This window comes from Prionailurus viverrinus, chromosome A1 (genome assembly GCF_022837055.1).
Source record: "Prionailurus viverrinus isolate Anna chromosome A1, UM_Priviv_1.0, whole genome shotgun sequence".
Classification (NCBI taxonomy): domain Eukaryota; kingdom Metazoa; phylum Chordata; class Mammalia; order Carnivora; family Felidae; genus Prionailurus; species Prionailurus viverrinus.
The window spans coordinates 94,572,173-94,631,973 of NC_062561.1; the positions used below are offsets into that span (position 1 = coordinate 94,572,173).

General features: G+C 42.1%; 1 protein-coding gene and 1 pseudogene across 2 annotated transcripts; both read right to left on the reverse strand.

The window, feature by feature from the left end:
* Positions 1–13,931: 13,931 nt before the first annotated feature.
* FEM1C (fem-1 homolog C) lies at positions 13,932–41,697 on the reverse strand. Of its 2 annotated transcripts, none has more exons than XM_047867234.1 (3): positions 41,359–41,697; positions 39,763–40,496; positions 13,932–18,655 (listed from the first exon to the last, which is right to left on the reverse strand). In XM_047867234.1, the coding sequence occupies exons 2-3, from the start codon at positions 40,304–40,306 to the stop codon at positions 17,346–17,348; spliced, it is 1,854 nt and encodes a 617-aa protein (XP_047723190.1). In that variant the 5' UTR covers positions 40,307–40,496; positions 41,359–41,697; the 3' UTR covers positions 13,932–17,345. The 2 variants fall into 2 exon arrangements, with proteins under 2 accessions (XP_047723190.1, XP_047723198.1); XM_047867242.1 differs by having other exon boundaries at positions 41,356–41,697.
* Positions 41,698–47,959: 6,262 nt separating this feature from the next.
* Positions 47,960–54,234, reverse strand: LOC125164127 (transmembrane protein 230-like; annotated as a pseudogene).
* Positions 54,235–59,801: the final 5,567 nt, after the last annotated feature.

Below are 59,801 nucleotides of genomic sequence, written 5' to 3' on the forward strand. Positions count from 1 at the left end.
GTCTTCCACTGGAAGGTAAGAGCCGTGACAATGGGAAATTTGTAGGCCTGTGCTGCCCCTCCTCTAACTCCTCACCCATCACACGGTAAGCTCTCCATCAAGACTTGTTGGAGGAATGAATTCTCGGGAATACAATGTTGTTGTTGTTTCCCCATGAGCTATTTATTTTTTTTAATGTTTGTTTTTTTTATGAGAGACAGAGAGTGAGTGAGGGAGGGGCAGAGAGAAAGAGAGAGAGATTGAGAGAGAGACAGAACCCGAAGCAGGCTCCAGGCTCCGAGCTGTCAGCACAGAGCCCAATGTGGGGCTTGAACCCACGAACCATGAGATCATGACCTGAGCCGAAGTCGGTGGCTCAACCGACCTTATACCCCCAGGGCGCTCCTCCCATTAGCTAGTTATGAACCCAGTTCTCCTAACAGGGGAGATTCCTGCAGAAGGGATGTGTGACAATGTGGTACAGTAACAGAAGCGCAGTTGGAAGGGACCCTGGAGCCTCGATCGTTTCACGTGGGCTCCTCCATCGCACCACACCGCCCGGTCACTGAAAGACTGGCAGTGACTCCCTCCTGTCTGTATTTTAAAGGTCTTTGGCAGGAACGCGTGGTCACTGGAGGACGGGATAGGACGCCCCTGTTCTTTAGCAGAGTTAGTAACCAGAGCTCAAGGCTGTCTGAAAAATCCGGGCCTGTGTCTTGACTTTACAGAATCTCCCCACTCTCCTCAGCTGCTGTGGCCTAATGCTGAGCCTACTAACCTCTAAAGACAGCCTGGGGTGGCGATCGGTCCTAAGTGCAACGGCGGGAAGTCTGCATTCTGAGTCAGAAAAGGTAGGTTTGAAGTTAAGAGTGCGGCCGCTTCACGGCCTGGGGACTTGGGTCCAGTTTCCGATGAACTGATTGCCTTATCTGTCTGTACAGGAGAGATAAGGCTGCCTACCTCACAGTTTCTGCTTGGGGAGTGGGCAGGCAAGCTAGGGCTCCCTCCGGGCACTGAAGAGTTCAGTGCATGTTAGTTTCTTCCCATCCTGCAAACTCTGTGGCTCTTTTCCCTTTGTCCTTCAGGCAGTCAGGAAAGGATTGCGTATGCGGGGGCGCCTGGGTGGGTCAGTCGGTTAAGCGTACAACTCTTGGTTTCCGCTCAGGTCACGATCTCATGGTTTGTGAGTTCGAGCCCCGCATGCGGCTCCGGGCTGACAATGCGGAGCCTGCTTGGGATTCTGTCTCCCTCTCTCGCTCTCTCAAAATAAATAAATAAATTACAAAAAAAAAAAAAAAAAGATTCCACATGCCATATATGCTTTTCCAGCATCAATATATAGGCTTTTGAGGTGTGTTTTCTTAGCCTCACATAATCGGATGAGTTATGGCTAATCAGCCAGAGATATGGTCTTATTTGGATAGTAACAGCTTTAGATTTTTCAAACACATTGCCTGTGCTGCATTTTATTCTCGGTGCATCACTAAAATGACAGGCTGCTTTCCTGAGAATGTATCAGGAATTCTGTTTCTTAGCAACACCCCTCCCACAGGCAATAAAAGACAGAACACAATTCCCTTTGGGCATTAGGGGCCTGCTCATAATACGGAAAATGCGGCCAATTTCCCCATAGAGGCAGAATTAGAAATCAGTTCTCTACCTCTGAAAGATAATACAATTGAGACCCTTCAAAGTAAAGCGTTTAAAAAGTTTAGCACATTTCTCATGCCAGCACCTGCTGTCATGGGGCTTATTTTTAAAGGTGTTGCAAAATTTTAATGTAGTCGGTCTCCCAAGCTTGCTCTGCCTGATCCAAAATTAAGAATGAAGTTTTTCTGATGCTGAGCTCTTTCCTGTTACTACCTTCAAGTTCATCTTTCAGGGAAGTATAACAACTTACTAGTTTCCAATACCAGCTGCCCTCTTCAGTTTTATAAATCTCAATTTCAGAAAATAAAAATTTCACATTTTTTGATCAAGGATACAATAAGCTCAGTGTGCACGTCAAAGGTGAAATCCAAGTAAATCTAGTATTTATCTTCTCATCTATTCCACCAGATACTAATACAAGCTACTACATTTATTAAGAAATTATTATGGGCCAGGTGATCCACTTAGCATGTTAAGTCCTTTTTTTCACCCCTCATAAAATCCTTGTAAGATAGGTATTATTAATTCTCATTAAGTGTAGAACGGAGGCTTCAAAAGAGGTAAGTAACCACCTCAAGGTCACACAGCGAATAATAGACTCGTGCACTTAAGTAATACATTAATCTTTAGTCTCTAATATTTTACTGATTAGTTCCCTTTGTTATTCTGTGTTCTGCTCATCACTGCCTTTGACCTAGTTTGCTGAATCTACCTGAGTGAATACATAAAGCCACACGCAATTTTACATTTCCAGAAAAGGCAGTATTCAGTAGTTACCTAAGACACGTGAACATATTTACAATTAATACTAAATCCTTTAACACTGTAATTGTATGCTACAGAGAAGATATACTGAATGAATCCAACGCAGTCAGAAAATCCAACCAACCAAACAAAAAAACTCCAAAGGGCTTTGACTTATTTTCTGAAGAGATCCGTGTCTCAACCACCAGAGCCAAACTATTTTTTCAGCTGTTTGATAATCAGGGTCATCTACAACGTCTTCTTGGTGTGTCTGCGATTCCGTTGTGTCCTGTGCGTAACTAGGAAACTAGCAAGCAAAACAAATGCGGTCACGATTATTTAAAGTGTGTTCCCAGCTGATGGGTCTCATTTTTTCTCAGACATCTGACATTTGAATGACTATCCTATTCTATGACTAAAAACAGCCTTGTCATTATAATTTAATAAGCCATTCCTTAACTTCAGCACGAGCACTCCAGCAAATACACTATCTGGGATGCTGTTGACACAATCCAACAAAGTGCATTACCATTTATCTCTACACTGAATAGTGTCTCCAGAGGGATCTCTCTGTCTTTCTGTGTGTGTGTACGTGTGTATCTATATAGATGTATCTGTAGCTCTCACTCTCTCTATACAAAACATATGTACGTGTATGTGTATATATACGTATATATTAAATGGAATGCTAGAATTGCAGCATTCCAGCCTAAATGGAAGGATGAAAGAGTATGCATTTCTTCTTTTAGCTTCCTTGAGATATCAGTCCATTGTTAGAGGTGTATGACATTGTCTTAAAAAATCATTAGACACGCAATGTTTCACAAACATGTAAATCGGAATAAAAATAACACTTGGGGCCCCTGGGTGGCTCTGTCAGTTAAGCATCCGACTTTGGCTCAGTTCATGATCTCACAGTTGGTGGGTTTGAATCCCGCGTGGAGCTCTGTGCTGACAGCTCGGAGCCTGGAGCCTGCTTCGGGTTCTGTGTCTCCCTCTCTCTCTGCCCCTCCCCTGCTCTTACTCTCTCTCAAAAATAAACATTTTTTAAAAAAGAATAAAAATAAAACTTGTACACCAACATAACCCATGAGTGAGTTTTTCTAGTGGGGAAAGTACACTAGATAAATCTTCACCCTCTCTTTTACCCTGGATGCTGCAGGAAAGTTTCCTGGAGCTAGGTCTTCTACAGTCTGTGACTACAAAATGCAGACCTCTCTGTGGCTCAAAAGACTCTCAGCCTCAAATCTTGGCCTCGTTACAGGTTGCTCTGAGCAACTTTGTTTTCTATTGTGGCAGAGGAAAAACAGGGTCCACATTCAGAAGCAAATCCCATGGGCATTTCCAAGGTCGTATAGGACTCTCAGCACAATTAGAATTCTATGCTTTTCTCATCCGTTAACAAAGTATAACTAAGGAGAGTATCAATATAAGAATGACCTTGAGTCACCTCTTATAAAACTGAAAACCCTTTAATAGCTCTTGGACTTGTGACCCATCAGTTTGAAATGAGGCTGGTGGTCTCTCCTAGAGCTCTCTAATGACAGACCCATGGAGATGGAAGATAAATCTACCAAGCTTGAAAGAAAGCTTTTAAATTATATAGCCAAGCTTGAAAGAAAGAAAAACTCTTTAAGTTTCAGAAACGAAGAGGAGAATTCAAAGCCAGAGTGTCAGTGTATAAGCTACTACCGGACATGGATGGGGGTAGGGGTGTCTAATGGCCAAGGACTAAGGGTTCAGCATCTACAGAAGGGCATCTCCTTGAGTCTCAGAATTCTACCCACAATGACAGGAACCCTGGGAAGACTCTTCCTTAAGGATAGGGGCCAAGAAAACTTCAGCCTCCTAGGCTCCTGATTTGTTGGCCGCCCCTTCCTCCACATCAGGCTAAATAACAAAATGTTCTCCTGTGAAACTAACTTGAGGCCCACATGTTGTGCATAGAATCCAAATTAATTTCGCCCTCTTCTTATAGAAGGCTCAAGCTGAAACTTTAATGTAAAAACGAGTTCTGGAACTCCTGGGGCCCTGGTTGCTCCGTAGGGATATTTCCTGGATGCACAGGTCTGGCACCAACCTGCTGAGGACAACTATGAAAATAAAATGACAACCTCTAGGAGGAAAGGAGGCATGACCAAGAGAAAGCACCATGCACAGGAGAATTAGCACCCCATGAACTTGAAGACAGTCTAACTAAAAGGAATCATAAAGTAGGAATGTTAGTGTGATGATTGGGAGAAATTGAATAGGGAACAGGGAGACTTGAACAAAAGAAACTTCTGGAAATAAAAACAGAGGCAGTGGAATTTAAAAACTTAATAGGTAGGAGAGCAGATTTACCTAGGAGATAAGATAATTAGAGACTGGAGGAATGCTTCAGGAGGACTACAGAGTCTGGGACAGAGACAGTGAAGAGGTAAGAAAAGTTAAGAGGCAAAGAAGAAATCAGAAAAGTCTAACAATATGTCCATCAGGAGTTCCACAAGGAAAGAATACAGAGAATGAGGAAGAGACAACACACAAAGATACAATGGTGATGATTTTCCAGAACTGAAGAAAGACATGAGTCCACAGATTAAAAAATCCTACTGAGTCATAAGCGGGATAAAGAAATAAATTCCAACCTACTCACATCATAAAGAAACTGCAAAACGTTGCAGACGGAACATCTCAAATGAGAGAAGAATAAGAAAAAAACCCAAACCCATCACCCACAATGGAACAAAGAATGACAGAACTTCTCAGCAACATTAGAGGCCAGAAGACTATGGAACAGTGTCTTCAAAATGCTGAGGGGGAACGCTGTCCGTATAAGAGCTGTTAATATATACATCTTTAAATTTAACATTTATTTATTTTTTTTTTTTAATTTTTTTTTTCAACGTTTATTTATTTTTGGGACAGAGAGAGACAGAGCATGAAGGGGGGAGGGGCAGAGAGAGAGGGAGACACAGAATCCGAAGCAGGCTCCAGGCTCCGAGCTGTCAGCACAGAGCCTGACGCGGGGCTCGAACTCACGGACCGCGAGATCGTGACCTGGCTGAAATCGGACGCTTAACCGACTGCGCCACCCAGGCGCCCCTAACATTTATTTATTTTTGAGAGAGAGAGAGAGATAGAGTGTGTGAGCAGAGGAGGGGCAGAAAGAGAGGGAGACACAGAATCCGAAGCAGGCTCCAGGCTCTGAACTGTCAGCACAGGGCCCGAGGCGGGGCTCGAACTCACGGACCGGGAGATCATAACCTGAGCCGAAACCGGATGCTTAACTGACTGAGCCACCCAGGCGTCCCATTATACATCTTTAATGTATCGTCTGCAAGTTTAAAAGAAGAGAATTTTTCCCCAAAGGAAAAACGTGGGGCACGAATGATGAATAGTGCTGCTAACAAAACTGGTAAAAGAAGTACGTTGGGGCACAGTGTAAAACAAGAAAATGATTCCCTTGTGTGGGAGAAGTGTTAGATCCGAGGTGGGGCATTTTCTTAGGGGTGCGACAACCTGAAATTCGAGAGCATATAGGAGTGCCAACATCCCAAGGTGTGCACAGCTCTGCTAAGCCAGCATGCACCTTGTATTCATCATCTAGGGCTGCTATGACGATTTACCACAGACTTGGCTTCAAACAACAGCAATGTATCCTCCCACAGTCAAGGCAGGCAAAGTCCAAAAGCAAATCGTCAACAGGATGAGTTCCTTCTGGAGGTTCTGAGGAGGAATCTGTCGTGTGCCTCTCTCCCAGCCAGATGGGAGCCCTTGGCATTCTTTAGAGACCTGTAGCCACAACCCTCTGGTCTCTGTCCCCATCTTCACCTGGCCTTCTCCCTTCCTGTCTCTTATAAGGACACTCTTCATTGGATTTAGAGCCCATCCTACTCCAGGAGGACCTCACCTGGACATCCTTACCGTAAATATATCTGCCAAGACCCTTATTCCAAACAAAGTCACATTCTGAGGTTCTGGGTGGACATGTTTTGAGACTACAATTCAACCCACTATACATGTTTAAAAAAAATGTAAGAGTAGCTGTAAATGTAAAAAAAGTGTAAAAAACTGTACTAACAAAGTTTTGTTTTGTTTTTTATAAGTGGAAGATAAAAATTCTAAACAAATGATGGGAAAAAGAAACAGAACAATCTCCCTGAAGGTAGGAAAGGAGACAAAAGCTAAGCAAAAGCTTGGTAAAATGACATGGTAGAAATCCAAATGAATCAGAAATCGCTTTAAATGTAAATAAGTTAACGGGGTGGGTGGCTCAGTCAGTTGAGCATCCACCTTCAGCGCAAGTCGTGACCTCATGGTTCATGAGTTTGAGCCCTCACGGGGGTCTCCGCTGTCAGCACGCAACCTGCTTCGGATCCTCTGTCCCCCCCCCCTCTCTGCACCTCCCCTGCTCACACTGTCTTTGTCTCAAAAATAAATTATTACTTGAATTTTTTTTTTTTACAAAATGTAAATAAGTTAAAATAGAATTGTTAAAAACCAGATTCAGATTAGATTAAAAATGAAACAAATCCAAACCAACATACTCCACTGCTGATGAAAATATTTACAGACGTGGGTAGCATTGCCTTTACTAATCTTCCTCAGTGCCATAGCTTCGCCAGGCAGAAGAACTACATTCTCACTGGATTGATGTTTTGAAATCCTTTCCACTGGCGACATTAAGACCAGACTGTCAACAGACGCTACAGAACAGGAAAAAAGGGAAAACACTGCTTTCCAACCAAATTTCCCCCATTCTAAAGGTAGCTAAGAAGCTAATTTTTCTGCATTAGTTTCAAGATTTTTTTTTTAATTTTTAATGTTTATTTTTTCAGAGAGAGAGAGAGAGAGAGACAAAGCATGAGCTGGGGTGCGGGGCAGAGAGAGAGGGAGACACAGAATCTGAAGCAGGTTCCTGGCTCTGAGCTGTCAGCACAGAGCCCAACGTGGGGCTCGAACTCATGAACCGTGAGATCATGACCTGAGCCAAAGTTGGATGCTCAACTGACTGAGCCACCCAGGAACCCCTCAAGATTTTTTTAAAAAGTAGTTGTAGTGGCTTAAAAGATTAATGAAAGGTTAAAACTGTGAGATGTATTTTTTGATCCCTCACTCATCTTTATTCTTCTTCCAATTCTACATCTTAGTTTTAAAAAAAATTTTTTTTTCTCTGAAATTCCAGACTACAGAGAACAGATCTTTTACCAAACCTGGGTAAGACTGATTTTCAATCACGGTGAGCACACATTCTGAATGCTCAGTATGGGCCAGATGTAACAAGTTCAGAATACAAAAAAGGTCACTTGCATGCACATGAACACACACACACACACACACACACACACACACACACACACAGGGTAGCTCCTACAATTTTATGTAAGAAAAAGTACACATTTCAAATAAGATATAAAGTACAAATTTTAGCACAAATAAAGATGTCAAAAGATGAAGAGAATTCTATCAGTGAACTATGTACTTTTCCTCTAAACCTCTTTTCGATAAAAAGCTGAACACAGGGGCATCTGGGTGGCTCAGTTGGCTAAGCCACTGACTTCAGCTCTGGTCAGGATCTCACAGTTCCTGAGTTCAAGCTCTGTATCCAGCTTGCTGCTGTCAGCCCAGAGCCTACTTCCCATCCTCTGTCTCCCTCTCTCTCTGCCCCTCCCCTGCTTGCTCGCTCTCTCTCAAAAATAAACATTAAAAAAAAAAAAAAGATGAAATAGACAGCCAGTGCTAACAATGCAACCTATGGTTTGAAGGGGGGGAGAGGTGAGGGGAGGTGCACAATGTAATTGAGAAGCAATTTTAATTCAAGATCTCAATTCTTATTAAACCTAAAAGTCAGAAAAAACGCTCTGCCCTCCACCAGAACAGTCGAAAATTAGCTTTGTTTGCCTCCCCGAAAATACTGCTCACCCTTCAATGGCAGGGCTGTATTAGTAATGTTTCTATCCCCGGCTCACTGCATAGCACTTGATGGTCAATAAATTTACTGTGTGAATGCATGTGATAAATTCCACCCCGCCATCAATTTATTTTTCTTCAGCCACGAAGACTTTCCCTTAACCTTTCAAGTGCATTGGCAGGCTAGAGGAGTTTTTCTATTTTAAGTTGTTAAAATTTACTTAGAGAGAGAGAGAGAGAGAGAGAGAGAGAGAGACAGCATGAGTGGGGGAGGGGCAGAGAGGGAGAGAGAGAATCCCCCGCAGGCTCTGAGCTGTCAGCGCAGAGCCCGACGTGGAGCTCAAACCCACGGACCGTGAGATCATGACCTGAGCTGAAACCAAGAGTCAGACACGTATCCAACTGAACCACCCAGGCACCCCATGGAGTTGAAGTTCTGATAGTTGAACCCAACAGTATCCCTTCATGTCACAGTGTGTACATGGTATACACAGGTGGGGCTTGAAGAAAAGCCAGTGGAGTCAATACACAGCACACCACGAGATGTCATGAGGATTACTAGCAATTCTCTTATTTTGGCTTTCAGCACACATTGATCAAGGTGGTCGAGCAATGTAATCACGGAGCATAACATCATTTTAATAAATACCCCTGAAAAGATAATGAAAAGAAAGACTCTCCCCTAACTTTGCTCCCCACCTACTCCAAACAACCCACGGACATCAGTCACTTCCACTTTTAAGGCCTACTCAAAATGGCAGGAAGACCAATTTCGCCAATGGAACTTGTGATTCTATTTCAGTAATCGCAACTTCTAAATCTGACATTAAAATGCTAGACAATCAGCAAAAGCAGTGAAAAGATACTGGAGCCAGATCTGCCGAACAGTCAGCTGAGACGGGGAGAACAGTTTTAGTTAAATGTATACGTTTCTACTTGAACACTTTCTACATGATGTCTCTTAAACATTTCCTCGTTTTTTGATGGTGAGCCACAGCTTGTAGTCAGAATCTTGTATCACACGGAAGTTTTGTGGAGGACAAAAGGTGTCACCTTAAGTAACTTTGGAAAATGGTAATTTGACTGGATACTTGTAAGGCTAAGGATAAAATGGAACCGAAAAAAGAAATGTATATAAGCACTGTATTCCAGGAGGTAAATTTCTCGCAAGGGTACTGGTTAGCAATTCTGAAACTACTTTACATGCATGCCAGTGTTGAAAAACGTAAGTAAATAAAATATAGATAATAGGAGTTAGGTTTCTTGCTACAGAGAAGTAGGTGCAAATAAGCAAAGGGAGAAAGCTGGAATGAATCCTCTAAAGTGCTGGATGAGAAGTTGGGAGACAGAAGGATGAACCCAGGTTTATTTTAAACACTACAGACAGAAGTAACTGTAGAGATGTGTCTGTACTGGGGTCACTATACATTCAAGGAGCACATCCAACCATCAAGTCTTAGGTTCTAAATACCAATCTCTGGGAAGCCTGGGTGATAAAGCGTCTGACTCTCGGTTTCGGTCATAATCTCACTGTTTTGTGGGTTGGAGCCCCGCGTCGGGCTCTGTGCTGGCAGCACGGAGCCTGCTTAGGATTCTCTCTTTCCCTCTCTGTCTGTCCCTTACTTGCTCACTCTGTCTCTGTAACTCTCAAATAAATAAATAAATAAATAAATAAATAAATAAATAAATAAATAAAACTTAAAAATAAATAAATACCATTCCCCAATAAAAGGAACAGAGCTCTTTGGAGAAATGGCTGATTCGAGGGCTGGGGCAGAGAAACACAAGACAAACCTATAGCATTTTGTAGTACCAGAAAGTAAGGAAGCCTAAAGAGAAAAAACTCAAAAAGAAATGGCTCCCAATGGCCAAAGCTGGAACCATCTGAGCAATGAAACATTAATTACAGTATTTAATTGTAACACACACAAATGAAATACATATCCATGAGCCTATACCGACACGAATGAATGACTGAGAAGGGACAAATCTCTGCTCGATTAAGAATTCCAAATAATATATGCAGCTGCCCCCCCTCTAGAATGTGGAGCTTAATTGGTCTTCTCCTTGAGCAAGACTTGGGCTTAGTGACTCATTTCCAAATAACAGCATATGGAATGCAAAAATGGTAACTCTACAACAGAAAAATGAACCTGGCAGACACAATCTCAACCCAAGGTTCAAGCTTAAGATCACCAGTGGGTAAGTCGCGTCGGCATCATGTACCCCCGATGTGAAGTAACGAGGAGGGTACGTCACCTCAGTGGTGACCTCAGTACGTCATCCCCAGAAGATGGCAATCCTGATAAAACGTAAGAAAATATCGGATCAAAATTGATGGGACTTTCTAACAAAATATCTGACCAGTACTCCTAAAACATGTTAAGGTCTAGGAAAACAATGAAAGATGGAAAAACGATTACAGAGTAAGGAGACATGATGACCGGATGCAATGTTGATTATCTTAGGTCGGGTCTAGGAACAGAAAAAGGACTTGAGTGGAAAAACTGTGAAACGCCAATCGAGTGCATAGAGTGGGCTCACTATATTGTACCAATGTTACCTTAGCTTTGACAAACTATATTTTCATAAACAGGTACCACGTACGTCAGGTGTTAATATTAGCGGAAGCTACAGGATGGGGCTGCAGAACTCCTCTATGTTCCACCTTCGCGACTTTTCTGTAAATACAAAATTACTCCAAAATTTTTACAAGTTACGTTGCGAGTATTCAAAGAAAAATATTCTAAAACTCTTCCTGACTTGTACGTTTCATCTGTAAAATAAATAATATTTAGAATTCAAATCTACATCAAGACCCTGAAAGGGCATGGGGAAGAAGTGTACTTCCCCCTTAGCACTCCAGTATAAACAGGCCCCACTCATTTACATTCATTCTTGACCTAATTCTATTTTCAGCATTTCCTGAATTTTAGATGCCATCCACTATTTTAAGAACTTGCTTGTCCCGAGAGAATTTAAGATTTAAAACAACAAACAGTAGAAAACACACCTTTGCATTAGCTGTGTGTAACTGGGAAGAAAGACTGGTGGTTTTCTTTTGGCTGGTTTCCCCAAGTCTTTGACAGTGAGTGGACACAGTAACCGTCATTTGGCACAGTGTCTGGCACAGCAGAAATTCGGTAGGACCAGCTCAACAATAAACTGCTATTAATGGTGCTATTAAAGAATCTAGGTGGGGATGGCTCCCAGAACCATCCAGACATAAAGGACAGGGCCCGGTGCGGGTGCCATCAGGGCCCTGGGGACCAGAGTTTCCAGCAGGCGCTGAGGATCCTCACGAATTCCGGCAACCAGGGAATTTCTGCCAGTCCCTCCATCAGACCACCTTTCCAAATGGGTGGGGACCATCCATGGAAGAGTCTGGGAAGACCTGAGGTAGCAGCTCTCCCTGGGGTTCCCCTGTGGCTCCTGTCACAGCATGCCTGTGAGGAAGCCCCCTCAGGCCCATGCACACCATGGCCATGGCTGCCTGGACATCCTGGAGGACAAGGACCCTGCCCTGTGTGATGTCAGGACCATCCAGCTCTCAGAGCAGAGCCTGCTACGAGGATCCAACATTGGCAGCCCTCTGTGAACACATGTTGCTCAACTTTGTGAACACCCACAACCTCCAAGTACCTGTAAGAAATGTCCCCAGAGCAGGCTGTCTGGCCTCACTCCCTGTGCTGTCTTTTTCTTTTTTCCTGGATGGTCTGTAAACGACTCTGTTATTTCAAGCTGTGGTTTAACTTTTGTTTTCTTTTTGATTTCCTAAGTCTCCAGTTGAGTCCTTGTAATGAATATATTAAATAAGCACGTTTTTAAAAACAGGGAATCAAGGTGCCTGCTAAGTTTTAGAGCTAAGTATTATTATAAGTGATATTATCATCACAAAGACATTCAATTACAAGGATGAAAAGACTTTAAAAATAAGTATCACTCCTAGGATCAATTAGTCCTGGTTATCTATTATGTAAACAAAGGAAACCTGCCATTAACAAAGTTATATTTGGTCTTTCAGAAAAGGAAGAGAGTAAATTAATAAGCATCAAATACGTCTAAAATAACCAAGCAGACCTCACATTATAAGAGACTGATTATTGGGAAGGTTTGGACATAGTTTTTCTGTAACAGACTTTATCACTTTTTTTCCATTTTTACTTTTGGCAATAATGTCAAATACTTTAAACCATTCCATTCCCTGACTTACACCAAAGTATACAGTGGTTAATGTCTTAGCGGAATGTCCCCTCATCAAATCATTCTTCCATATGAATGTCTTAAATGTATCCTTTTATAAGTTTAAATTGTCTTTTAAGGCAGAGAAATTATTCACTTTTGAAATTAGACATAAATATTAGACTAGGAAAATGAAACTGAAATAGTTCTATAAAGGTGAGTTAATTTTTGGAAGAGGAAATCTTATTTAAATGTATCTTCACAATAAAATGTAAGGTAACACGATGACACCCAGGAGCCAATTATTTTACAAATCCCACAACCCAAAACTACTTAAGAAAGAACATTCTGGGGGGTATTGTGGTAAGTGAAGTAAGTCAGAGGGAGATAAAAACCATATGATTTCACTTCCATGTGAAATCTAAGCACAAGGTTCTTAAATGCAGAGGACAAACTGGTGTTTGCCAGAGGGGACCCGAGTAGGGGGAAGGGCAGAATAGATCAAGGAGATTAAGAAGAAAGAAAGAATGTTCTGATAGTAAAGATATGGAAAAAAAGCATAAAAAGTATCTTGAAGAAACAGAGTATCCTAGGGACATAAGGCTTTTTTGGTTCCAATCCTTAACAATATAATTTTCATATCCTTATAAATTTGGTAAGATTTCCTCTTACATTTTGGTGGCACTCGTCAGGAGAAAAGCATAGAACCAAGGTTAAGGACAACTAAGGTTTAAAAGGGTCCTTGTTACTACTGGTAAGGAAGATTAATGGTTCAAGAAGGGAAAAACATCTATACAATCAGATATTTCAATTTATGGTTAGAGTTTAGAAATTACAGCCCAGAGCATTTTCTGGACCTATTAAAAGTTTTTGTTATTAGGAAACTTACAAATAAGAAAAAGACAAGGACTGCTTAGATTTTATGACTTAAAAGTGATGGAAATAGAGGTGCCTGGGTGGCTCAGTCAGTTAAGCGTTTGACTTCAGCTCAGGTCATGATCTCACAGTTTGAGTTCGAGCCCCGCATCAGGCTCTGTGCTGACAGCTTGGAGCCTGGAGCCTGCTTCAGATTCTGTCTCCCTCACTAGCGCGCGCTCTCTCTCTCTCTCTCAAAAAAAAAAAAAAAAAAAAAAAAATTTAAAAAAAAGTGATGGAAATAAATTGATGGGATTTACCTTCACAGTAATATATTTATGACATACTTCTGATACCTAATACCAAACTCATTAAAATACAAGTCTAAGAGTTAAAAGCAGCCCCTCTCCCATGCACTGAACGTCTTTTCCTATCTTCATTTCTGTGGTTTTCACTAGAAAAGAAATTAGAACAAACTGTACAAATCCATCCTTGTTTTTTACACAGAAGTATGAACAATAATGCTATCTCTAACAGTTCTGACCATAAATTACCGAGGTGGTATGTTTGGAAACAGAAGTACACTATCAAAGCATCCAGTCTTAAGAGTTAATAAGAATACGCTTGTATTTGGTGCAAATTTAATTTTATTAAACCTTACAATGAATGTTGTGGCATATCATTTTCCATTATGTGACAACTTATTGGCTGGCATCTGAATACAGTACTTCTTCTGAAAAATATGCAATGGGAAGTGACAAAAGGGAGAAACTAGTTGTTTAGTGATATATGAGGGCAAAAAGAAAAAAAAGAGAAGAAAAAAGAAAGAGAAAGGATGACGACCAATTAGTTTCTCTAGGATCTAACTCTAAAATGGTTAAAGTTCCATGCAAGAATGCTGCCGTCGCATTACGCGAGAAAATGGTTATTATCTCATCTGGTTCCCACAATTCTGATAATTACAAGGATTATTTTACCTGTAAAATTCAACCTAAGGTTTCAGCTGGGCAAAATGATTTTAAAGAGCTACTTTTTCACATACAAATTTAAAGAATTTTCCCAAGTCACAGTAGCTGCGGGGTCTCTAAGATATTACACGTTAAGGTAGTAACTTTGTCAGTGAGCAATTGCTTAACTTCAAAGTCGTCATGGGCACCATGTTAGTTTTTGCTGATTTGGGTTTTATGCCCATGTCAGATTTATGGGTAAGAAAATGACTCTTTTTTAAACCTATAATCCACTTGTCTTTATAAAGTAGATTGGTATCTAATAATCTGAGTAAAATGACCACTTCTCTTCCAGGAATGATCAAGAGCGGAACATTGGAAATTCAGCAGGCCTTACAGGGCATTTGTACAGAAATGTCACCGAAACTTACAGACCCCAGCCAACATCACCATGTTACAGTATAGTTTAGTTCGAATCCCACAAGTACAATTAGCTCATCAAGTATTAAAGTACTCATTTGTGGTTAAAAAAAAGGAACACAAATTTAAGTATTTTTTTAATTCAGTCAAGAACGACTGTGAGAATACTTTCAGACAAAGGCCTTAACGGTGTCCAAGGTCACGTTTCTTAACCAACCTCCTCCAGAATGAAATCATGGACCATTCTCAGCTATCAAACTAACGGATTTTTCAAGAGCTCCGAACAGCATTAGATGGCGAACAGAGAACTGTACCCTAAACTGAAATAAGGCATTTCAGTTCTCAAAGCCGAAGAACTGTTCTAAGTGATCAATATTTAGTGGTGGAAAAGGCTACGTCAAGAAATCCTTAGTTCCACTAAAGTTGTATGATTCAAGTTCACCTATAAAGTACAGTGAGGTGTGTGTTACTATACGAGCACGTAAGCCCTCTTATCCCCTCCCAAAAAAGAGGGGAAAATGTTAAATCACTTAAAAATCCAATTGCTCATCATTTACCCCCAAATTACTGAGATCTACTGGTGTAGATTTACTGTACTTACAAAGTTTCCCTTTTTAAAAAAAGTAGCTCATGCATATATAATTCTTATACCACAAGGTCAGAGGCAAATGATTTCAAAATACTGATGTCTGAGAGTTCTAGCATATTTGTCTAAATCATAAATTACTAATACATGTGGCAGCTCAAATACCCCATCAAATTTGTCCGTGGTAAATATGGTTTTAAAATCTCTTCATCGAAAGGCTAGAGAGTGACCATTTATATCCCATTCACCCTTTTCAATGGTGAAATTCAATTCACAACCTAGTAAAGATATCTTAAAAAAAAAAAAATTAAACCTCAATTATTTAATCAGAAAGTAAGTCTAATGTTTTACTTACTACTGTTCATTATGAGTTTTGTACTGAATAAAGATGAAATAAACCTAATGTGATTCTTTGCAGTGATGACTCCTTAAATACCATTACATCAAACCCTCAGAATAAAATGGAAGCAAAAACCCAAGTGATCCAGCTCATTCGACTCACAGGTAAACTTGAGTTTTTCTCCAACAAATGAGGAGCTTTTTTATTCAGAACAATTTCATTAAGACATTTGCAGGGCAAATGTGCCATCATAAATTTCATTCTGAATAACAATAAAGTGCTGAATGAGAATTACCTGAATCTTTTTTTTTTTTTTTTAATACTTTTCACTTATCGTTTCTTAAAAGAGCCCTTTCTGTGTGTGGTGGTGTTAGCAAAGCTGTTCGCAGAAAACAAACGAACAAAAAGAACGACACATAAAAAAAGAAAAGCAGAGTGAAGCTAACTTTCAGTAAGGGAATATAGAAAGCACTGCAACCTTTGTGTTTAACTACAGTGACAAATAACTGAGACCAAAGTAATTCATGCAAGGTATCTTTAAAGGTATACTTAGGCTGGAAGAAAGAAAGAATGGACACTCTACTGACCTCTGATACTAGGGCAGTAAATTGCATACTAAAATACCTTAATTATCCTAGATGCCTAGATCTGGCTTGGCAAGCATCATGCCACTGACATGCTTTAGCTCTTTTGGTAACTAAAAGTGATCTGCAGTTCAAGTGCTGAATTATGTCAATGTGACTCATTAAAGCTGTATGATAAACTTTGAGGTTAAATTTAAGCAAATGCTCTACACCTAATCACATCATCAGCACAAGCGGGCCAATGCTGGCGCAGCATGAAAGGTGGGTCGCTTTATAAAGATTCTTCCTTGTACTGCATGATATATTAAGATGACAGACCTAAATTTCAACTGGGTTAATGAGTTAGAATAGATTTGTTTCCCAAATTTAGCACACGATAATTTCAGTGGAGTAGAGAGAGAAACCTCAGAAGTGAAGAAAAAGAGAGAAAAAAAAAAAAAAAAAAGAAACAAAAGAGCTTGAGCTCGGGTAGCTAACCTGTAGCTCTAAATACTCATGCTACAGAGAGTACCACTTTCATAAAATGAACTTTGTAACGAAACTTAACAGTGTTTTGAGTCGAAGTTGACCAACTGCTGCATAGAAAATGTGCTAACATACAACAGTCAAGTTTAAGCCGGTGCATAGAGAAGATAAAGCACTTATGGTAACTGCAAATGGTTAACAGGTCCGGAGAGGGTGTACGACCTAGCATGGGTCCGTAAGGGGGGAAAAATTCTGAAGTAGAAATGGTTAGGAAAACAAAGGAAGCGGAAACGGGGAAGAAGCTTGGAGAAGAGAAGGAAGAAGCAGGAAAAAGAAAGATTTTTCGATTGTATAAAATTCACAAACCAGTAAAGTATAAAGACACCACTGAAAAACGGTGAACTCTGTCCCAAACACCCAACAGCAAACAAAACCAGAACAGGTAAGCCTTTGGCAGACAATTTTAGAAATTTGAAGAGGACATTACATTTCTCAATAATTCACCAACAATATATTATATGGTATATTTATATTAAATACTGGGAAACCAATCCTGTCAATCGGATGCTTCTAATGCTTTAGCCAATGAGAGCACGAGGAGATCAAGCTAAGTGAATGCTGGTGTCATCACAACAGTGCTCGTTTATGAAACAACTGTTACCGATTCGTGCTTTGACAGTGCAGAACATACAGTCCGGTCATCATCTATGAAGCGAAACAAAGGTCTCCAGCTTCTCTGGAATGTGCCCTTTGTAATATATTCTATGATTCACTATGACACGAGCAGCGAGACACTGCAGGGTGGTATGGTTTATGGGCTGGATCAAATTTTTAGCTATTTCCTTCTCGTCCAGCAAGTCGCTAGCAGTTTGTTTGTGCAGGTTTGTGGCATCAAAATGTGCACCTGATTTAATAAGGAGATTCATGATGTCTGGATGGTTGTTGAGAGCAGCGATGTGCAGGGGACTGTTGTCGTCGGAGTCTCTGACGTTCACATCAGCACCGCATTCAATCAGTATGGCAGTCACTTGCAGAGATGGGAATTTACAAACAGGGTACCGCCCCACACACGTGGTATTCTTGTCCACGGCCAGATGAAGAGGGCTAAAGTTATTCTTTCCCCTCGGATGCAGCTTCAGAAACCTGTATATCGTCTGCTTTTTGAAATGGTCCTGTTCTAGAGTACAAGGAACTTTTTCTAATAAGCAAATCAAGTGCAAAATAATGGAAAGAGCCTTATTTAACTGTAATGGGTCGGCCGGACACTGAGTTTGTTTGATGGCTCGCTCTATTTCAAGGACACTTTTGCACAGTATGCCCATAAGATCGTCAAATGTAACAGTGGTGCCCAGCAGGCCTTTAGCCCGATCCTGCAGCATAAAAGAGAACAGTTCTGCAAAAGATAACAAGCTGCTGGCGGTCATTGGGCTTAAAGGGTCCAAATTGTTCTGCTGCATATCCAAAGCATACTTCCACAGGTTGATGCATCGTTTGAAGTTTCCAGAATCCGCATAGACTGCGCCTCTGTATCTAATATAGTAAGAGGTATCGGGATGCGAAGGGCCAAGAATGCGCTCTCTAATCAATAGTGCCTGCATTCTCATCTCATCGGGGTCAGCAATAAGACCTTCTAGTTCCTCTGTACTGTTTACCTCCTTGGCATAATCGTAAGCCATTATCAGTGTCTGTGGTACTGGCTTGCTAATTATATTAGTCCTATCACTGTACCTCATGTTCATGGCCTTTTTCCAGTATTTCAAGGCCCCAAGCAGATCTCTTTTTTTGTCTACAAATGTAGCTCCCAGAAGCTCCAGAGCATTGATCCGTTCTGTCTTGCTCGTCTGGGCATGGTGAGTCAGAAAATCCACAATATTTGTGTGACCAGTAACACTTGCTGAGAGAAGGGGAGTCATTCCATAACCATCCTTTTCCATCTTGGCACAATACATGAGAAGCATCTTCATGATGTCCAAACTTCCAGATTCCGCGCAATCGTGCAATGCAGTATTACCTTAAGGAGAGGAAAGAAAGAGATAACAGATTTTGAGGGACCAGGGTACAACGGAACACATGAGGAACCTAAAGAGAAGCAGGCAGTCCCAGGCCGCCCTTTGTGGGACATCAATTTGACTACACATGAGAAAAAATTATCCCGGCACCTAAAACTAGTGTCTGACACACAGAGGAAGTTAAATAAACACTTGTTAAGTTTGGTGACTGTATGACCAAATTAGGCATGAAAGGATCATCCAAGTCACTAAATGAAATTCAAAATTAATCCATGGCCTCTTGGGTTTTTTAAATAATGTTTTCAAGTGCATATTCTTTGACTCAAAAGTGATGAAATGAAATTAACCAGCTATTCAACTCTGCAGTCACTTAACTTTCTGGGTCAGCTTCCACATTTAAAAACAAGAAATTGAATCCATGATATCTAAGATCCTCTAGTTTGATTCTAATAGCAGTCAGAAATTATGTCTTTCAATATTTGATTGTCAAATGGGGAGGTAAGCTGTCTTAGTCAAAATCCTCGGTGACAAAGTACTTTCCTCAGCTCCCGTAAGAAAAACAAGTCCACTAAAATCTGAAAAAAATATGTGGGTGGTTCATTATGAAGTTTAAAAGAGACATCTGAAGTATCCTTTCATGATGGATTACTTCCCATGGTAATTTAATTTTTTAAACATTTTTTTCAGATGTACTAAATGTTCTGACGCGGTCTTGTTCTTCCCACACGTGGATTAAAACGGACAACAGGCACATGCTGTAAAAGCCTGTATGCAACGTATGAAGACAATACAACCACCAAAGTATTTCAGTTGCCCGAGTTCAATGCCAAACATTTTACCAGTTATCATAACAAAAATTATCACACAGACCTTTGGTATTTCTACACGGTGTTTGCAAAAAATTTCAACAGTGAGTCATTTCAGGCACATGTGCAGAAAAGAGTTAACATAGCTGGCAGAGACTGGTTATCCTCAGAAAGAACTAGCTGCTTGCTAAGGGACAGCCCTCAGCTGACACCTGAGAACTCGTCTGGTGAAGAGTTCAGAAAATCCTCCTTAAATGATAAGAGTGGCTTCCTGTTTGTATTGATAATATAGTTTATGCTGAATACCTGCTTTCCTTCTGAGAGCCTGGAATTTGGGGTATTTCCGCAAAGGGTGCCTATGTGACTAGCCTCCAAGAAAACCCCTGGGCTCTGAGTCTCTAATGGGGTTCCCTGGGCAGAAAACTGCTGTGTGTGACCTCTTAAGACAAGGAGACAGCGAAAAAAGCCTGCAAAGATTCCTCTCGACCCCACCTGTGCCTCCCCCCCTTAGGATCCAGCTGCACACCCTTCATTACGTCACCGCAATACATCTTAGCCATGATTATAATGGTATGCTGACTCACCTCCAGACATGGGGGGGGAGGCCGGCTCAGGGTGGGGGGATGCTGACACAGCAGGTGTACTAAACACTGGTTTAAACTTGAATACTTCACATAACAGATCTATTAACTACAATTCCAAAAAGCAAGTTATGACACATTAGGACTTTAATCTTTCCACAGGCTTATCCTGTTTATTCTTCCATGATACCTACAGGAATTACATGACTATCTGCACATATTTATTCTGACTCAAGATTTCAAAGGTCCACAATGGAATGGTGTCTGATGGCATGTTTTAGCAATGTGTATATAACCAAGCACTCAGAGAGCCCAGAGCTTCTGACTACTAACGTTCATTTGTTCAAAATAATTTCCATTAAAAAACACAGCTACTACTAAATGTATTTTTAAAACTTTTAAAATTAAAAATCCCAAATAGTACTTTTTTCCTCTAAGAAAGAGACAATATAAGGGAAACATAAGGTTTCAATGGCATTCTTCTCCATTCAGAGTCATATAAAATCAAGAATAAGAATGCAAAAGGAGCACCAGGTGGCACAGTCAGTTAAGCATCCGACTCTTGGTTTAGGCTCAGGTCATGGTCCCTTGGTTTCGTGAGTTCGGGTGCTGTGTTGGGCTCCCTGTGGACAGCCCACAGCCTGCTTGGGATTCTCTGTCTCCCTCTCTCTCTGCCCCTCCCCTACTCGTGCCATATGTGTCTCTCTCAAAATAAATAAACTTAAAAAAAATAATACAAGAGAAGTCATTTTCTTTTTTTTTTGTCTGAATTGACTTAGAATTTTGCTGTGTTCTTTTAAAACATATTGACATATTCTTGATCAGAATTTTAGACTGTGAGAAGTCATCTTCTTAATTAACTGAATTGCTGTACTGAAATACACCATAGACTGAAAAAGATGACTTTTAAAAATAAAAAACATACAGAAGAGTTTCACATCTAGTAATGGCAGAGTATGATCAATCTTCCCGGTAAGAACTAGAAAAGCTGAAAAATTTATTTTTAAAAATCTGTTTGATTTAGCAAAGAGCTAAAAAGTGGACAACATCCGGGAGCAGAAAGAAAATTAGAGAAGTTCAGGATTTGGGGAAGCTTCCCCCAGTGGCCTCTACCAATTCTGGAAGCAGCAGCTAGTAAAAAACTGAGTGGAGCTTCTGACAACTTGGCAGAGCCAGGGGAGAAAACCAGAGTCCAGAACCCACTAAGAAGGGAACTTTGAACTGCTCCCTGCACCCCCCTCCCCCCTCACCGTACACCCTGAGTCATAGCTCTGAAGGGCTGCACCCTAGCAGTTAAGGCAAACTGCAAACAAACCAGGTACTGGAGGAACCTAAATCCAATTTAAGATCGTGTTGATACTGAATTAAGGAAATTCGGGATTGCTAGTTAAACTAGTCAAAAGCCAGAAGCAAATACAAATAGTAATTAGAGAAGATATTGTCTATTTGCTATAGCTCAAATTATTTTTTTTATACTCTTTATATATAATGTTAAGTATCCAATCAAAGGAACTGCAACACAAAACCAAGACAAATAAGAGCTGATAGGCCCAACAGAAGATCCAGATAATATAGTTATCAGACACAGACCTCGGAATAATAATTATGCTTCGCAAAGTATGAGAGATTAAAAAACATTTCTGAGAATTAGAAAAGTGGAAACTACAAAAAAGGAACAAAACGGATGTTCTAGAACTGAAAACCTCAGTGGGTGGCTTTAAAAGCAGATTACATACAGCTGAAGAGAGACTGAGGGACTGGACAATAAGTGAGGTGAAAATATACAGAAAGCAGCATGGAGGGGACAAGCTGGCAAAGCAGGGACAGTGAGAGACGATGTCAGAGGGTTAACAACCTGAAAGCCAGAATTCTAGAGGAAGAAAATGGGCCCAAAGCCATACTTAAACAGCTAAAGTCTGAGAATTTCCTGAAGCTGATAAAGTACTAACCACAAATTTAGGAAGTCTTACAAATACCAAGACAGAGAAATACAAAGAATATCACCTCCCGGCTCACTACAGCAAAACTGCCCAGTGCGAAGGCAAAGAGAGAAACGTTACAACCAGAGCACAGGTGGAAACCACCTGCAAAAGAGCTGCTAGGCTGAGAGCCAAGCCCTCCTGGGGAATAGGAACTTGGGAGTCAACAGAATGGTATCTTAAAAGCACTGAAGGAAGGGAAGCGCCAACTCGAATTTTACACCCACACCAAGAATAAATGTGAAATGAAGCACTGGTTCAGGCAAGAACGAAAAGAGAAAAACCAAGGTACTTATGACCAGCAGACCTAAATACTACGGGGTGTTCTCTCTAGGCAAAAGAAAGATGAGCCACATGGAAGCATCGAGATATGGACAGAAGCATCAATAAAAGGGATAAATACATAAGAAATAGAGACTTTGGAAAGAACAGTGCTTTGTAGGGCTTGAAATGCATACAGAGCAATGAAATGCTTCACAGCAACAGCATAAAAGGAGGGTAAGTGGAGTTCAACTATTCTAAACATGTTTGCAAGGCTCGGACAGAGGTAAAATCGGAAATTTATGTTATTCCTTGAATAGACACTTTTCTAAAGAAGGCATCAAGATGGCTAACAGAGACATGAAAAAAAGCTCGACATCACTCATCATCAGAGAAATACAAATCAAAACCACACTGAGATACCACATCACATCTGTGAGAATGGCTAGTATCAAAAAGACAAGAAATAACAAGCTTCGGTGAAGAAAAGGAACTCTCGTGGACTGTTTGGTGGGAATGTAAATTGGTGCAGCCACTGTGGAAAACAGGATGGAGGTTCCTCAAAAAATTAAAAACAGAACTACCCTACGACCCAGCAATTGCACTACTAGGTATTTATCCAAGGGATACAGGTGTGATGTTTCGAAGGGGCACATGCACCCCCATGTTTATAGCAGCACTACTGACAATAGCCAAAGCATGGGAAGAGCCCAAATGTCCATCGACGGATGAATGGATAAAAATTCAGTGTATATATATTCAATGGAGTTATTACTTAGCAATCATAAAGAATGAAATCTTGCCATTTGCAGCTATGTGGATGGAACTAGAGGGTATTATGCTAAGGGAAATTAGAGAAAGACAAATAGCATAGGACTTCACTCATATGTGGAATTTAAGATACAAAACAGATGAACATAAGGGAAAGAGAAGCAAAAATAATATAAATACAGGGAGGAGGACAAAACAGAAGAGACTCTTAAATATAGAGAACAAACTAAGGTTTGCTTGAGGGGTTGTGGGGGGGCCCATGAGCTAAATGGGCAAGGGGCATTAAGGAGGACACTTGTTGGGATGAACACTGGGTGTTATACGTTAATGGATGAATCACTGGATTCTACTCCTGAAATCATTATTGCACAATGTGCTAACCAACTTGGATGTAAATTTGAAAAATGAAAAAAGAAATAAATAAAATAAAAAAGAAATTTATGTTATTCCTTTGGTAAGTCAAGGTAGTACAGTAATCCATAAAATAACAGCGGATATGCAGCATGTCATTATTATGTAGTCTCTAATATAGAGAAAGAAAATGAAGTAAGAAAAAAAGAATTCAGACAAAAAAATGAGAAACAAAGAACACAAACCAGATAGGACAAATAAAAATCAGAAAATAGAGATTAAAATCCAAATATGTTAGTAATTACATTAAAAGCAAGCAAACAAAATGTTCCCATTAAAAGACATAAAATGTCAGACTGAAAATACAAATACATGAAACTCAACTACATGCTGCTTACAGGAGACACAACCTTTAATACAAGGGCAGAAAAAGGCTAAAGAGGAAAAAAAGGGAAAAAAATTTATATCCTATGCAAAAAGTAACTATAAGGAAGCTGTGTGATATTAAAATACAGGACTGGGGTGCCTGCTCAGTCAGTTAAGCAGCCGACTTTGGCTCAGGTTGTGATCTCGCGGTTCATTGAGCCCTGCATCAGGTTCTGTGCTGAAAGCTCAGAGCCTGGAGCTTGCTTCTGAATCTGTGACTCCCTCTCTCTCTGCCCTTCTACCACTCACACTCTCTCAAAAAATAAATAAATGTTAAAAAAATAAATAAAATAAAGGACTAAGCAGATCCTAACTAAGCAGACGTTAAGGCAAAAAGCATGGCTAATTAGAGATAAAGGGAAATATTTTATAAGGATATAAAATTCAAAACAACATAAAGATACTGTAATTCTAAACTTCTTTTGAGTTAAGAACATAGGTTTGAATTACATAGAGCAAAGAATCAACAGAACTCCAAGGAGAATCGGGCAAATGCACAATCGGGCAAGTACACCTGAACACACTTCTCAGTACAGAAGACCGAAACCAGTAAGGATATAGAAGATTTTGAACACAATTAACAAACATGATTTAACAGACATACATAAATGAACACTGGACTCAACACCTGTAGAATACCATTTTCTTCCAAGGATATAGGGAAAAATAGAAACACCAACCACATTCTGGCCATAAAGAGAGTCACACAGAAATGTCAAGGGACTGATATCCCTGATTATGTTCTAAGTTCACAATGCAAGTTAGATATCAAACACATACACACACACACACACACACACACACACACACACACCCCAACATCAACAAAACGCTAGAAAAATCTCCATATATTTGAAATTTTAAATATATACTTCTAAATAACCTACAGGTCAAGGAAGAAATCCCAATGGAAAAACTGAAAATATTTGTAACTGGATGAGAACAAAAACCTTAAGTAATTGATCTGGTGGGATATGGCTGAAATTGTGCTCAAAGGTACATGTTAGAAAAGAAGAAAGGCTTTAAAAAGATGGCCACACTTCCATCTCAAGAAAGTAAAGGAGAAAAACAGTAAATTAAACCCAGAGAAAGCAGAAGCAAATAATAAAAAGCAGACATCAGAGAAGAAAACAGTATCCATACGGCAGCACAGCATTTTTTATTTTCCTAAATGTTATGTATCAACTGTTGCCCCCTTGTCATCTTACATCCATAACTATGCAGGCAGAGAAAACACTTATTCTACAAATAGAAAACAGAGACATTAGTAATAGAACACACACCCATGCCTCCCAATCACCATCGTAGTGCTCTGCTCATTCCTGGGGTCATATTTTAAATGCTAGTCGTCCTCAAATCTGATGAGTAAGTTTTATCTAATACAAGCCAAACCTCCTAATGAAACTCCACTGATCATGTTACTTTCCAACTCGACACCCTTCATGCTTCCTCTAAAGAAACAGCTGAAAATCTTTAAGATGGCTTGAAGAATCCCACAGCACTGATTCTCAAGGCACTATCTGTGCAGGGTGGGAGGACAACAAGGAAGAAATCCATAGTTTTAGAAAAAACATGTGAAGTAAAGCTGAATCTTGGTTAGTGGTAACACACGTAAGACACACTATGAGGAGTGGATTTTACCCTACCCTACTTCTCCAGCCTCATTTATCAGCACGTCCAATACGAATGCTGCACTGTGAATCTTGCCAGGAGCTGGCAAACTTCTTCTATAAAGGGCTCGACAGTTATTTTTAGGTTTTGCAAGCTGTAAGGTCTCTGTTGTAGCCACTCGACTCTGCCATGTCAAGAAGTATCCAGGGACCATACGTTACATGAATGGGGACGGCTGGTTTCCAACAAAAATGTCCTTATGGGCACTGAAATATGACTTTCATGGCATTGTCATGAGTCATAAAATATTCTTCTTCATTAAATTTGTTTCCAACCATTAAAAGGTAAAACATCTTAGCTCTCAGGCAATGCAAAAACAGGAGGTGGGCAGGATTTGACCCCCGGGCCATAGTTGGTCAACACTCTCATTCAAAAGACATTATCAATCATTCACATGGCAGAGACCCCACTTCTGCTTCCTGTCACTCTGTCCTAAGTGTCCCTCCCAGCACGGGGGACAATCCCACTCGTGTCCACGCCTCGGCTTTTCATTTCCCTGTAATACACTCTTCCTTCTTTACCATTTTAACTTCTTGTCCTTCAAGTTTCAACAGAAACTTCAGCTGCCCAAAGAGGCCATCTTGTTTATACCACATCGATTTGTCATTTTGAGAATGCCTAGTGAATAAATGTATCACTTATCCTGGTAGGTAACCCTACTACATGGGCTATTATAATATTATGTCATATCTTCTAATAGTACAGTATTACTGCCACACAAACCGGTTTTCTTACCTTAACAGTCTATTCCTAAAGTATACAGACCCCATGTAACATTTCCTTTGTATCCCAGCTAGCAGTTAGCACACTGCTAAGGCTAAGGTAAGATTCTTAAATTTTTGAAAAATGTTTATTTATTGGGGCTCCTGGGTGGCTCAGTTGTTAAGCATCCAACTTTGGCTCAGGTCACCATCTCGCAGTTGGTGGGTTCAAGCCCTGCATCGAGCTCTGTGATGACAGCTCAGAGCCTAGAGTCTGCTTCAGATTCTGTGTCTCCTTCTCTCTCTACCCCTCCCCCGCTCACACTCTATCCTTCTCTCTTAAAAATAAACGAACATTTAAAAAATATTTATTATTTATTTTGGGATAGAGAGTGCACAAGTGGGGAAAAGGGAAGGGAGGAAGGAGGGAAGGGGGGGAAGGGAGGAAGGGGAGAGGGGGAGAGGATCTTAAGCAACTCCACACTCAGCGTGGAGCCCAACACGGGGTTCAATCCCATGACCCTGGGGCCATGACCTGAGCCAGAATTAAGAGTTGAACGTTTAACTGACTGAGCCACCCAGGCGCCCAAAGATTCTTAAATTTTTAATAGCTGGTATCACAAAAAGTGATTCAAACTCGGGATAAAGTAAGCTTAAAAAGTAAAATCTCAGGAGAGAAATCTTAATTACTCTAACAAGTTATGTATATGACCACCACAGCTTCATGTCCTAAAAGCTCTGAAAAAATGTTTCTGAATTATAGTCTAGACCTTGACTCAAAAGTTTAGAAAAGGGAGGCAAAAAAAAAAAAGGCGTAATTTTAAAGCAACTATAATTTTTGTCTGAAGTCTCCAAGTCTTTCTACATAGATGTTTTGATAAAGTTCTAATCAGTCTGTTTACAACTGTTTCCTGCTTTTCTCCTACATCTGTCATTTTGTCATGATGGGCTACCGGTAGGTACATGGTCCACATGAACTCCATGGATACTACGCGATCATTATTAACGGCTCTATGGTGAGTTCAAGCAAGGAGGCATGAACCAAGTTAACACAAACACCTCCCGTCAATGGATGTCTGCAGAGCTTCAGGATTTTCACTATTACAATTAGTGCCTAAAAGCCTATAAGGACAGATAACAGACCAGTGACTGCCAGGGGCCAGATTGAGAGGGGCTAACTGCAAAGGGGCATGAAGGAACCCTTGTTCTACCTTTACTATACTGGTGGGCAAGCTGCAGTGTATGTGTATCAAAACTTACGGAACTATTTGCTAAAAAAGATGAGTTTTATTGTATAAAATTATACCTCGATAACTAAATGACAAAAAAAGTAATGTCTAATTTAAAATAGAATCACAAATGTGTGAAAGCTTAAAATACATCTTTAATTCATTCCAAAGTAATTAGACAATCTTTTAAAAGTTCTACTTTTATAGGAGGCGCCTGGGTGGCTCAGTTGGTTAAGCGTCTGACTTCGGCTCAGGATATGATCTCACGGTTTGTGGGTTCGAGCCTCAGGTCAGGCTCTGTGCTGACAGCTCACAGCCTGGAGCCTGCTTCAGATTCTGTCTCTCTCTCGCTCTCTCTCTCTCTCTCTCTCAAAAAAAAACATTGAAAAAAAAAACTTTTTTTTTTAATAAAATAAAAGTTCCACTTTTATAGTTTTCTTTCTGGTACTAGAATGAATTTTCGAATTTTATTTATATTACTTCTATACCTAGAGACACAGAGCATTTTCCCATGTCTGTTCACAAACTTTATTTTCTTTTATGACAAGTCTATTTACGTTCCAGTTTCTGGGACTATTAGTCTGACTTTCTCTATGCATTTTATAAAATGTTGATCAGTTATCTGCTATATTTATGATATATACCTTGCTCTATTGTTTCATTCGAGAGAGATGCTTTCAGTATTAAACGCAAGTTCTTGTGAAAAATATCTAACAAGTTGAATTTAAAAATCAAGTTAACTATGTCCTGATGACTAACCTCTGCTAAATTATACATCAAAGACCAATAAAATTGTATTTAATTTTTGCTAGGTTTATTAATGACAAACTCTTGGTGTATAACATCATGTGCCAAGCGCTACTAAATATTCAACTGAAGCATTTTCCCTGGGTTATGTGCCTCTTAAAAATGTTTCCAGGGACATCTGGATGGCTCAGTCGATTACACATCTGATCTTGATTTCAGCTTCGGTCATGATCTCACGGTTTGTGAGTTCAAGCCCTGAGTCGAGCTCCATGCTGACAGTGTGCAGTATGCAGCCTGCTTGGGAATTCTCTCTCCCCGCCCCCCCGCCCCATTCATGCACACATGCTCTCTCTCAAAAATAAACTTAAAAAAAAAATGCTTCCATAATACACAAGATTCGCTATCTCTACCTCATAAGGTCTTAATTTTGTGTCCTCAGAGTAAGAAAGCCAATTAAAAATAGAACACAAGGTTCAAAAATAAATACTAATATTACCAGGCACCTTAGATGAAATTAGGGATATTTAGCATTGAAATTTAATTTACCTTTAACTAAAGAAAAAAAAAGAAAGAATATAAACATTGTATTATATAATTCTCAATGCCTGACTCAGAACATGTTCATTTGAAGAAAAAATAAAACTTCTGACACTGAATTCATTATGGAAAATGCTTATGATTTCTCAAAAGGCATGTCTGTTAAAAGGCCATTTCTTAAAAATCAAGCTAACGGTCCAAGTGTTAGTTCAGTTAAAGTATGTATGCAGAAAGTTAACACAGTATGATCTTAAATGTATTACTTTTCAACCCTATAACTGAACATAGAAACAGTGCGAAGGATCTGGAAGAATAAAAGGTAGCCCTACTCGTTGAGAGGCTTCTGGGATGGACACTAAGGGAAGGAGACGGAGGTGCGCACGCTTGGTCACCAAAGGGAGGTGGGCTCGGGGGATGGGTGAAATAGGTGATGGGGACTAGGGGGCACACTTGCCGTGAGGAGCACCGGGACGGGGTAATGTGTGGAAGCGCTGAATCACTATGCTGTACACCCGACACTAACGTAACACTGTATGTTAGCTATACTGGAATTAAAATAAAAACTTAATAAAACAAAAAATAAACAAAAATCATGGCAGTATTTCTCAAGAAGACCTTTCTACAAGCGCCAATCTTGGCTGCTGTTAATTCTAGAGACCTGTAATCTTGTGATAGCAGGCACATGAGACTACACTCCACTGTGAAAGTTGAGGTGCCTACCGAAGGGGTCAATATTTTCCTAAAATAAGTAATCCAAAAACAAACTAGTATTTTGAGTAATAACTAGTTGGAGCCCTAACAGTTCCCTGGCTCCACACCAGATGTTTTGGGCTTGACTAAACAATAAATAAGTGATTGTCTGCATGAGATTGTTACCAATCAACTAACGACTTAAATCATACAAGAACTTCAACACAGAATTTATAACTATCTCCATTTGAATAAGATTACTTAGGCTCTCCAGGATCAGAATTAAGTCAGTTCCTAAACCACTCCCAATTTCTATTTTTATTGAAACAAAAATGTTCTCGTAAGGGCTATACAATGTTTTACAAATACAAAATGTCTACTATAAACTGCTTTTTCTAACAATATCAATTGAAGAAATTTTGCTGTTTTGTAAAGTTCTCACACAGTTCAAGTTTTGTGTGTATGTGTTTTAGTCAAATAAAGTTGTGCTTCTCAAGCTTTAATGTGCACAATCACCACTGGATCGCAGTAAAATGCAGATTCTGATTCAGGTGATCCAGGGTGGATCTAAGTGATGCCTACGCTGCTGGTCTTTGCTACTATGAGCGCCAGGGAAACAGAGGAGGAATCTTATTTTCAAAACAGAAGAGAAATCTTATTTTCCTGTTTGTCATATAGGTGTCTGCCATTAAACTAACACATCTAATAATGATATCAAGAAATACAAAGAGAAGGGGCACCTTGGTGGCTCAGATGGTTAAGCATCCAACTCTTGATTTCAGATCAGGTCATGATCTCACGGTTGATAGGTTCAAGCCCCGTGATGGGTTCTGCACTGGCAGCACAGAGCCTGCTTGAGATTCTCTCTTTCCTTCTCTCTCTACACCTCCCACACTGTGCTCTCTCTCAAAATAAATAAACATTAAAAAGTAAAAAGGGGGGTTCCTGGGTGGCTTAGTCGGTTCAGCATCCGACTTCAGCTCAAGTGATGATTTCACAGTTCACAAGTTCGACCTCCACATCGGGCTCTGTGCTGACAGTTCGGAGCCTGAAGCCTGCTTCACGTTCTGTCTCCCTCTCTCTCTGCCCCTCCCCCACTCGAACTTGGTCTCTGTCTCTCAAAAATAAACATTAAAAAAAAAAAAGACACATGAACAGAAGTTGAAAAGGAGGGTTAGGTCACAGCCCTATTTCACACCACACAGAAAAACAAGTATCTCCACTCCACCTTATGCGTGAATGAGAAAATTCTATGCCACAGCAGGAAAAGGGTGTGTTCTATGACTAAATTACACCGTTTGACCCTCAGAAACTTTCCTTTGTAATAAAGGATATCAGTAAACCCTGCAGTGTATTCTTAACAATTTTCTAGTTTAAGTCAAATCTAAGTGATCTACAAGGTGAATATTTAAGAAATCAGTTTGTAAAATAAAATCCAAATTGCTGTGAATAATACCTATCAGAAGAGTGAAAACACCAACGTAAACTGGTACAGCCACTGTGGAAACAAAAACACTAATTCAAAAAGATACATAAACCCCTATGTTTATGGCAGAACTGTTTACAACAGCCAAGATATGTAAACAACCTGAGCGTCCATCGACAGATAAACAGATAAAGACGACATGGTGCGTGTGCATCTGTGTATACACACACACACACACACACACACACACACACACACACACACAATGGAGTAATATTCAACTACAAAAAAGAATGAAATCTTGCCATCTATGACAACATGGATGGGACAAAAGGGATGGTAAGTGAAATAAGTGAGACAGCAAAAGACACAGATCATATGATTTCACTTGTACGTGGAATCTAAAAAACAAAATGAACAAACCAAAACAGCAACTCATAAATATAGGTGGTTTCCAGAGGGAGGGTGCAAGGGGGGATGGGCAAGATAGCTAAGGGGGATTAATAGGTACAAACTTCCAGTTATAAAATAAGTAAGTCATGGGGATACAGAGTACAGCACAGGGAATACAGCCCATAATACTGTAGTAACATGGCGTGGTGACAGATGGTAACCACACTCACTATGAACACTGCGTACGTTATTACTCAAATCACTATGTTGTACACCTGAAACAAATACAATGTTCTGTCAACTATACTTCAATAAAAAGAAAGGAAGGAAAAAGGAATGGGAGGGAGAGACATTTTATAATCACTTCAGTTTTTACAAAAAAAAAAAAAAAATTTAAGTTTGTTATAAGTACTCACTTCACTTGTTCCTCTTATTTTAATGGTATACCTGACTCCCTTTCCGTTACTCTTAACTTCTCTCATTTTCTTTAAAAAATAAATTTACTTAGAAAAATAACAGTGATGGGGCGCCTGGGTGGCTTAGTCAGTTAAGCATCGACTTTGGCTCAGGTCATGATCTCACGGTCTGTGAGTTCGAGCCCCGCGTCAGGCTCTGTGCCGACAGCTCAGAGCCTGGAGCCTGTTTCGGATTCTGTGTCTCCCTCTCTCTTTGACCCTCCCCCGCTCATGCTCTGTCTCTGTCTCAAAAAAATAAAGAAACGTTTAAAAAGTTTAAAAAAAAAAGAAAAAGAACAAAGTGAAAAAAACACCTACAGAATAGGAGAAAATATTTGCAAATCAAATATCTGATAAAAGACTTGCGTTCATAATACATAAATTACTCTTACAACTCAGTAATAAAAAGATAACCCAATTTTAAAACGTGCAAAAAGACACCTGTCCAAAGAAGATAAACAAATGGCCAATAAGCACATGAAAAGCACACAATGGTGAACATCATCACGTGAAATCAAAATCAAAACCACAATGAGATACCACTTCACACCCACTGAGATGGCTATTCCCCCTTCCAAAAGAAAAAATAGTAGTAACAAACGTTGGAGAGGGTGTGGACAACTGGAACTCTCCTAGGCTGTTGACAGGAATGTAAAACGGTACAGCCACTTGGACAATAGTTTAGCTGTTCCTTAAAAGGTTAACAGAGAGTTGCCATGTCACCCAGCAATTCCACTCCTCCACATATGCCTAAGAGAAATGAAAGCAAACATCCACACAAAAACTTGTACATGAATATTCTTATCAGCATTCTTATCCTAATAGCTAAAAAGCAGAACCAATTCAAATGCCCATTAACTGATAAATGGAGAAATGTGGTCTATCTACACAAGGGATTATCCAGCAATAAAAAGAACATGCTACAAAATGGACAAGCCTTGAAAACAATATGCTAAGGGAAAGAAGCAAATCATAAAAGACCACATATTAGGACTCCATTTATATGAAATGTCCGTAGCAGGCCTATGTCCCTAGAGGACAGAAAGATTAGTGACTGCCTAAGGTTTCTGCACTTGGGGTGGGAGAGGAGAGGGGATGCAGTGAGTATGACTGGATATGGGTTTTGGCGGGTGGGGGATGAAAAGGTAGTTGTGGTGATGACCACACAACTCTGTGAATACACATTGATTCACACACTTAAATGGGCGAACAGTACGTCTCAAAGCTGTCTTAAGATCAAAGTACTTGCATTTTTGGTAAAAACTTCTGACTTTTATAAACAGCAATTAAAGGGTCTCTAACTGTAACAGACTTACTGGAAATGCACAAGAACAATTCTCACCACTGCTCTTTGCCTACTGTGCCTGCCATCCACTCTTCAGTTCTGTGGCTGGGACCGTGAGAGGCTCACTTGCAAAGGAGGGGAGGGGGCCTGCGATTCAGCTGCAGAACAAGGCTGATTCCAAGTATTTTATTCCTGGAATAACTAAATGGTATGTGTTAAGGGAAGAGGTAGAGAGAAACACTAGAAGGGGTAGAGAGAGGCACTAGAAAGTTCCTCTGCTCAGGATGTTTCCCTTCCCCATGTTTATGCTAACACCAGAGATACCTGAGAACAGGAGTTTGAAGGAAAAAAAAAAAAAGCAATCAAAACAGAATCAAGGACAAACTGTGCCAAGGTTACCATGTGCCCTCCCTTCATTAATCCTGTGTATAAGGCGCTGAGTTCGAAGCATATGGAAATTTAACGACACAGGTCCTTGAGCTTCCAACAAGTTCAATGCTAAAAACATATGCATCCAGAAGTAAGATGAATTCTTATGACTGAAAGGGAATCAGAAGTGCCTAGGAGACGGGTCTTGACATCAGGTGCAATTTCAAGGCTAAGACGACCTGAGCTTAGGAATCCAGACTAAAAGCAATCAACAGTATAGTGTAATGTGATGAAAATTACACAATGTCAGTTGATGAAACATCAACATTACAATTGAGACTCATTCAAACTCCCTTTCCTGGCCATTCTTCCTAACGGTGGGGGACAAAAGGAAGAGACATGTCTTCCTCAGATTTGCACCCACATGGCTTCTTTACCTAGGCTGGTTCCCACCTCTATCTTCCATCACATACCTTCCTAATGTCTCAGGAGCATTCGTCTCTAGAATGCCAGAGGCTTCCTGAATTTTGTTTTAAACACTTTTTAATCTAGGAAAATCTGATAAAGACAGACTTGGTGACAGTCCCACTTGTACCCAAAGGTCAAGAAGTAAAACTTAACCTCAGCCTTAAGCTCAACTCACTGCCAATAGCCCTAAAAGAGCAGTAGTGTTCAGGATCTACTTATTTTCTCCAACTTCGGTTCACTTGTGAGGATTCACAGTTCAAAATCCAATCTCCAGGCGCAGAGGAACACGATGGCTATCTCCCCACTGGGCTCCATCTACACATTTTCTGCAGCTTCGCTTCTCCAAGGAGGATATCAAGTCTCCCTGGGGATACAGAGACGTACGCTCAGGGACACAAGAGGGCAAGAATGAACGTGGAACCACTCAAGGGAGCAACTTGATGCTCTGGGATTTGAATGTGAATGAATTCAACTAGTAAGTTGTTGTTTTTCATTATTATGAAATCAGAATGAACACAGAAATGCCAGAAAACAGAATGAAATTTGATGTCCCTCTCTTCACCTCTTCTCTGGAAGTAGGTGTGTTAAGGTGAACCAATAGCTGAGAAGAATATTCAAAGTCAAGAAAGAAAATAGAACTACTTCCAACAGTCTCAGAGAGTCCTGAAGTACAGGGAAATAAACTACCTAGGTGACAAGGGGTATCCTCTTGGTCCTTTACGTTAGTATCAACAGCTCTTAATTTATGGGGCAGATTTTCTTATCTAAAATAATTTTGCAGCTACAGTGGGTGAAAAAAAAAAAAAAACAAGAAAAAAAACAATAAGATTTCTTTTTTCAGATTTTCTTGACTGAAATACACCTAGACCCCAAAATGCCTATCCTATGGGACAGAACTAATATAATATGCCTAGGGTTTGCTTTAAACTACTGCAGAAAACAAAGGAGAGGAGAAAGAAATCCCCTGGAGACCCACATGTACTGCTCTTTTTTCACAATTACAGTCTTCATTTCTTATTTCATGTCTCCATGTGTGTATTTATTTCCATAGTGAAAGAAAAACACAACAGTCCCTGCCAACAAGGAGCGTATAATCCTTTTTCTCTTACATCCAGCACAGTCATTCAACAAACTCATTTACCAAATACCCACTACAGGCCAGGCTCTCTTTCTAACACATGGATACAAACACCAGCCGCAAACTTTCACTGCCTTACCTCTACATAAAGAATAAAATCAAACTCCTTTATCTAGACTTCAATCTAGCCCTGAGCGCCCTTTGGTCCAAATATGCCTTTTCCAATTCTTGGACCCTCCAAGCAGATCTCTCAATGTGCCCTTCCTCACGCCATAAGACTGTACCAAATGCATTCTAGCGATATGAACCCCAAAAATCCTTTCAAGGCCCAGTTCGGCGTCTCCATGAAGATCCCATTCTTCTAAAATCCACCAGCGTGGACTTATACTAACCCGTTAGCAGTTGGCAAATGTGACGTCCTGTGTCTTCTCAGAGCCTCCCACAATGTCCAGCACAATGCCTTGCCTACAGAAAACTCAGTGATTATCTTATTACCAATTAACCTACTTACCTTGGGTATTTAAAAAGATTAAGCCATGCATGAGGATAGCATGAGGATCCTGCTAGGACCAGTGTTCCCAGTCCCGACTCAGAGAAGCTCTTCTGCTCTGAGGCATTCCAATCACTTTCAGCCGCTCAATTCCCCAATCAAATCAGGGTGTAAAAGCAGAACTGAAGGGTGCACCTAACTGTACTACAGACCCTATTCTGAACTGAACAACGAGAACATAAAAAAAAAGGAAAAACAAAGCAAGCCAAAGATGACCATAACCGTGAAGGGCTGAAATGTGATCACTCTGACACAGGCTTGTTCAATCACTTCTGATTTGTAGTCTACGCAACCCGCTCTCCTGTTTCAAACATCAAATGCTGTGTTAAAACGGAGAAGTATTTCTAAATATTTCAAAGTTTTTCTCCTTTCTGAATGCCAGGGGAAAAGAAAGAACCCACTGTCTCCAGAGGTAACGAGTTGGTTGCGAATAGAATATTACCATGTATCGAATAGAAGACAGCGTGACTGCAAAAAAACAATGGAATACAATGGAACGTAGAGGTCATGTGCTTTTTGTATTTAGGCAGACCAAGCATAATCTGCCAATGTCTTCTTTCTTCAGAACCATTTCCAACAGTGAACACACACAATTTCCTAAGAAATTATTCTATTTTATCCCTAGTCTCACCAGTCTTTTCCACTTTTTGGCCAGGAGGAAAAATGGGGGGAGGGGGGCAGAATCCTTTCTTGATGTTCTATCGCATAGATCCTTCTCCAATGTTCCCCTTAGATTCAACTGGTTCCTGTTTTTTATTATGCATTAACCCATAAAACAATCTAGAGTCAGTAAGAGAGTGATTATCAAGGAATGGAAGCTTCAGGATCAGAGTGCAGGAGGGTACATATATACTTTAATCAGCCCCCAATTTTCATTAAGAATCGCTGTCAAGGGGTGTGTGGGTGGCTCTGGAGATTAAGCATCTGACTTGGTTTCAGCTCAGGTCACGATCTCAGTTTCATGAGTTCAAGCCCCGCATTGGGCTCCATGCTGACAGTGCAGAGTCTGCTTGAGATTCTCTCTCTCCCTCTCTCTCTCTCTCTGACCCTCCCCCACTTATGCCATTTCACCCTCTCCCTCTCTCTCTCTCTCTCTCAAAACAAGTAAGTAAACTTAAAAAAAAATCACTGTTGAAATTAAAAGACACCATGACAGGGGTGCCTGGGTGGCGCAGTCGGTTAAGCGTCCGACTTCAGCCAGGTCACGATCTCGCGGTCCGTGAGTTCGAGCCCCGCGTCAGGCTCTGGGCTGATGGCTCGGAGCCTGGAGCCTGTTTCTGATTCTGTGTCTCCCTCTCTCTCTGCCCCTCCCCTGTTCATGCTCTGTCTCTCTCTGTCCCCAAAATAAATAAACGTTGAAAAAAAAAAAAAAAAAAGAATTTAAAAGACACCATGACAGGTAAAAGCAATGCACACAAAGTGATACATGTTATATATATTTTTAAAATACTATATTTGTATGTATATGTGTGTGTATATATATACATATATGTGTACATATACATACATACATATATATGTATGTATGTATATGTACACATATATGTATATATATACACGTGTATATGCACATACATACATATATATGTATAAAGAAGGCTATCTGAAAATAATTTTTGGTACGAAATTATTTTCTCATGGTAAGTGTAATTTTTTGTAAAAGCCACAAGTGGTAGATACTGATACAGCAAGAAAAAACAACTCTAGAATTAGATCATTTGACCAAAAGAGTCAGCATACATGTCCTCACATGCAAAGCTATGTGATGATGGTGATAAAAGGAACCTTCTTCCGAAAGAGCAAAGGTAATTGAGGGAGATACCACTCAGTTTACTAGGGGAAAATGCTCACACAAATGTGATCTGTTTAGGGCACAGGTGTCTCACACATTCTGTCTCCAGAAGTAGACAAAGAACCTCTAAAAACCATAGGGGAAACAGTACCAGGACTCATTTCTCCAATGACCTAAGGGTTTAAAACAATTTTACTTAAATATGTAAGTTTAACAATCTGTGTATTATTAGGCTAATGAATAAAAAACCCAAACGAAAGAAACAACAAATCAAACAAGCCTAAACAAGCAGCCATACCTTTTGTTTTTGATGTTTATTTATTTTATTTATTGGGGGGGGGGGGGGGAGGAGCTGGGCAGAGAGAGGGAGACACAAAATCAGAAGTAGGCTCCAGGCTCTGAGCTGTGGGGCTCGAACTCACAGTGAGACCATGACCTGAACAGAAGTCGGGTGGCCCAACCAACTGAGCCACCCAGGCGCCCCAAGCAGCCATACCTTTTAACCCTCTCTCAGCTACTTACGATTTCAAAGCATTTCCCATGGTAACCTGGTCACGTAAGCAGTAACTGTCCTCTTAAAACAGGCTTTCTTTAAAAGAATGTGTTGAAAACAAACAAAAATGTCATGCTGTCATTTGAGCCAACAACCCACCTCAAAGACAAGCAAGAACGCATGAAAAAAAGGGTAAGAAAGAATGTCTACAGGAACGTTTTTTATCCTACTGAAAAGACAGAAGATAACCCTCCATTAGGAGAGTATGCAGCTACTGAAATTAAAAGGCTGTAATTAGTGACATTACAGATATTATTTATTAAGCTAAAAAAGGGTTACAGAAGAGCATATATAATAAAATTACATACATGTATCTCTATGATAAATTCAGAAATATTTTTCAAAAGGATTGTCTATAAGTGGAATTTTGTGAGATTTTTATATTTTCTCTGACAAAAAAAATTTACAGAAAATCAGTGAGCCTGCCTTTTTTAAAAAGATCATACTAATTTCAGTGAATTATGTCCAATAACTATGTAGTGTCCCTTAATTGTGTGGTGTAGGCTCTCCAAAAGGCAATCAGAGGCTCCCACAATGATAAATGCACCCTTTGATTCAGCAATTCCATTTGTAAGTATTTATAATACAGCTATTCTCACACAGTGTGCAAAGCCACACTTTTGTTTAAGAATATTCACAGAAGCTCTGCTTATATTGGATGTGACCTAACTGTCCATCAACAGGGCCTAGATAAATTATGTATATTGATACAATGAAATACTGTGTAGCCATGAAACAGAATGAGGCAGTTCTGTGTGTTGGAGCTGAATGAGGTCCAAGATAATTAAAGGTTTAAAAACAACAACAACAACAAAATAATATGCATCAACTAACAGAAGGGAAAGAGGGAGGAAGAGACATAGACAAGTATACTGTCATCGCACAGACTATCTCTAGAACACACAAAAACAGGGAGAGTGCTTACAAACAGAGGCTGCAGGGGGCTGGAGGTCTAGAAATCAGACTTCTTTCTCATTGTAAACACTGGAAATCAATTTGAATTGTTTGAATTTTTCGTTCCATGTGTGTAGTCTCCTTTTAAGTTTTAATAGTTTTTTTTTTTTTTAAATTGGGCTGTGAATCACTTTGCTATTGTATAAACAAACATGCTGAAGGGGAAAAAAAAAGGTTCCAAGCATCAAAATACGCTATCAAAACAGCTGTCTTGGAGAGCTTAGGGAAAAAAAAAAAAAAAGCTTCGCAACTATCATTTGCTGCTTTAGGTTTATTACATCCCTGAAAATTACACACAGTTGTGAACCTGAGCCCTTCTTTTCCACAAAGGTGTTGACACTGTTGCTAGCCAACAAATCCACGCCTTGTTCTGTGCTCAGTTTTGTAGCATATTTTAAAATCTGTTTTCTCTCTCGCTATATTTAATACATGCTCAACGTGAAAGGGTTTTCTATTGGCCACACAATAAATTAAGAGAAGAAGGGGACAGATTTTCTTTTTCCACTGACACTAATCCTTCCAGGTCAGTGTGGCCTGGCCTTCCCTGACAAAATAACAAATGAAATGCCTACCCAAGACACAAGACAATGAGTCACTAAATATAGTAGTTTCTACTACACCGGGGTTCTTTAAAAAACAAAAACAGAAAACAAAAAACAAAACAATCTAGGCAAAAAAAAAAATACGTTACCTTGAAGTATATTCTCAAGTAGACTGAACACAAGCCTAAAGGCTCAGGTCAACTGTCACTAACATCCCCTGTAAGTCTGGGGAACCCGGGAATTGGAGAGTACTCCAAATAAGAGACGGAAAATGCTACTTAACACAGCGACTGAGGGCTTGTTATCACACTCATTCAGCGTATTCTCAAACATCAGAGAAACAACCAACAAGGTTATGCTGGAAGGGACACCTAGCCGGAACAGGTCTGTCAATGTGGGCTGACTCAACGCCCACTGTTTACAGTGATGCATCCAGCTTCCTGAAAACGATGGTAAACACTTAAAAAACACAGAAAGGAAGAGGCTGCACTCACCTTTGACACTTTTTCTATTAACGTCTGCCCCCTTTTCGAGTAAATACTGCGCAATCTCTTTGTGTCCTTTGTAACAGGAAATCATCAGGCACGTATGCCCGTGGCGGTTTGATACTTCCAAATCGGCTTTGTGTTCCACAAGGTACTTTACTATTTCCAAATGGCCATCGAAACAGGCGGCTCGGAGAGGGGTTGAATTGGTCAAAGTGGTGTTGTTGACGGACGCTCCATGATTTAACAAAGACTGAACCACCTTCAGATGTCCCGCGGCAGAGGCGGCCCACAACGGCGGGGCCCCCTCGATGGTTTCGCCATCAAAATTGACGGAGCCCCCGACCTCTATGCAGGCACTGCACTGCTCTAGGAGGAATTCCACCATGTCAAGGTGCCCGTACCTGGCGGCCATCAGGAGTGGCGTGGCCCCATTCGTTTTTTCGGAGATCAAGGAGGAAACCTCCTCTTTGGATTTGCTTGCCAACAACTTGGTGAGAAGCCGGAGTTTGCCATCCCGAGCTGCGTTAAACACTGCGGTCTTTAGATCCATTTATGTCCGGTGGAGCTGGCTGCGCTTTTTTTATCTTTCAAAGCAAAGCCCCAGCCTAACTCTACGGACACAGGCAAGAGTTACAGGAACCAAAGTTCAATGTTAATCACGGCACTCCAAACGGATATAAAACCACGGAGAGTGTGTTCTGTCTTACTGCCTTCCAACATCTGAAAACCAGAGCACCAAACTAGGAAAAGGAAGAAAAAAAAAGGGCGGGGGGGGGGGAGGATTTGTGAGTTTTCCATAGGTAAAGGCAAAAACAGTTTAGGTTTTCTTAATTTCTACTCCTAGGGGGAGGGAGGGGGCCGGATAGTCCCATACTTAAGGGACAACTCAAGCCACCAAAACACGGTGGGAAAGACTACAAAAAGGTTACACACAGACCCAAATGTTTTGGTTTGGTGGGAGGCAGTTTCTTTTCTATATACGGTAAGCTGAAACACTACAGGCGACCGGGTTTTCTCGCCTCCAGAGCAGCCCAGCATTGTTCTAGTTTTTGCTTTGCACACGCCCAGGGAGAGTGCACCCGAAAGCGGCGAGGGACGCGGGTTCAGAAATGTTTCTCTTCCTCACATCTGCAGAGGGGAGCGAGCCAAGGGCGCGAGACTGAAGGCCTCGCTATGGCCAGAATGGGTTTCGAGAAGGAACAAAAAGGTCGGCCACGACAAACCGCGGCCAGCCAACGCCAAAGCCCTCGCCCAACAAGGTTCGCTTTCCTTTAAAACTACTCGAAGCTCTCAGGAAATCCGGCCGCCTTCTCTCTAACTTCGCCCGCCCCATTTTGATTCCCCCCCCACCCCACCCCGCAAGGGATCGCAGGTTCCCCCAGACCCCGTGCCCCTCCGTAACCTTCACCGCCACCTTCTCCGGACCCCGGCCGCCCCTTCCCCGAGCGACCACGACCCTCGCCCGCCGGGCCGCCGAAGCTGGGGGCCTCCGGCCCGCCGCCCGCTGCCGGGGGCGCCCTCCTTCCCCTTCCCGCCCAGGCCTCCCCGCGGGCGCCTCAGGCCGCAGCCCGGGCTCCGGCAGGCCCCCGCCGCCACCACTACCTGCCCGGGGGCTGGTCCTCCCCACCGCCGCTGGCCGCTCGGGCTCGGGCCGCCCCCCTTAAATTGAAACCGTTGTCCGCGCCGCCGCCCGGGCCGGCCTGCTCCGCCTGCAGCCGCACAGCTCCTCCATGCCCCGCGCCCCACAGGAATGAATCCGGCCGCGCCGTTCGCCCCGCCCCGCCACGCCGAGCCGCCTCCCGCCCTCCCTGGCTGCGCGGGCTACAGCAGCTGCAGCGGATGCCGCGGCGGATGGTGTAATGGGCTGCGGACCGGGGGCCGGACGAGCCTGAGCCAGGTTTCACATCACTGACGCGGCAGCCGCGCCATTGGGCTGGGGGAGGGCGGCGGCCGCCGCGAGCAGCCGCGTAGGGGCGGGGTGGGGCGGGGCGGCGCGGAGGGGGCGGGACCGCGACCCGGCGGAGGACGCACCAGCGTGAGGCACGCTAAAGTGGGCGGGGCGCCACGAGGGGGCGAGGCCAAGGTGTCCCGGTCGGTGGGGGTGGTGCGGGGAGGTCGCGGGGTCCTCCGCTCGCCAGGTTGCCGGGGGCTGGATGCGCGAGGGACCTTTGGGTCCCACGGACAGAATTTCCAGAAGGGTGGTGACTATTACTACCCTCTCACACCCATAAATACTCTTGGTGGAAATACACCGAGCTCGTAGTTAGATCTCGGAAAAACAAAACAAAATAACGCAGGAAACGCAAATTTGAGAAAAAGATTGGTTTGGGGACCTGCCAATCATAAGTTATTCTTTTTTTAAAATATGGGCTCTAACAAATAAAAAGTTACGAAGGGGGTAAGATTTCAGAGCAGTGTTAAGTCAACGAGGTCGAGCTCTTCAACTCTTGGAACACTAAAACCAGGAAATGAAGGGAAGCTAAAAAGTTGGTATGAAGAGTTCATATATCATACACCAGGAAGTAAACTTGTCAAATTTGTGACGTTAAGACCTGGGATGTATTAAACTAGGTTGAGGAAGAGTGGAAGTGTGTTTGGGGAGTAGCACCCATAGTGAATCGCGATGCGGAACTCGTGTTTGAAAAACTGACCATCCGTCTCTTGAACACTTTGTTTTGGGGAACTTAAACTCGCACCCAATTCCTCAGGTACCACTGGGGGAAAGTGAATTAGACAGATTAGACAGATTCTCTGACCCCAGCCTCACAAATGTAATCAGTATTTTATTTATTTATTTTTTTTATGTTTGTTTATTTTTGAGAGACAGACAAGAGTGCAAGCAGGGGATGAGCAGAGAGAGGGAGACACAGAATCGGAAGCAGGCTCCAGGCTCGGAGCTGCCAGCACAGAGCCAAACCCACGTGGGGTTCGAACCCATGGACCATGAGATCATGACCTGAGCTGAAGTCAGATGCTTAACTGACTGAGCCACCTGGGTGCCCCTGTAATCGTTATTCTAAAAGACAGTCATTTCACACACACACACACACACACACCCACACACACACACATCGCAACTTCATTTTTGCTTGTTTACTTACAGCGTTGTCCAGAAGTTTATGTGGGTTTGTATAATTGAAATCATAATTTTCATACAACTACATATTTTGCTTTTTTCCTTTACCATACTCTAAAGATTTCTCATGTTTTTCCAGTCTTATTTTTAAGTGGGGCATATTTCCCTTAGTCAGTATACAGGCTCCACATCTGTACCCCAAAACTGACATTAAGGTTGCCACCACTGAGAAGAAAATATGGAAGAAGAGAATATAAAGGATCAGAGCAGCCATCTACAATAATCAACCAACCAAGAGGACTAGCTGTTTTGTTCTTACCATACAGGTTACAGTTCTAGACCCCCTGGGGTGTAGATGGTACAGAGTCCCAACAAAGGCCTAGCGTGAGCAGACTTGTCTCTCACACCAATTTCAATAAGACTATGTAAAAATGTTTATCAGTGGCCTGCAAACTAAGATGTGTATCCCCCAGGGAATTTTCGAGGGCTAGGTACCCACTTAGGTCGTTTTAAGCCCACATATTTCAAGAATCTTCAACTTGCATCTGTATTATGTCCTGAAGCTGACTTACTGGTGAGGGAATGCGGTCAAGGGGTCTCTCTGTTTCATTTCTGAACTGCGTCAGAATAGCCACATATTTTCCACATTGCAAAAGAAAGGGCATAACTCTCATTTACTGAGATCCCTTAAAAGGTGCACTATTCCAGGGTGTAGAAACTTCAGGGAATCTCTGTCAGTTTTTTATCATTTTCAAATACCGGGCTGTATTGTGAAAGTGTATACTTCTAATTGGCTGTGTAATGAATTCTTTCGCAAGTCAGATGATTTCCAAATAATTGCTTTCAATAAAGTATGAACTTAAGATCACTAAATGAGGTTATAAATTAGAAGGAGTTCAAAGAACTGAAAAGTTCAAAACACCTTCTGACCCATCTACTTATTACTGGCAAAAACATTCTTAGGGGGCTCCTAGGTGGTTCAGTCGCTTGAGTGTGTGACTTTTGATTTTGGCGCAGGTCGCGATCCCAGGGTGCAGGGATCGAGCCCTGCTTCAGGCTCCATGCTGAGTGTGGAGCCTGCTTAAGATTCTCTCCCTCCACGCCCCCCTCTCTGCCCCTCTCCCCCACTTGTGCTCTCTCTGTCTCTAAAATTTAAAAAAAAAAAAAAAAAGAGGAGAAGAAGAAGGAGAAGAAGAGGAGGAGGAGAGAAGAAATACATGAAATTAGGATATAATCCTGAGGGGTGAGAATGTGGAATGGACTTATAAGTGTGAAGAGAAAACTAAATTAAGTAAAATATACTATAGATAAAGAAGAGTTTTTCTGTATCTTTTTAAAATGGTGGATAATAGGCATAATCACTATAATCGCCATGTGTTTAGATTTTTTTTGGAATAAAAGAGTGTGTCATTTTATTTATTTATTTTTAATGTTTACTTATTTTTGAGAGAGAGAGCACAAGCGAGGGAGGGGCAGAGAGAAGAGAGAACCGTGAGATCATGACCTGCTCGGAAATCAAGAGTCGGACACTCAACCGATCGAGGTACCCAGGCACCCCTCATGTCAATAGTTATTGAATCCTATTGTGTACTGTGTGAGATGCTAAATGAATATATGATCCCTGCTTTCAAAGAATTCATGGTCTGTGGGAGAAATGTAGCTATAAACAGATCAGAGTGAAATATGTATATAAACAACCACAAGGGCCCAAAGGATGGAGCTGCCAAGTCTCCTTGGGCGAGTCTGGGAAGGAGGTGTGGTTAAACTGGATCCTAAAGAATGAGTGGGAGTAGGCTCAGCCAAAAGGCAGTGGGAGAAGGGAGGGAGCCCTATGGAGAAAGCAGGGAGCTGCCAGAACACAGGCAGATGGCCCCTTCCTTCTTCCCCACTTGCCCCCCAGACACAGGCTGGCACCCTAGGCAACCTTCTGAATTTGCAAATTCTCCATACTCCTCCCTCAAAATGCATCATAAGCCACCATTGCCTGTTTGTGCAACTCACCCGGCATTCACATTCTGTCAGTCAGCCACTCTCTTGGAGATTTTAGGAGGGGTGGGACTGGTGGAAGTAATCTACTTAGAGCAAGAACACGTTCTTGGGGTACTCCCATTATACAAAGGAAACTTGTGAGCTCAAATGCATCTCAAAATCATACAAGTATGCAGAAGAGAATTCTTTTAGCCGGGAGATTTCCAGATCCTCCCACTGTGTATTTTTTTGGTCTAGCCTCTCTTTACTTCCCTGAACAATGCAAAGGAGAAGGCAGCAACTCGGTCACCAAATTCTGATCATTTTCTCTTGGCACAGTCTCCCTCGCTGGTATGGTGCCATCATTTTACTCATCACCTTATCACAAGTCAGAAATCTTGGGTCATTGTAAAAGTATCTGTTTCTTTCCTTTGTTATCCCATTTCCTGAAGTTGTCAGGGCCCCGACCCTTAGCTCTCTAGGAGCAAGAGATGAGAAAGATTCTGAAGATTCTTAAGAACTGGCTTCCACCCACTGACAGTCTCCCCCTGTACATCCCAAACCAGCCCACCCAGATAACGTACAGCAATTCTGGCACAGAAACCGATATTTCTCAAAATGCTGAGGATGTAATTGGTAACTCCGAGCAGGAAATCTGTTCTGAGGATCTTTTCTTTTTTAAATTTTTTTAAATGTTTGTTTATTTTGAGAGAGAAAGAGACAGAGTGTGAGGGAGGAAGGGGCAGAGAGAGAGGGAGACACAAAATCCAAAGCAGGCTTCAGGCTCAGAGCTGTTAGCACAGGGCCCGATGAGGGGCTCAAACTCACAAAGACCATGAGATCATGACCTGAGTCGAAGTAGGATGCTTAACCGACTGAGGCACCCAGGTGCCCCTCTTCTGAGGATCTTTAATAGCTTACAGGAGTCTCCCAGGTGTGGACAGATAAAGTGGCCAGAGTCACCCCAGATATGAGGCCACCTCTGAGAAGCACAGTCCTGTCGGCATATCAAGTGCTGCTGGACATCATCCCTATGTGTTCATAACCTTCAGTGTCAGCCCTTCTTCCTGTCCTGACCTCTGTCCCTGTCCCTGACTGGCTGCCCATGCCTGTGTGGGTGGCCATTGATCAACCAGGATAATAGCTGCAACTCACCAGTAATTCATTGACCTCAGCCCCAGTCTGTCTGACGAGTCCAGCAATTATCCACCCTGAGCATTTATCCATCTTATCCCTCTCTTTTTAGAGTCTGACATTTTAATTTCTTTTGAATATTTGAATATGCCACTTTCTACAAGCCAGGAAACAGAATTAAACTAAGGCACACTGGTCCTCCAGGGGATCCGGGCTGAGTCTTGCGAACTTCAGCAGTGACATCGTAATACAATGTGCTAACAACGGGCTTTTATCATCTCTAAATAATAACCACTTATCCATATTTAAAAAATTTTTTTAACGTTTATTTATTATTGAAAGACAGAGAGAGTCAGAGGAGGGGAGCAGGGGAGGGGCAGAGGGAGAGAGGACACAGAATCTAAAGCAGGCTCCAGGCTCTGAGCTGTCAGCACACAGCCCAATGCGAGGCTTGAACTCACAAACTGTGAGATCATGACCTGAGCCAAAGTCGGACGCTTAACCGACTGGGCCACCCAGGAGCCCCTGTGTTTTTTTTTCCTTAGGAAATGGCCATAAGTTCAGTCCTTAAAGTCATGATAAACAGAACACTCTGATCTACAAAGAACAAAATGACCCAAATTATATGCTGGCCAATTTACTGATGGGCCACAGCAAAGCTGTCCAAGGAATGGTGAACAGAGACACTGTTTACCGATTGGAAACTTTACTCTGAGGTTTAAAAAAGTCCTGGGGGCACATGAGTGGCTCAGTAGGTTAAGCATCTGACTCTTGATTTCTGCTCAGGTCATGATCTCACAGTTTGTGGGAGTGAGCCCCATTTTGGGCTCTGTGCTGACAGTGTGGAACCTGATTGGGATTCTCTCTCTCCGTCTCTCTTAGCCCCTACTCCACTCTCTCTCTGTCACAAAATAAATAAATAAACATTTCTTTTAATTCTTAAAAAAATTGGGGTGCCTGGGTTGCTGTCAGTTAAGCATCCGCCTTCAGCTCAGGTCATGATCTTGTGGTTCATGAGTTCAAGCCCCACTTCGGTCTCTGTGCTGACAGCCCAGAGCCTGGAGCCTGCTTCAGATTCCGTCTCTCTCCCTCTCTGTGTCCCTCCCCCACTCTCTCTCTGTGTCTCTCTCTCCAAAAAAAATTTAAAACATTAAAATTTTTTTTTAATTCTGGGGTGCTGGGTGGCTCAGTTGGGTAAGTGTCCGACTTCGGCTCAGGTCATGATCTTGTGGTTCGTGGGTTTGAGCCCTGCATCAGGCTCTGTGCTGACAGCTCAGAGCCTGGAGCCTGCTTCGGATTCTGTGTCTCCCTCTCTCTCTGCTCCCTCCCCACTCACGCTCTGTCTCTCTCTCTCTCTCAAAGGTAAATAAACATTAAAAAAATTAATTTTTTAATTCTTAGAAAAATAAATGAAATAAAAATTTTAAAAAGTTGCTGATTGCTGTTAATAAGAGAGCAGGTAAAAAACATCTTACAGATGCCCCCATGCTGACACTGGATTTTGCCCAGGTCCTCCATCAGAACACAAAGTTAGAGGTGAATGCAGAGGTTAAGATACTCTGACATTTTCAAAATACATTACTAGGAATATGAAGTTTGACATACTGAATTCTTCCATTTGCTACTAGGACAAACTGACTATAAGGACTGTGTAAAAGAAAGTCTCAACTCTAAAAAGGATGGTAGCAGTTTCCACTACTTTCCACTTTCCACTACAGATTTACCTCCTGCTTTCCCATACCACTAACTCTGCTACTCTTCCAAGATACATATTCATGTGGAAAAATTTCTCAGCTTTTGCCAGGGCCAGGAGATGAAAAATACAGCATGTCCTAATAATGAGTTAATTTGTAATTATAAGCCCAGTTCACATCTGGAGGATGGACCTATAAAATCTGGCCGTTCTTTTGATTAACATCTTCAAATGGTAGAATTCCTTAGCCCTTTGCCACAGTTTCTGCTCAATATCTTAAGGCTGGGCTCAGTCCCATCTGTGACTCTTCTCTGCAGGATTGAAGATGGGTGCTAGTCCTCAAAATCTGGAATGTCATCCTAGGGATAACCCCGGTAGCTTCTGGATGCATAGTAGGCAACGCACAGGTGGTAAAATTCTGGCAGGAACACCAAGATACCACTGATGTGAACAGCAATGCTGAGTCTGCCCCTCTTTGTTGATCTAGCGGGCCAGCAGGAGGGAGCCAATGATTATGAGAAAGGCGTCAATCAAACAGCACTGTAGCAAGAGCAATGGATTTATATGGGATCTTAGGAGGATTTTTCTTTTTTACTTTTTTTTTATAATGTTCTTTTATGGTTAGTCCTTTTGTTTCTTTTTTTTAAATTTATTTTTATTTTTTAAGTCTATTTATTTTGAGAGAGAGACTCAGCATGAGTCGTAGAGGAGCAGAGAGGACAGGGGAGAGAGAGAGAGAGGGAGATAGGATGAATCCTAAGCAGGCTCCATGCAGTCAGCACAGAGCCTGATGCGGGGCTTGAATCCACAAATTGTGAGATCATGACCTGAGTCAAAATGAAGAGTCAGACGCTCAACCAACTGAGCCATCCGGGTGCCCCAGGAGGGCTTTACTTAAAATGAAGGTCAATGTCGCCATCGTCTTTGCTGGAGAGCCTTGAGTATTTCACTTTACTATTGGGGATTCCAGCATCCAGGTCGGTTTGAGACAGCGTCCTAACACGCTGACACAGGTACGGCTGGGGCACTGCACCAGGGCCTGTGTGCTGACAGCTCACTCACCAATGGCAACAGAGGTGCCTGCGGCCTCTGGCGTGCTTTACCTGACTGCTACGCCACCCCACCCCACTCATTTTTAACAATTATTGCACAATCTGCTGACCACATCTCTCCCAAACTCTTTATGGCCACCTCCAGGCCATCACGAGTGAGCCCAACAGTAGAAGATTTCATCCAATCGCTGTAAGATGAGAAATCCATTTCCACTTGCTGCAGCAGAAAGGCCTCTACATTATTGTTTCTTAGAATAGGGTGCCCAGATCTTAAGAATACGGACCACCTAGGAAAGTTATTTAAAAGGAAGATTCCTGGACCACATCCTCAGAAATTCAGATTCACTAGTTTCGACGAGAAACCCAAGCATCTCCATTTTTAACAAATCCTAGAGATGATGCTTACATCCATGAAGTTTGAGAACTTGGTCTTATGGGCTCTCGTCCTCCAACTTTGGAAAGAGAATGTGACATCCCCGGTGTGCCTCCCAGCCCTGTTTCCCTCCAATTACCTTAGCGTCTGCTCAGTAGGACTCATTGGACAGAAAAATCCAAGACAGCTATTAGCTGAGAGTGAATTCAGCCCGGGCCCAACGATGTGGCTATATGACTGACAGATGACCCCACCGATGCTGTAAGAATTGCATATTGGGGGATTTACCAGCCTGGTTGACAGCCTGATAAGCCACACCTTCAGTGAGAAACCCTGGTGTTGAATTCTGTCACTGCCCAGACTGATGTCAGATAGGCCAGGTTCTTGTCAGTTGCAAACACATGAGACTCCACCCAAAGTCTCAGGAGCCACACTTGATTAGAGGGAGGAGTCAGAGCACTGCTAATCCCGTAGTCCACGTCGGTCCCCTATGGCCACCCCACCCTGGGTCTAGGGCACTCCTACCCCCTCTCCCAGCCCTGGGAACAAAACTAGCCTCAAGAGTGCCAAGTAAAATTCAACTTCTGTTTTTACTGAGAGCAAGCAGGACATGATGCTGAAAACAACAGCTCAGAACCATTGGAATTCTCTCTCTCCCTCTCTCTCTGCCCCTCCCCCACTCGTGCTTTCTCTCCCTCTCTCTCTCTCAAAATAAATAAATACACTTAAAAAAAAAAAAGATATGCCTTCTGGATTAGTGAGTGGGAAAAAACAACAACAACAACAAAACATTTGTCCACATTCCACTTTCCTCTCAAACGACAACAAGCAAAGGCAAGCACTTACCCAAACTCAATCCCAGTGTATCTATTCAGTAGGTTCTGGTGCTGGGATCCCACACCATTCCTGCTCAGAAGAGCCCTAGCCTGTTAAAATTCCACCTCGTGGGACCTTAGAACAGACAACCGTGTTCAGGATGTGTTCTTTTGGTGACACCACCGGCCTGGGTCCCTTAGTGACGGTAATGTAACTTCCCTCTGAGTCTGAGTCTATTTCTATGTGAGGCTCCAAGCTGAACTGCTGGCAGGAAGACTCAGCCTCTGCCCTTAGTTCCCAGACCAAATGTCGTCGTTTGCCTACTTATCAGAAGAGAGGGAGTCCCCACCTCGAGGAAGGGATGTGTGAGCTGAGACCTGAAGGAGGCTTGGAAGTTCTAGCTGCATGTAGAGGAGGGAGAAGAGGTTCCAGGCATATGGAACCAGGCATTTGTGCCTCCGTTTCCTCTTTTGCTGATTAGTGCTATGATTTGCTGTGGCTGCCGTGAGCATTCATTTATTGTTTCTCTGTGTAAGGGGCTGTGTAGAAAAGCTTCAGGCTTGTTGCTTTATTTGATTTTCCTAACATTGCAAGGACTGTGACACAAATGGGAAAACTGAGGCATGGGGAGGTGGGGTAACTTGAACAAAATCACATGGGCAATCAGAGGCAAGTGGAATTGATATCTGGACAATCTGCCTCCAGAACTCAAGATCTTAACCATGGTGTTACATTGCCCCCTCAATTAATGTCCTCAGTCACAGGGGTTTTCTCCCCAAGTTACCACTGTCCTCCTAGGTCCTCAGGTCCTGGGCTTCCCCCTTTCCTCTCTCTGGGACCTGCCCCTCTGCCATTCTCACACCAGTGAGAATGTGCCTGCCCTCTTGGTCCTGCTCATGCTGACCCTGTGCCAGCCTCTCTGTTATGTGAACCATTGCATCCCTCCTGCTACCTCTTTTGTTTTGTGCTCAAGCTAACTTGACTAGTGTCTCATTCATTTGCTACTGAAAGATTTTTTTGAAATATAGCAACAAATAAACATAATACAGTAAAACCCTGGTTTGCAAGCATCATTCGTTCCAGAAATATGCTTATAATCCAAAGCATTTGTATATCAAAGCGAATTTCCCCATAAGAAATAATGGGAACTCAGATGATTCATCCCACAACCCAAAAAAATTCATATGAAAGTGATTACAATACTGTGATATAATACAAAAGAATAAAGAAAATACAAAATACAAAGAAAAATAAACAAATTAACCTGTACTTACCTTTGAAAAACTTCGTGGCTGTTATGAGGGAGACAAGAGAGAGGAGGGTTATTATGTAGGAAGACTTTCACTATCCCTAACAGAATCATTACTATCTATTGGCTCAATGGAATCTTCTTCTCTTCGTGCAACTTTAACAAGGAACCTGTCCAATGACTTAGAATGAAGCAAAGCATTCCTAAGCTTACTCTTGTGTGGAAAAGCAAAGGACTGTCCATAGTGCTTTGAAGTGACAAAAAATACACTAGTGCCAGTTGTGGGCACCTTCCAGCCTTCTGAAAAATCACTGATTTCTGCCAAACACTGCGGCCTGAGACGGAGCATCCGAGCATGAGAGACGATCACCCACAATGCCACAGTGAGAGAGAGAGAGAACCATTGGCTCACTTGTGATCACGTGATATTCGGCATCATCTACTACTCATATTGCAAGATATCGCTCATTTATCAGGTTCAAATTTATTAGAAATGTTTGCTCGTCTTGCAGAACCCTCACAGAACAAGTTACTCCCAGTCTGAGTTTTACTGTATGTGAAAACAGAGATACACATTAGGAAGGAGAAACACAGGATGTCTTTGAACAAGCATGACAGGGGCCTGACCTATTCTTGGGGGACAGGGCGGGCTGCTCTGAGGAAATGACATTTGACGAGAAAGCTGGAGGCAGGACAGCTAATGAGGGGGAGTGAGCAGAGCAGGAAGAAAGGGTGGTCTGGGTAGAAGTACACATCATTTATTAAGGTCCTGTTGCAAGGGGGAAAAAAAAGGAAAAGAACTCAAGGCACTCATGAAGGTGAAAGAAAGCCAACATGAGTGCAATGCAGTGGAGGAGACAGTCTGACCAGATAAGCTTCAAGGGGAGTCAATGCCAGACCACCGTCCACCTCTCTCTGCTCTCAGGGGGTGTCCAGACTTGGGACGGACGCCAAGTAGCTTCCACTAGGCAGAGAGTCAACCTGGTGACGAATGTGACAGTGGTGCTTCCCGGGATGGTCTCGTTAACCCTCCCAGACCGGGGCGTTCATCTCCTAACTGGTCTCCCTACAACTGCTCTTGCCTCCTTCAGTTCACGGTCCACTCCGCTGCCCAGAGAGGCAGGCATGGCTATCCTGCTGCTCCTCTACGCTCAGGGCTTCTCGCTGCCCTTAGGGAGAAGGCTACGGATGTTAATATGGTTTACAAGGCCTCCACCCGCCCCACATCCTTGGTTCTTACCGTTCTCCTCCTCCGCGTCTTCCTCCCTGCCATCTTGGTTGTGTGACCCTGCCTCTCTGCCACGCTCTTGCTCAGCACTTGGCTTCAGGCCTCACACACAATCCTTTCCCAGTGGAAGCCTGCCTCACCACGCTGCCTTTAGGCCTCTTAAATGTCCTTTATACTTTCTCCAACTTGAAAGACTAATTTGGAGCATGTATGCCCATAGCCCCCGTTCCTCACTGTTGTCACGCCTTCCGTTACTGTCGGCTAATCTGTGAGTTCCATGGGCCTGTGCCCCATCGCTTTCTGTTACCTGGTGCCAAGCAGTAACACCAGGAACACAGGATACGTGTGATAACTAATTGCCCAGTTTCCCTTGTTATTCTGCGGGCTCTGGGAGGTGGAGGGGAGAGGAAGTTAGAGAAAGAATTTCTAGACCAGTGTCTTTGTAACAATAGTGTTGTTCATGGAGTCCAGCTTCTCACCATCAACAAGAAGTTGCATGAATCGGTGCCTGGGTGGCTCAGTTGGTTGAGAGTCTGACTCTTGATTTCGGTTCAGGTCGTGGCCTCATGGTTGGTGAGTTCGAGTCCTGTGTCGGGCTCTGCTATGGGAGCTCGGAGCCTGACAAAAAATACACTAAAAAATACAAAAATACAAAAAATACAAAAATACACTAAAAAAATACAAAAAATCCCAACGCCATTGGGATTCTCTCTCTCCTGCTCTCTCTCTCTCTCTCTCTGCCCCTCCCCTGACCACACGCACCCCCACCTCAAAATAAATAAATAAAGTTAAAAAAAGAGGGGTGCCTGGGTGGCTTAGTCAGTTAAGCATCCAACTTTGGTTCAAGTCATGATCTCAGCTCATGGGTTCGAGACCCTGCATCGGGCTCTCTGCTTTCAGCAGAGTCCGCTTCAGATCATCTGTACCCCTCTTTCTGTGCCCCTCACTCACACTCTTTCTCACTCTCAAAAATAAATAAACATAAAAAAGAATTTGCATGAATGGAGAATTTTAAGAATGACTTCTTCTGAAGTCAACATAGGTCATCTCTAGAAGGCCTTCTAAAATTCAGCACTGTCCTTGCCTCCAGGCCCTAACTGTGTCCCTGCCACATTTTTCCAATGTTCTTATGGCTACTAAGTTTGGGAAGTGAGCACACCTGCTGGACGTCAGGAGCACATGCTTTGCAGGCAGGCAATCCAGTTCAACAGCGTGTATTGCCTGTACTGGGTGCAAAATAAGACAGAGGCCCTCTTCTCGTGACCTGACAGTCTGGGGTGGGTGACAGACACATACACAGATGATTTGAATTTAACGGACAAACTATGGGAAAAGTATACAGAGACAACCATCCCAAATCAATCAGCAACCTCTCTCGGAGCCTCAGTTTCCTCAACTGTACAATGGGTCCGAAGGTCCTACTGCCAAAGGATTGCTTTGAAAACTGAATGAGATGCAAAACACAGCATTTTGCACACAGGAGAGACACAATAAATAGCATCCATTCGATTATCTACTGAGGCCAGACCCAGAGTTCCTGTTCTGTCTGTGCTGGCTAAATATGTGTGCGTCTCCAGCCACACACTGAAACTTCACAGAGCCTTACGCACTGTCCTAACTGCAACAATCACTGACTCTAATACTTGCCTCTGTTCACAGGACAGACTGGACCAGAAATGATGGTTATATTAACACCAGTCCACGAATGCTACTCGAGAGATGCTTCCGAGAACATTCTGTGCTGGCCTTGGACCCAGACCATTGTTTCAACAAGCAAAGAACGTAATGTCCACATTATCGCTGTAACTTCTCCCCCATCCTGGCCTCACTCTGTCCACTAGTTCATGTTCTGCTTTATTGCTATCTCTGGGCTGCTGTTTCAACGCCATTAACCCGTCTACTTCCTCTGTTTAGGAATCTCAATGATTCCCTCTGAATCAGAATCAGACTCATAATTAAGTTCTAGGTTTCATTTACTAGGTGCTCCTTACCTTTACTCTGCTCCAAATCATGAGACTAACGATCTTCTCTCTTTTTTGCCCAAAGTTCTCGGGACTTTGTCCAAGGGTCCCGCTCAAGGCAGCTTTGCATGGAAGTGGTCTCCAACCTCACAGGTTTTAAATTAATGCCTTCCATGTACTAGACACTGTGCCTAGTTCAGGTCTTGGTGACTTCTTCTTTTATATTAAGAAGTTAACTACCGGGGCGCCTGGGTGGCGCAGTCGGTTAAGCGTCCGACTTCAGCCAGGTCACGATCTCGCGGTCTGTGAGTTCGAGCCCCGCGTCAGGCTCTGGGCTGATGGCTCAGAGCCTGGAGCCTGTTTCCGATTCTGTGTCTCCCTCTCTCTCTGCCCCTCCCCCGTTCATGCTCTGTCTCTCTCTGTCCCAAAAATAAATAAACGTTGAAAAAAAAAATTAAAAAAAAAAAAAAGAAGTTAACTACCTAAGGGCATCTGGGTGGCTCAGTGGGTCAAGTGTCAGACCTCGGCTCAGGTTACAATCTTGCAGTTCATGAGTTCAAGCCCTGCATCAGGTTCTGTGATGACAGCTTGGAGCCGGGAGCCTAGAGCCTGCTTCGGATTCTGTGTCTCCCTCTCTCTCTGCCCCTCTCCTGCTCACACTCTGTCTTTCTCTCAAAAACAAGCATAAAAAAAAAAAAAAATGTTAACTACCCAAATGCAAATGAGATTCATTTGGCCTTTTCTTTTTTTAATGTTTATATGTTGAGAGAGAGAATGCATAAATTGGGGCAGAGAGAGGGGTACAGAAGATCTGGGCACTGTGCTGACAGCAGACAGCCCAATGCGGGGCTCGAACCCATGAACCATGAGATCATGACCGGAGCCAAAGTCAGACGCTTGACCGACTGAGCCACCCAGGCACCCACAGTTGGCTTTTTTTTACTGATGGGATTTGACTGTTCTTGAGAAATCTTGGGTTAAGGAAATGCAAGTGAACTTTGTTTAAAGCATTTATTGTAATCTTTTTTTCTAAGTTCTTTGATTTCCTCATCTTTCATTATTGAGATAATCATCTATCTGATGACCATCCCCAATGGATACTCCTTTGGACATCCAAAGTATCCAGTGGATACTTCAAAAAGTCATCATCTTAGGAGTGTGAGCTTACTGCTGGGGGAATGACTCAGAATCTGACACGTGGTGGTTAATAACCCTGTGCTTAAAAAACTGGGATACCATCATTCTATTTGCTCTATAAACATTTGGGTTGTATTATGTTTATCACTGTATCTGTGTTCTTTTTAAAATTTTTTTAAATATTTATTTATTTTTGAGAGAGAGTCAGAGCATGAGTGGGGAGGGGGCAGAGAGAGAGGGAGATCTGAAGCAGGTCCCAGGCTCTGAGCTGTCAGCACAGAGCCTGACGCAGGGCCTGAACTCACAAACCTCAAGATCGTGACCTAAGCTGAAGTCAGACACTAATCGACTGAGCTTCCCAGGTGCCCCAGGTGGGTGTTACTTTAAGACACTGAGTTTGTGGCCATTTATTAGGCAGCAAGAGAAAACTAATACAATTCTTCAATGAGCCTTGACTCTATTCAGTGTAAGTAAATTTGCCTTTGTGGAACTGAAGTCAGTGCTTGCTCAGATCACCCATTGCTCATTGTCCTGCGGTTATGGTGATTCGACAGCTAACAATCACATGTCCCCATTTCCAAACTCAATCAAATCACACAACTATTTGCCTTCTATCCCCAAAGGAAATTCTAACTCATGATATTAATCCCAGCAGTGGAGCTGAACTGAGTCAGAATTCTAGAGATGACAAGTTTCTTTTCCTATATTTTTTAAATGTTTATTTATTTTTGAGAAAGAGAGAGAGAGAGAGAGAGAGAGAGAGAGAGAGCGCATGAGCAGGGGAGGGACAGAGGGAGAGGGAGACACAGAATCCGAAGCGGGCTCCAGGCTCCGGCTGTCGCTCAAACTCACGAGCCACCTGAGCCGAAGTCGGACACTTAACCGACTGAGCCATCTGGGCACTCCAAGAGGTGAGAAGTTTCGAGAAGGACTTGGGTGATAACAGAACACAGCAGGCCATGAATGGTTGATACCAACAGAAGAGGGGTGGCAGGCAGTGCAAGTCACATGGGTGCGGGAGGCAGGGTAGAGGTAAGGCCAAGAGAAGATGCTTTGGGGATCCAGAGCCCCATCCAAGAGATTAGAGAAACAAAGGGTCAGGGACATGAACAAAGAGCCTGCAAAACTGGTCAGGAATGAGCCTATGAAGAATGGGATCCAAGACTCAGGCTCTAGACAGGAGGTCCAGGAAGCTGACTTGCCACAAGAGGAGACTTGAGATGGAGCCATCCTGAAGTGATCTCATCATGGTGGAAGGTTAGATCTGAAAGGAGGAACATCTAGCCCACCCAGCTGGGGGTTTCAAGAGATAAAGATTTACCAAGAGAGTGAAGGTTTTTTTTTAAATGCTTATTTATTTATTTTGACAGAGAGCACAAGAGAGCGAGTAGGGAAAAGGCAGAGAGAGAGGGAGAGAGAGAGAGAACTCCAAGCTGACGCCGCACTGTCAGCACAGAGCCCGATGAGGGGCTCGAATTCATGAACCGTGAGATCATGACCTGAGCCAAAATAGAGAGCGGGACGCTCAACTTACTGAAGCAACTAGATGCCCCATGAGAGTGAAGGTTTTTAAAGGGTGGTTCCTGTCTTAGCAGGTCTCAGCATCACTGGGGAACAGGTTGGGAATGCACATTCTCCAGGGCTACCTGAGACCTAAGGAATCAGAAGCTCTTGGGTGTAGGGCTCCCCATTGGGCATTTTAACATACCCCCTGGGGCATTTAGATGCTCAGTAAAGTTTGAGAAAGACACGATGACAGTGTCTTCGGCGACAATTAACTTGAGGTCCACAGAGCCAAGCCATTAGCCTAGCTTCCTCTTTCTTCATTTGCTGGCTTCCTCTGTTTACCCACCAAAGCCCTTCTGCCAGGACCTGTGGAAGGGGAAGGCAGCAGTCAAATGCTATTCATTTTGCTTGTCATCTTGGGCATGGCCTAAAGCAGATCGGTGCCAAGCTGCATGTATGCATATTAATTCAAGACAGGTTTCTAAGGGATTACAAATTATTACTGCAGGAACAAGTCTAAGTAGAATACGATCCAGAAGAGAGGGGGAGAAAATGAGCAATTAGTAATGTACTATAGCCAGGTACACAACAAAAAAGCAAAGCCATGAGAAGGCTCGAAGGTAATCCTTACCCTGGAGATCTCTCGCACAAAAAACAAAAAACATTTATAATACGAGTGCTTGGTTCTTCTGAATGGTTTTTGCAACATAAATGAAATCCTGTTTAAGTTAAAATCACATATATTAGGAGTGTTGTATGTGTGTGAGACAGACTGTTTGGTGCCTACTTTGTAAACATTTATTCAGCAATTTCCCTTAATTATCTAAGCACGATCTTAAAAATTTTTTTCAGAAGTGACATTTACTAAAATGCTTTTATTAAGGGTGAATATTTCCTACGGAATGTATTTCCTAACTTGCAATCCAGAATCAAATTGCAACTTTTATTATTATTATTACCCCTATGTCTTTATGGTTTATTATCCATTTGCAACTGGCCATGTGAATATTTCTAGAACTGAGAACTGAATTCACATTAACTGAAGCTCGTCTGTAACTTATAATACCATTCCCTGTACATTAATTAACAAGCTATTCCTGTGATCTTTTGTCATCTTCTGTTAAATATATAAATAAGAATAAATATACGAAGAGAAACCAAGGAGGGTCAAAATTTTTTCAGAAAATTAATACTGGATTTTTTTTTACTAAGAATGACAACTGAGATTCAACTGCCAAAAAATAAGTGTGGATGAATAAAGCACAAAATAGAAATTCCTTTTTTATTTTTTGTACCAAGATGAAGGATATGGCCTGTCTGAGACTACCCATCAGAGGAAATACTTTTCTGCTATTTTGGGGGGTCTGCTCTTTTTGGGGTATTCCCAATCTAACCTCCTTAAATCAGCCAACAAGAATTCTAGAATTTCCCCAACATGAACGATTAATAGAAAAAAACCAGCATTTTTTTCCCTTTGTATTAAAGTACCATCACGGGGTGCCTGGGTGGCTCAGTCGATTAAGTGTCCGACTTCAGCTCAGGTCATGATCTTGCAGCTCATGAGTTCGAGCCCTGTGTCAGGCTGGAGCCCGGAGCCTGCTTCGGATTCTGTTTCTCCCTTTCTGTCTGCCCCTCCCCCACTTGCGCTCTGTCTCTCTCTCAAATAAGCAAACATTTAAAAACATTAAAAAAAAAAAAAAGAATTACATCATGTATAAAATTACACTGCCTCTTGTAGAAAATACAACAAAACACAAAGAAAAAAATTAAAATTACCCACAATCCAACCTTGTAGATGGCTCATGTTAACATTTGGTTTACTAAATTCTTGTCTTTTTTCAAAGTACACATAATATATACACAGTCAACATATTTTTCCCCCACAGTCAACTTTTTGGAACAAATTGGAACCATACTAAATATACTTTGGTTTCTTGCTTTTTCACTTAAAATTATAACTGGGATTTTTATGTTAATAAATATTTATGAGAAGAAAAATTTTTGAATCACTGAATGGATTTTCAAGATAAGAATTACCATAATTTAATCAAACCTCTACCGATGTGCATTTACATAATTTCTAATTTTTGTTATTATAAAAATACTGTAATAAGTGTTCTTATACACAATGTTTTCTATATATCTCTATTTTCTTGCTTTGGGACATAATTATTAGAATGTGAGATTTTGAGGTCCCGAATACACATTTTTAAATTAAAATAATTACTATTGGGGCACCTGGGTGGCTCAGTGGGTTAAGCGTCCGACTTTGGCTCAGGTCATGATCTTGCAGTTAGTGGGTTCGAGCCCCGCATCGGGCTCTGTGCCGACAGCTCAGAGCCTGGAGCCTGCTTCAAATACTGTGTATCCCTCTCTCTCTTTGCCCCTCCCCCACTCTCTCCCTCTCTCTCTCAAAAATGAATAAACATTAAAAAAATTTTAATCATCATTATTAATTTTAGAGACATAACTACAAAATGTGGATTTGAAATGCTGTGCCCAAGTCCTAATGTAAAAATGTTTGGTTCACTAGTGCCAGACCAGACCTGCTTTAAACCCTTGGCACATGGGGCACCTGGGTGGCTCAGTCGGTTGAGTGTCCGACTTCGTCTCAGGTCATGATCTCACGGTCTGTGAGTTTGAGCCCCACGTTGGGCTCTGTGCTGACAGCTCAGAGCCTGGAGCCTGCTTCGGATTCTGTGTCTCCCTCTCTCTCTGACCCTCCCCCGTTCATGCTCTGTCTCTCTCTGTCTCAAAAATAAATAAAAAAACATTAAAAAAAAATTTTTTTAAATAAACCCTTGGCACACAAAGTACATACAAATCCTTGGCATTTTTGTTAAAAGTTCTCA

Bases quoted from the DNA above. Each gene is read 5' to 3' on its own strand.
- FEM1C (XM_047867234.1), bottom strand. From the start codon at position 40,306: ATGGATCTAAAGACCGCAGTGTTTAACGCAGCTCGGGATGGCAAACTC. The intron at 18,656-39,762 runs GTGAGTGCAGCC...CCTCTCCTTAAG, and splicing joins TAATAGAAAAAGTGTCAAAG to GTAATACTGCATTGCACGAT.